This window comes from Cupressus sempervirens, chromosome 4 (assembly GCF_028749045.1).
Source record: "Cupressus sempervirens isolate cs-2001-9-10 chromosome 4, ASM2874904v1, whole genome shotgun sequence".
Classification (NCBI taxonomy): domain Eukaryota; kingdom Viridiplantae; phylum Streptophyta; class Pinopsida; order Cupressales; family Cupressaceae; genus Cupressus; species Cupressus sempervirens.
Genome location: NC_143121.1, coordinates 38,559,877 through 38,631,965, shown reverse-complemented (window position 1 = coordinate 38,631,965; position 72,089 = coordinate 38,559,877).

Here is a 72,089-nt window from a genome sequence, read left to right as displayed (position 1 = left end):
GGGTTTTGACCCAAATTTATTTCAACATACCATGGATTTAAACCATGATGCTAAGCCTATTAGACAAAAGCAAAGGTCAATCAACCCAAAAATTAAAACTTTAATGAGAAAGGAACTATCCAAAATTATAGAAGCCAATATCATTTTTCTTATTAAGCACTCTTCATGGGTAGCTAATCTTGTTCCTATTAGAAAGAAGAATGAAGAAATTAGATTGTGTGTAGATTTTAGGGATCTTAATAAGGCTTCTCTTAAAGATCACCATCCCCTTCCTTCTATGGAAAAAATTCTATCCAAAGTTAGTGGCTCAAAAAGGTTTTCTTTCTTAGATGGTTTTTTAGGATATAATCAGGTCTAGTCCAAGAGTCAAATAGATGTAAAACAACATTCAATACAAAATGGGATACCTATTCTTATTGTAAGATGTCATTTGGACTAAGTAATGTAGGTGCCACATTTTAGAAGGCAATGGAGATGGCCTTCAAGGGTGTGCTAGAAAATTTTGTATTAGTCTATCTTGATGATATAACTATTTTCTCAAAACATGCAACAGATCATTTTGATCATTTGAGATAGATATTTGAAAGATGTAGAGAGTATGGTGTGTCCCTGAATCCCAAGAAGTGTGTGTTTACCACTACCCACGGAAAGCTCCTAGGACATATTGTGTCAAGAGATGGGTTGACAATAGGTCCAAAGAGGGTAGTATAAATTCTCTCTCTCTCACTTCCTAGTCATAAGAAAGGATTATAGATCTTTCTTGGTAGGATCAACTTTGTAAGAAGGTTCATCCTTGATCTTTCCTCCATGGTGAAGCCTCTTATAGCTATGTTGAAGAAGAATATGGTGTTTACTTGGACCAAGGAGGAGAAAACTAGTTTTGAAAAGATCAAGAAATCAATCACATCAGCTCCCACTCTTGTTAATCTCAAATTTGATAGAGACTTTAGCCTTTACTCCCTTGGAGAAGAATCAAGTATATTAACTATTCTAATACAACTAAATGATGAGAATTTGGAGTAGACCATTTCTTTCTTTAGTGAGAGGCTTAAGGATTATGAAGGAAGATACAACTATGTAGAGAAAAAAATCCTTGTTGTTGTAAGGTCTCTCAAAAAATTCAGGCATCTTTTGTCTCATAACAAGGTTTAGCTCTAGATTCCACATGTAAGTGTAAAGGAGTTCCTACTAAACAAGGATATCAATGAAAAAATAACTGGATGGATCACAAAATTCATGGAATATGGTTTTGACATCAAGATCACCAAACTTGTAGAGGTAGGAGATTATATGAGTAGATGGTCTCTTCTTTTGAGACACTCGAGGAAGTTTCCTTCTTAATACAAAATGAGCAACTAGAAGGGAATGAACATTAGAATGATTGGTTGCATGATACGACTACTTTCTTAGTAGATAGAAGATATCCATGTGGCTTGAATAGAGCTAAGAGAAGAAAATTTAGATTACAATCTATCCCTTATGTCTTTGTGGATGGAATACTATTCAGGAAGGATTCTAACGGTGTCCTATTGAGATGTGTCAAAACAAACCATATCAATAGGCTATTAAAAGAGTTCCATGATGGGTCTGCTAGTGGTCATTTCTTGGCTAGGGTTATAGAAATGAAGATAATGAGGGATGGTTGTTATTGGACAACTCTTTTTGATGATTGCCACAAACATGTGAGGAAATGTGAGAAATGTGCTTTCTTCTCTAGAAAGAAAAGATTGGCCACCCTTCCTCTCCATCTCATCCAAGTAGACCAACCCTTTGCTCAATGGGGTTTGGATTTTATTGGTCCAATAAACCCACCCTCTAGTCCTCATCACAAATGGATCTTGGCAGCCATAGATTATTTCAAAAGATGGATAGAGGCAATAGCTCTAAGAGATGCAACAAAAACTTCATTGGTTGAGTTATGTGATGGAATAGTGACTAGATTTTGCATTCCATCAATGATCATATCAAATAATGCCATATCTTTTATTGGGAATCATATATGCTCATGGGCTCTCGAACATGGAATATATTTGAGCACTTCCTTAAATTATTACCTCCAAGGGAATGGCTTGGTAGAATCCTCTAATAAGAACCTCAACGAAATAATGAAGAGGACAATTGAAGACAATTAGAGGTCTTGGCATGCTAAGTTGAAAACTACCCTTGGGGTTGATAGAAGTACATGCAAGAGAGAAATTAAGAACTCACCCTTCATGCTAGTATATGGAAGGGAAGCAAGGCTTCCTATTTCACTTGAGTTCCCCTCTTTTGAATTAGCTCATAAATTGGAGCTAATTGAAGGTGATGCTATGACAGTCAGGATGGCTGAAATAATGGAACTAGAGGAAAAAAGAGAGCAAGCTATGCATACACTTGAGGTACATTAGATATAGGTCAAAAGAAGCTTTGATAAGAAGGCTACAACTAGATTCTTCAAGGAAGGAGACTTTTTCCTCAAATGGGATGTTGATATAGTTAAGCTACATAGGCACTCCAAATTTGATGTGATGTGGAGTGGCCCATATATTATCACCAACTACAAAGTGGACAATGCTTTTCAACTATCTAGGCCTAATTGTGAAGCTCTCCCAATTTCAATCACTGTGATTCACCTTACAATTTTATTTTATAGAAGGTTAAGGGTTTTTTGTACATATTAGAATAGTTTTCTTTCTTTCCAATAAGTGGAAAAGCACAATTTGTCCCTCTAGAGGATAGTAAGTCGTAAAGTTTTGAAGGTTGCAAAGGTTTTTTGTTCCTATCTTATGGTTGTAGAGAAACAAGGGTAGGGCTATGGTGTTTTACTATGTTTAGATCTTCATGTTTTATAGCTCTATAGCCCAATGGATGCATAAGATCACTAGTCGTATGTGTAGTAGGCTTGCATCCCCCCTGAGTCACCAAAATTGTTGGTCATTTTTGCCTTCCTGCCAAAATTTTCATATTTGAATTTAAACATGGTAATATTCACATATTTTAAAATTTGAATAAAGTGCGGTGTAGAAAAATTTCATATAAAACTTTAGGTTATAATTTATATGTGACTGGACACTTTAATATTTTGCAGACTCACACCTTAGTCACTATTAGATCCTTCATCATCCACGGTGGTCACTTTGTCGCTATGCAAAGTTTTAGATTCGCACACCCATTACTTCATGTGACATATTGACATCATGCCACATGTCTATGTGGGTCCAAGTTTCTTTGGTGAGTTAGACTAAGATGGTATATGGTGGAATCTTCATTGGCCAAGCCTCTGATGTGTCTAGGTCATGAGCCACATGCTCTTAGTTTATACCTTCCACCATCTGATGCAATAGATCAATGGTGGACACTTTTTCGCTATAGGAAATTTCTCAATATTTATTCATAGTGACAAAGTGATGAGTATCAGTGTGGTGTATCAGTGTGAGATAGGTTGGCAAAGGATCATGTTTCTATTGGTTGGTGCACTAGCAGAATTGATGATTTTTTGGGACCATTATATGGTGGGAGATCAACGCCTCTCGCTATGTCACTATAGGAAGTTGCTTGACCTTTAGTCATAGCAACATAGCAAGAATTTTCCACATGTCCTGGTAGGCCCAGTTTGGTAGGTGTAGTTAGGTTAACATCATGATTAAATCAACAATATTATAAGTTGTCACGGTTAAGTTTGAGGGTGGTGCAGTCAAGGTGATATGGTGGTCAAATGCATGAGGTCTTCGTGAGGTGGAAAAAGGAAATGATACGGTTGGTCCACATGGAGGTTTCTGGTTGCTTAACTAGATTGATTTGTTGACCTTGCTGATTTGTAAAGCTAGAAATGAGAAAGATAGGGTTTCTTGTACGATCCAATCTTCATGATTGATTTCAACCACTTTCCAATGAATGTTGCACCTAGTGAATGAAGGAAAGCACTCCACCATCTCTATTTTTATCCATCTACTTGGTCAAAGTGATTTAAAGGCATTGTTCTATCTTCTCAAGGCTCTGTTTTGGAAAAATACTGGATTTCATTGTATTTGAATCTATACTATGATTAAATTTTTCCTAGGGACGTATGATTATTCTCTGAAGCATTTAAGATAGTGGTTGTGGAGTAACTCTAGTTAGAAATATCTTAGTTATGCCTAAGCTATAAAGATAGTTTTTGTAAATTTTGTTAGGGTTGACTCTTCATTGTTTTCTTGACATTGCTCTATAAAATTCACTGTAAATTCCCTTTGCCTCTAAACCTATATGACATTCTACCTTATCTCTTTAGAAATTGATGCATTGTGCAAAGACCTATTTTCCTCTCATTAGTGTATGTGCATGTTTTTCAACCTCCTTTATGGACCCAATAACTTAAATTTGTAAGTTCATTTAGTTTGGACAAAAAGTTGTCAAAGTTGTCAAAATGCATCTATTGCAAGATTACAAAATTGCTTGAGCAACATTTTAAAATTTTTCCTCTGACCATGTTGTTGAAAATATATGATAGGCTAAGTTACTAAGAGCGGAGTGATGAATCAATAACTATTAAAACTTAATCTTTATTTACCAATTAATCCTTCATGTTTATTCTAATCTAATTGCATGCATGACAAGTTGAAAGCATTAAAACATTCATAACACTTTGACACACAATATGGTGACCTAGAAACCTTCCAAATAGAAAGTAAAACTAGGGTGGGGATGATACCCACAAGCTTTAGTACTTTAGTATAAAGTTGGCCTGTTAAGGTTTACAATGATCACTTCTAATGATCTACCTTGTTAGGAGTAATAAGGACTACTAGGTCCACCTTAAAAAAGGATTTACAAACATCTAATGAAGTAAGAACTTGGTAAAGAGATTTAGAAAAGATTTTTAAGTCTACCTTGTGAAAGGATTTAACTATTCCACCTATTAGGATGAACTAGTGGTTGATCTCTAATCTACAACTTGGTTTTCTGAATGAGATTCCTTTGAGTGTAATGATCACCTTACTATGATAGATAAATTGAAGTTGCTCCTTATACTATTGTATCCTTTTACTTCACACTTCTATACTTTTATACGTCGATGATGATCTCTTTTGGATGTGATTCAATACATTCCATATGTACCAATCCAATTTACAAATCAACAAAGTTGGATACAATACAAGTTTCACCAAAAGACACAAAGTTGGTCCAATTGCAGGTACTTAGGTTCTGAAGACAAACTCGGTGAGGTTCTAATGTTCAAAAACCATTGTCAATGCTTAGCATCATCATGCACTCGATAGACATAGAAGGTTAACTCATGCTAATCACTTCCAAGTAGTCTGAGCTCAGTCTACACTGGTGACTTGGTGAATATTGCAAAACTCAACATATAAACTAAATCACTTGATTCACACTGCATAGCTTGGTCAACACTATCACTACAAGCTCGATATAAACTAAATTACTTGGTTGATATTGTATAGCTTGGTCAAACCTAGATTTACATCACTAAATCTATGAACTCAGTAAGTACTAAATAACTTGATTTTCATTAAGAAACTTGGTAAATAGAATAAAGCTTGGTCTATACTAACAATCACCAACTTGGTAGTAACTACTTGGTGCAAACTGAATGATGTTACTAGAACTCAGTAGAAACTATAGAGCTTGGTAGAGCCTGAATTACTTAGTTAACATTGTTAACTATACAATAAATTTAGTAAATACTAGTTGTCTAATTAAGTATATGTGTGTGTCACTAATAAATAAACTTGATTGAGATGTCAACAATCTCCCCCTTTGGAATTAGTGACAAAAACACTTATCAATCAAAACTGAGTTCTCAGAAGGTTTTGAATGATCTTAAGTCTTTGTCTTGTGTCTTCAACTCAGTGACATACTCTATTTTTGAGATTTTTCAAATTTTCTTTTGTAAGAGATGTTTATCTAAATATTTGTAAATGCATATGTATAATATCATTATTCTCCCCCATACATATATATTCAATATACATTACTATATACATCTTCTTATCTTCTCCCCTTTATTCAATCTTATATTACATCTTCTCACCCTTTACAATATGCTTTACATTTTATATAGATCTTCTCCCCATTTTTGACATAAATTCCAATGGTGTATGCTACATGGTTATTCCAAAATGTGACAAGAAACTAAAATGTACCTTTAGAATTAGTGACATTGTCTTGTCCTAGTTTTCTTGCATCACCTTTCTTGTATACAATGCAATCTGCACTTATGTTGATAATTCCATCATGTTATCAACAATGTATATCATGGATGAGAGTTTTTGCATATGGAATATGTTATTGAAATGAATTCATGTTAGGGAGAATCATGCCTTGTATATCTACAAGTGTAGCCCTTAACCTAGCTTCTTCCCTTAGCAATTTTGCTTGCATATTTGTCAAAAATTTGATCTTTGTATAATGAGAAGAACTATAGCTCAGATCAAGTGACAATTTGTGTGCACTTGTATTTAGATTTTCATTAATTTTGGAGAGTTTTTCTTTGATTTCCTATGTGAAAATGGATGTGTCACAAAGTTTACCTAATAGAGAATTCATAATGTTGGTAGAGGTTTCCAATGAGCTAAGAATAGTAGACAAGTCTACTTGGTATATGGAAATATATTGTGCTACTAGCTCCAGTACTTTATTTTAAAATTTCTTCTTTTCTTTCTGCAACAATTTCTCTTATCCATTCAAATCTTCATTGAATTTCTAGACCACTTCTACTAGCTAAGGCAAAATAGGTTGAGAAGTGTTAACCTTAGTGTTGAGTGCCTCTACAATAATGTTCTTTTCATCTTCAAGCACTTGCTACTCTTTGCTTATTTCTTCTCTAAGCATTTTTTGCTTAGCTTTCTTATGTAGAAGTTCTCTTATTATATGCATTTGATTAGGATTTAGATTAGAAATATCCTAATTCAAAATAACTATATCATCATCAATATCAATTTCTTCTTCCTTTTCTTTGCCTTTGCTAGAAATTTTCATACTTAGTTGAGGCTTGCTCTCAACTATCTTAGTACATATTATTTGCATGCTCAGAATAGAAACAATAGTAGAAATAGAAGGAGTGGAAGTAAAAGTAGATGTTGAAAATATTGAAGAAATACATTGATTCTAAGTGACCAAACTTGATGGAGGGGGAAGTACTAAGCTAAACAGGTGCAAAGATTGGTTGAGTTCTTGGATTTGTAGTGTTTGATGCAACCAACTTGGCAGTAGCTTTCTTTCATCAGGATGTCTTTGAGGCTTTGCTCAAAGAGTGAGAAAGTGAGGCTATATTTTTTGCTACAATCTTCTTAGGTTCAGTCTCCTTAATGCTCTAGATCTCAAGGAGATTCTCCTCAATGGCTTCCTATTCTTGTTTCTCATCATCTTTATTCTCATCATTGGTTTCTTCTTCATCATCTTTTTCCTCTTCCTTTTCATCTTCATCATCATCCTTGTCACTAACATGAAAAAAAATATCACTTTTCTTATGATGATTGTAAATATTCTTCCATGTGTTAGTCACATTCCTTACCACATGTTCAATGTCATTGGTCAATATCAGACAAGTGTTAAATTTCAACATAAGTTTTTCCTCATTCTACTTGATGGATTCTTTTACTTCTTTGTCACTTAGACTCAGAATGCATTGCCTCATAGTCTACTCATATATATCTTTAGCATTTTTCTTTAAATGCTTCCATCTTGGCTTAATTTTCTCCATTAATTCATTAGGAATCTATTGTGCAAGTTGTTCTAGAGAATATTTCCATTTACCTATTTTAGGCATAACCATGTCTTCAACTTGCTTTTTCTCTTTTTTAGTTCTGGTTTCATATCTCAATGATTTAAATTTTTCTATGCCAACTCTAAAATCAATTTCTTTTAATTTCTCTTGAAATGTGGGTGGAGGCCATTTGAAAATAACATCTCTTACTTCTTAACCCAATTTCAATTTCTTCCTAGATGCCCTTCTTGTAAACACTGTAGTAGATGTCTTGGTAGTTTTGGTTATAATAACATTACCTTTCTTCTTGACTAGCTCTTCTTCTTCTTATTTTTCTTCATCTTTTGCATTATCTTCTTCTATGTCATCTCCTTTACCTTCTGTCAACAAGAGAGGATAGCTAGTTTGTTTTAGTATACCTATCCTCTCTTTACCTTTGTTGATAGCCTAAGAGATTTTTATCTCTAATTCAATTTTGGATTTGGCTTCCTCATATGTTCCAAAATATGTAGCCTTTGGATCGGAAATTTCATTTAACAATTCCTCAATAATATCCCTAGTGTCATCTATATTAACCCCATAACCTAGAGGCTTGACCCATACAATTCTTAGTTGTACTACTTGTATATGTACTTTGTCACAGTCTACCATAAAACAAATATCATCCTTGCAGTCTTCTACAAGTTTCTTTGGTATCCTAAAAAATTTATTCATCTTATCCTTTAATGCATCAAAATAGTTGTCCATGATACTGACATAATTTTCTCCCATTTTTGCTATATACTCATTGATTTGATAAAGAAAAAGTACATCTTTTCTCCATACAATTGTACCTTTTGATGGGAAAAATTTTTGAAAAAAGAAAAATAAATAGGTTAAAAGTGAACTAAACTTACAAGGGTTATTCTTTAATGTTTTGATGCTTTCCATAATATTGTTGAACCGGTTTTACATCAACTTGGCAAGGTCAAAGGAAATGTTGTTCTTGACCACTTTGAAAGCAAGATCCACAATTTCACATGATGCACTATTGAGTCTATTTGAGTTGTATATATTGTGTGCAATTACATAAATTCCAAATTTCTGCTCCATATTAGTAACACAACTAATTTTCATACCCCTTCCATCCTATTTGGCAAGGGTTCTCTTCTCCAGTTCCACTTGACTTAAGGTTTTGGTGGTTTTTTCCTTTGTCAACATTGGAAGTCCTATGATCTGACGAATCATTTATTTGTTATCATAAGAGTTTTTTCCAATCATAACTACCCATTGTGCACATGGCTAAGGATAAACCTTATCCTTTTTATCTAAAAATCTTGGGGCATGTGTGGAATGTGGATCAAACCCTTCACTTCTAAGTGTTGTTGTTCTAGTTTTAACACATCATTCAAACAAAACTTCTCCAAACTTTCATCCATTTATAAGGTTCCTATTTCTTGGATAGAATATAAAAAATGTGAGTGAATAATATTTATTAAAAGTGCCTTTGATGGAATCTAAGATTGTGCTCTAGTGGGATCAAGGGTTTCTGTAACAGCTAGACTAAGCTTGAAATCTGGTGCTTTCCATTCAACACCTTGAACCAACATTTCTAACCCTTTCTTAATCATGTTGCTAGAGGATGCCATCACTTGATAGGGTTTTATAAAATGTGTAAAATTTCAACAATGACTTGCACATATCACTTGGATGTACAGAGATCACTCTTTGCAAATAGCTCTTGAAAATTCACGGTGACAAATGAATTTGATTTTGCATTTTTTAACAAATTTTATCTTTCAATCATCATAAATTCTTAGTAAAATTTATTGGTTGATGACATTCTATCTTCCACTTGTCTTATATTAATTGATTGGAAGGATCATTCATGACTCGATGTCTACATAACAACCTAGTTACTCCTGACCTTGCTTGGCAGGGTCTTGCAACCCTACCTCACTCAATAATGTTGAAAATTCCTTTAGACACTTGATGATCCCTTTGCATCTTGAATATTGATATTGATCATTCCTTTCTATTGACTAGAACTAATGTAGGATGTCTACTTTAGAATATTAGTTCCAATTATCCTTTTGGTAGATCAAGTAGAAATTCTTGAGTGACATGTGCTTCATTTCTTGGACTTTTATTCTCAAAAGATTTTGGAATCCACTACCATTTGATTTGCTTTTTGATATTTTCAGCCTTGGCTTTCTTTTCATCTTCAATTCTTCTAGTGTTCATATAGTTCTTGGAAAGATGACCAAGTTCTATACAAATAAAACATCTTCTAGTGGTGTCTCTTGTCCTCATGTTATGTTTTACACAATTTATTCCAATGTGTCCAAATTCTCCACAGTAATGACATCTATACCAAGTGTTGCATTCCCAACCAAATATAGCTCTTACAATCTGTTCTACTGGATTCAATATCTTAGTTTTTCATTTAGAAGATTTTTGCCCATGCTTTTTGCATTTGTGACATTTACCCTCAAATTTAGGTTTCTCTTTGCATTCATTAGCTCTATGACCATGCTTATTACAATTGTAGCATTTTCCATTGAATTTAGCTTTACCATTACTCCAAAAAAAATTTGATGTATGACCTAGGTTACCACAGTGACTATAAGTAGATTTTTTATTCTTTTGAGCTCCTTTCTTGGATGATTCACCTTCTTCTGTATATCCAATTCTTGTTTTTCCCTTTTTTTTATATTGGATTTTCTCATTTAGTTGATCCATGTCTACTTGAGATTTCATCATCCTCTCATTGGTTTTCCTTTTAGTGTTTAGATCATTCTATAATCTTTCATTCTCTGATCTTAAACTCATGATTTGTTCATTTTCATTAGTAAGCTAATTAATGAAGTCTACATGTTGAAGAGATAGATGCTGAATTTCATTATTCTTTCCTTCTAACTCTTCTTTTGTCTTATTTTCCTCTTCCATAACTTCACAGAGTCTTACTAACTAAATTTCTTGCTCTCTTTTCAGCTTTCTTACTTCTTGAAGTGTGCCATTCTTTTTTAATAGTTCTTTGATTACCTCATTAGCTTCATCTAAATTACTTATTGAATGGATGTCTTCAATTCTTTCTTCAATGTAGAGTTTTTCATTCATTTGTACTACCAGACCTTTTTTTCTTTTCAAGGACTGAGAGGGTTTCTCCTTTTCTTTCTTGATTTTCCCAATAGCCAATTCCAAATATAGTTTTTCATTGTCAATAGCCTTATCAAGTATAAATACCTCCATTGTCTTTGATCTTTTCTCAATTTGTTAAACTTTTTCTCTAAGAACCACATAGCTCTGATACCAATTGTTGCAAATAAATGATAGGCTAAGTTATTGAGAGGGTAGGGGTGAATCAACAACTATTAAAACTTAATCTTTATTTACCAATTAATCCTTCATGTGTATTATGATCTAATTACATATATGAAAAGCTGAAAGTATTAAAACATTCCTAATGCTTTGACACACAATATGGTGACCTAGAAACCTTCCAAATAGAAAGTAAAATTGGAGTGGGGATGATACCCAAAAGGTTTAGTACTATAGTATAAAGTTGGCCTATTAAGGCTTACAATGATCACTTTTGATGATCTACTTTGTTAGGAGCAATAAGGACTACTAGGTCCACCTTGCAATAAGATTTACAAACATACAATGAAGTATGCACTTAGTAAAGAGATTTACAAAAGATTGTTAAGTCCACCTTGTGAAAGGATTTAACTATTCCACTTGTTAAGATGAACCAATGGTTGATCTCTAAACTAAAACTTGGTTTGTAGAGTGAGATTCCTTTGAGTGTAATGATTACCTTGTTGTGATAGATAAATCTTTACTACTCCTTATACTGTTGTAGCCTTTTACTTCAAACTTTTGAACTTTTATTCTTTGATGATGATTTCTTTTGGATGTAATTCAATACATTACATATATACAAATCTAATTTACAAATCAACAAAGTTGGCTACCATACAAGTTTCACCAAAATACACAAAGTTAGCCCAACTATAGGTACTTGGGTTCTAAAGACAAACTCAATGAGGTTTTGATGCTCAAAAACCATTGTCAATGCTCAGCATCATCATGTACTTAGTAGACATAGAAACCTGGCTCATACTAATCACTTCCAAGTAGTTTGAACTTGGTTTGCACTAGAAACTTAGTGAATATTGTGAAACTCAGCATATAAACTAAATCACTTGATTCACACTACATAGCTTGGTCAACACTATTACTATGAGCTTGGTATAAAATTAATCACTTAGTTGACATCACATAGCTTAGCCAACACTAGAATCACATCACTGAATCTACAAACTTGATAAGCACTGAAGAACTTGGTTTGCATAGAGAAACTTGATAAACACAATAAAGCTCAGTCTATATTTTCAATCACCAACTTGGTAGTAACTACTTGACACAAACTAAATGATGTTCCTAGAATCCAATAGCAACTGTAGAGCTTGGTAGAGCCCAAATTACTTGGTTAACACTATTAACTATATAATAAACTCAATAACTACTAGTTGTTTGATTATGTGTCACTGATAAACAAACTTGACTAAAATGTCAACACATATATGGATCCAAAAATCTTACATATGCATTCCATATGGTTCAAAACTCATTTCTAAAACCATTCTCAATATTAGAGTTTTTGGTTAGCCCTTAATCAATATTTGACCTATGCAAGCCAATATAAGAAATATTGGCAATCCTAAGACTCTTCATTCATCCACCTATTTATGTACCCATAATCACACCCTTGAGGATTTATATTTGGACCTTATTAATTGATGGTTGGCCAAAACCATCTACAAGCCAAAATTTATTAGGACCGTAACCTAGATCCTATGTGCTCCTACACCATGCTCCCCCTATAACAAATAACTCATGGGGGATCAACATTAAGAAGTTTGGTAGAGATACCTTTCATCTTAAACTCACTCTTAGGTATCCATTTTGCCTCAAATTATGGATGATTCCTCCATTTGATGAGATGTTCCATATACATGCCATGCCTAGTCTTCTTCTCCACTTTAGAATCCAAAATCTTTTCATCTTGAGGCTTGGATTTTGTTGGAATATTGACTTCCTTAGTGTCCTCTTTGACATTTGTTTCTTGGTGTCCCTCATTAATGTTAGGTCCTTTATACTAAATCAAATATTTTAGATTAAAGATAGGATAAATTGAAAATTATTATGGTAAATCTATCTTATAAGAATTAGAACCATATTTTGCAAGCACTTTACAAGGCCCTATCCTTCTCATCTCTAACTTTGTAGGAATACCTTTTAGTAAGTCTAGCTTTCTTTAAATGTATTCATACCCAATCTCTTACCTCAAATTCCACATCTTTCCTATTTGTATCCATTTTTAACTTCAATTTTTTAGTATCTTTACCTAATGTTTTCTTGACCTATGCATGTACTTCCCTCATGGATTGTGGAAATTCATCTGCATGTCCACTCATTTACTCAAGTGATTTTAGTTCTTTGAGTTCACATATACCTCTTGTATGGTAAGCATACACTATCTAAAATGGACTCTTCCCTCAGTACAATTCATATTGTCATTATAGGAAAATTGTGCTTCTGATAGGACTTGATCCCAAGTCTAATCATACTCCTTTGTTAGACACCTTAATAATTTTCAAAGAACCATGTTAATCAGTTTTTTTTAACCATTTGTTTGTGGATGGTAACTTGAACTATGGGCTAAATTTGTGCCTAATCTCTTCCATAAAGTTTTCCAAAAGTGTCCAAAAAATTTAACATACCTATCATAAATAATCTTGATGGGTAGCCCATGTATTCTCATAATATCCTTGAAAAATAGATGATCTATGTAACTGGCATCATGTGTGGTTTTGCAAGGAATAAAGTGGCTCATCTTACTAAACCTATCAAAAATAGAAAAATATTGTCCAACCTAATTTTTTCCTTGGAAAACCCATAGTAAAATCCATATTAATGCACTCCCATGGCTTGTTTGGTATGGGTAAGGGTTGATATAATCTTGCATTTGTAGAAGTGTCTTTGGTCTTTTGACATACCATACACTAATCAACATACCTCTTAACATCTATTTGCATCATTGGCCAATAGTAGAATCGCTCCACAATCTCTAGTGTCTTATTTACACCAAAATGTCTCTAAGATTTCCATTATGTTTCTCTTGAATTAGATTTTCTCTCATGGACCTTCTAGGTACACACAATTGATTTCCCCTAAATGATAACCAATTTTGCAAAGTAAAATCAAAATACTTCCTATGAAAATGATTATTTAATTCTAAGCATACCTTGTAGATCTTTGGAAAATCTTCATCTTTAGCATATAGATTGTTAAAACTATTCACTCAAATACTTTCCAATTGGATTTATTGGATGGTGAGTAACCTCTCGCTCAAGGCATCATCAACCTTGTTTTCTTGGTCTTTCTTGTGTTTAATGATAAAAGTATATGATTAGAGAAACTCTGCCCATTTAATGTTCCTTAAATCAACTTCTCTTAACATTTGATGTAATTCAATGCTTGGTTATCTATATAGAAACAAAATCCTTTGGTAAAAGGAAATTCCTCCACTTCCTAAGTGCTTGTACTAAAGCATACAATTCCAAATCATAAGAGGAGTACATTGACTTAGCCTCATTTAACCTCTCACTAAAGAAGGCTATTGGTCTCCCTTCTTGGCTTAGAATTGCCCCAACAACAACATTGCTTGCATCACATTCCATAATGAACAACTTGTCAAAACTAGGTAACACAAGTAAAAGATTTGTAGCTACCTCTTTCTTCAACCTTTCAAATACCTAGTTTTCCTCTCTAAATCTCCTTATGAACTTCCTATAAAATTGTGTCAAGCCATGAAAACTCCTTGTAGGTCCACCAATCTTTGGTGTAGGCCACTTGAGAATGGCTTCAACTTTATCCTTATCCATCTTCAAGTTATCTTGTGAGACAAAAAACCCAAGGTAGACTACTTCTTGCTTCATAAACTCACTCTTCTCTAGGTTCATGGTTAATTTCTCCTCTTGCAACCTCTTTAAAAGAACTTCCAAGTGCTTCAAATATTTTTCTTTATTATCATTATAAATCAGTGTATCATCAAGATATACCACCATAAATTTTCCTATGTAGTTCTTCAATACTCCATTCATAAGTCTCATGAATGTACTAGGTGCATTGGTGAGGCCAAATGACATGACCAGCCATTCATACGATCCATCAGTAGTGTTGCCTCACTTTTGTTTTTTAATCTATTGGAAAAAGTAAGTTATGTGTTTTAGATGAGGTTAGTCCCTTTCTCAAAAAATTTGAGTATAGGTCTAGATTCTTAAAGGCTATGCAATATCTATTAGATTTTCCCAATACACCTTCTCTTTCTCCACAGTCAGGTAGGTGGTTGTTTTTATCTTGTAATTTGTTAGGTAAGTTAGTATCCAATTCAATAGAGATAAAATTTCACTCATTATAGATGAAGCATGATAACTATTTTCTCATGGCATATTAATGGTTGAAGAAATAAGCATTGGTGGAAACTCTCATATCGCCTTCTCCTTGGTGTGTTTCCAACACATGAAGGCAAGTTTCAGCAAAGGCTCACTTGGAGGCATGTTTAGCTTAAAGAGATTCAAAGAAAGTATATTTATAAAGTAAATTGATTTTTGAGTCTAAGATGAGATTCCTAAATATAATTTGGATTCATTGTCACTCAAATATTAAGCCTTGGCAGAAAACCTAAAAATTTCTTCTCCCTAGTAGGTTTCCAACCCATGAAGATGATTTATAGTAGAAGAGATAAAAGTGAAAAAAAAAATGTTAAGTGACACCCAAGAGGATATGTACACCTTAACTAAACATCTTTAATATCCAAAAATACAATTGTCAAAGATTCAACCAATAAAGGAGCATTGATAGAAAAATGGAATTTGCCTACTCCTCGACAGGTTTCCAACCCATGCAGATAATTTTTTTATTATACAAGAAAAATAAAGTCAACAAGTAGATTTACCTGTCACTTAGCAGACTTTCATTGATAGAGTACTCCAACAGTAACTTTCTAAAACCTAAGGGAAAATGGAAAAGTAAATTATAAATTTGCAAAAAGTGACTGTTGCACTCAACAAAATAGTGAAAATAATTTTAAATGTTTTTTAAGCCTTTGCATTTACTCTTTAATAGGTATTTCCTTAAAATTCACTCATGTGACACAAATTCTAAAGTATAACGAATGAATCAAAATCCTTATATAAAAATACATAGGCAATTAAAGGAGTTATCTTGTTTCCTTGATTTCTCATTCTATCAATATGCACATCTTTTTGAAAGCTAGTCACTTTGTATTTTGTGTCTTATTTAATTTTTTAATTCAAAATCTCATTCATAAGCTATGGCCACCAAGTTTGTGGGTTTTGATGGTTTGACTGGGATCAAATCTTAATTGTAGAACTTCACAAACACATCCCTTCATTTCTATGATATGGTAGATTTCCAAAGAAGGGTAAAATCTAAATGAATTCATCCTATCATTGAGAAGCTTCAAGGACGTGGTTTATTTAAATCTGTTATTTTTTTAGTTATGGTTCAAGCCTTGAAACTTATTTATGATTGCATTCATCATTACAATCTGAAAATCAAGCAAATAGTTCTATTGGATGACACTGTGTTGATTTCAATTGATAGACAAATGGTTATAAGTTGTCTTTGTGTGCCAGAGTGAGAGGAGTTATCTAACTTAACTATTGGTGGGGTCATCTTAGAATTCTCAATGAGGAAGATGACCTAGAGGAAGAAGATCATGTGAACATGGTCCAAATACCACAAAGTGACAAGAGAAAAGTCCCCAAAACTTTGTTCAAAACCAACCCCAAATTGGAGATAATTGACATCTTAGTTCTCCTACATAGATTGAGAGGTGAAGTAGAAGCCCTAAATTTTTCTGAGAAATATTTCTTTTTGGTTCAAGTTATATGCTCAAACACCCAGTATATTGATTAGGCACAAGAGGTAAGTGACATTCTGTCTAATTCCCTCCAGGTAGCAAAGTTTTACAATTCATTCTACATGTCTTCATTCGTCATTTACATGTTGGCTTCTTTTCAATTATGGCTTGACCTTCCAAGATTAGAAAATTGTTCAAATGATGTTAAGTCCTATGAGTTTTACCCATGTCTCCAATTGCAGAATAGTTCTACAAATTATGTAAAGGTGAATGGCGTATTTACAATGAGAATTTGAAAGGAACTACAAGGATGCCTAGAAAGGAGATTCTCTCCCAAATCCATGGCCACCATTAGTCAATTTGGCTACTATTTTATTTAGTTCTCATCCTTTTCTTATCTTTTTCCTATAGCTTTTGATGGACTTCCCTTGAAGCTGCCAAGATATCTAAGCAATATGATAGTGTTAATCGATATTATCCAACAATATTTGCAATTGAATGTCCTAAGCAGAAGCCTAAAGAAGAAGGGATATGAATTCCCTATGAAGGTTGGAGCTTTTAATTGTGACACTCATTCAGATGCCAAGAACATGATGAAGGTATTTGAAAAGAAGTACAAGCCAGATATGTATGAAGGCCTAAGGCCTATGTTTGACATCAACGGGTATGATAGAGATGTCTTATGAATTGGGAGTGTGATAAATTATATCACCACAATTGAAGATTATTGGGATGATTGTAAAGATGAATTCTAAATTCATGATCGAGCCTTCACAAGATTGATAGTTGGTCAAATAAAGATGTATAAGGTAAACATAGAAGTGGACAGAGTTGAGGATGATGGTAAGAATATGTATAGCAATACTATTTGATTGAGTTGAGGAATACTCCTATGAACTTTGAAGCTTTCAAAGATATTATAGATGATCTAGACATAATGATGGCTAGAATCTATGAGAGGACCAAAAAGTGGGTTGAGTGGAACACAACATGACAAAGTAGGAGAAAAGGCATGTTTGCCTAGTCCTCCCTAGAGGTGGAAGGAACTTCATCTCCTTACAGTGGTGCTTCAGGTATAATCCTACCTCTCATTCAAGGAGCTACTCAACTAGCTGGAGGAGGTGATCAACGTCCTGACATGAACATCCCACTTGATAAAACTTGTCAAGATGGTTTAGTGCAAATGATCATAATGGAGATAGAGGCCAAGAAGAAGAAGAAGGATGAATTAAAGGATAGTGCAGTCACATTGGCTCTCTCACCCCGCAATACTCAAATCCTATCTATAAGTGTCACATTACTCCTACTAAGTAGTCCCCAAATACAAGTAGTTGATCATGGGGATGGTTGGAGTAGTGAAAGTGAATCTATAGAGTTAGATGAAGTAGAAAAGAAAACATCTAAAGTAGAGAAAGTATATAAAGCCCCAAAGCTCATTTCCTTGGCTCCAAAGAACCCTTCCTCTTTAGCATCAAAGGCATTGACTCCTTTTTAGAGGAAAGTGTTCAATGTGGATACACTAGGGACCACATCTAAGGTAATTAGCACTGATTCATAGCTCAAGAATTCCTTAGATAGAAAGAGCTAAAGGAAAGAAGAGGGGGCTCCAAACAAAGAGACTTTGTCTCTAGCTATCCATTTTGGCATTGAGACAAGTGAAGAAGTAGAAGACTTTATCCATCCTTAACCAATACCATGATATTGGGCACCTAACTAAGGAGATAGCCAAGCCTAAAAAAGAAGGTAGGATTGAAGACCTAACCATAGATGACTTCCCATTACAGTATTTGAATCTTGGAGAAGTTAGGCATGACACCAAAGTGGGTCTATGGAAATCAAAAAATGAAGTGATAGAAGGACAACTAGAAGATCTTAATCTTTCCAAAGTCAGGATGAAGGTAGAGATCCATGAACATAACTACTTCATCAAGCAACTAATTTCCCCTCTAGAAAGTATTTTAGGAGTGCCACCTACCAATGACCCTATAGCCATAGATATTTAGGCTATCATCTCCCAGTTGTAATAAGGAAAACACTTTGGGAAAATTTTTAGGGAGTAGAATAAAAAACTCAAGTCTAAAGGACTTGCAATTATAGAGAAATTCAATAATGCAATGTTGAGGCTTGAAATAGAAAAAGATAACATCTTGGCTAACTGGGATACTCTATCGATAGAAAGGGAAAAGATTGAAGATTTCATCTCCCTCTTGAATATGGTCATCCAAATAAAGCATAAAGAAGTACTAGAAGCTAAGATCTTGAAGAAGGGTGACAAGCCCTTGTTCAAATGATAATAGAGATTGCAATTCAAAAATGAGATGATCTCAATAGTAGAGGATGGACTATAGAAGATGGAGATCAAAGTTAAGGAAGAATAGGGCAAGGATTATGAGTTGCTGAAAGGATTGCACACTGACTCCTAAACAAGTAGGCAAGGAAAAGGAGTAGTAGGAATTTCTTTCTTCTAAAATAATTTCTCTAGTTATTTGTTTAATTTGATAGAGAAATCTATTAATCAGTAGAATAGAGTGTTAGATCTCCAACAACTCAATGGATGTATACATGGGGCAATAGAGGAGATGCAAGAATGGTTGAGTTTCATTAAAGACTTAGCTAGAGAGAATCCAAGTGGCTCTTGAGATACACCAATGTTCATGTCCATAAACATGAAGAGCTTATTCCAATAGTTGTCACTACCAAGGCCTATAAAGTGAAGATGGAAAAGGGAAAGAATGCAAAGTGATATTTCTCCTGCCCTTTTTTATTTTGATGTGAAATTGTAATTGATAATTGACTTCTTATCACTTGTCCTTTTTGAGGAGATGAACGAGTCTATTTCCATTTTGTAACAGTCATCTTAGAATCCTATATGTACCCTATTAAAATATTAATGAAAGGTTAGATAATTTTTCTTGTGAAATACTTTAGGTTGTAGAGACAAATTAAATGTGTTTTGTGTCAATTATTTACTACTCCATTACATGTTTTAGTTTAAACATCTCTTGAAGTTGAATTGAACTAGTGAATGAATAGAACTTTGTTCCCCTATGTTGGTTCCTAAATTAAAAACTTTTGAATAACCTAGGGATAAGAACATTTACACCTAGGGGAAGCTAACTCCCATCCTCAATGCAACTATTCAAACACTAGGGCCAACTAGAAGGCTATTTAACTCTCCTTCTTCTTCTTTAGGATCTACGGGACCTAGGTAGGTGGACCTTAAATTCTTTATACGGTACTAGTGTAAAGGCATATAATTGAATCTATATAATAGATAAAACCCTTGAATCTTCTAATTTTATGCAAACATTCATGGACATGAATAGCTAATAATAGGGTGCATGAACCTAATAAATTAAGGGAACTTATTTTCAACTCTTAAACATAAATGGGAAAAGATATTTGATTAATGATTCAATCATCAGCATAACCCAAGTATGCAATAATAAAGAACATGTAATCTCCAAGCTTATCAATCCCTCATCCATTGGGCATTCAATAATTTAGGATATACACATGCACACCCAAAAGATACTCATATATCTAGATATCTGATCTATCTATCTACACTTCAAATAGACATCAACCTTCAAACAAAGTTCATACTTATAGAATCCTCCTATGGTCCCTATAGTTTTTTCTATGCAATATCAAGCAAATTATGCAAGTCCTTGACCCAAAAACAAGATATACAATGACATAAAACTTCAATAAAAAGCTACAACTGGACAATATGCACTTTGGGCATAGTCAACAAAAAACTACAAACCCATAGGATAGGAGATAAAGTTCATAATGAAATTTCAAATAAAGCTCTGTATTCATTTCTTGAAATCAATACATCATGTATATGCAAAAACTTGGAGAATAACATAAGGGATGATTGTATAACTTAATGCTTGAAAATAAAGTCCAATACTATTGTTGATAACAGAGAAAGTGTTGAGAAATGCAGAATCACAGTAATGGAAGAATTTTCAATCAAGTTGTAACTAACAGAGTGGTCATATAGTAATGGAAAATGTCCAAAACTAGGACCTTATGGTCTCGCAGTAAAAAATGGAACCCTTATTATGGTCTAACATGTGCCTTACTAAAAATCTTCATTTTTCATCTACCGAGAATCAAGAATTGCCTTGACTATTGTAGAAGAATCTGATATGTCTCCCTAAAATTAATGAGGAAAGACATCCTCTGAGTCAAAATCAGATATGCATCAAAAGTATGTAGGAGTTTGCAACTAATCTCATTTTTTTCCTATTCTACCTTTGTTGTGAAACTCTAACTGCATCCTACCAAAAAAATCCTATCACTTCTAATTGCCTTCAAAATAAATTCAATACATCTTTATGGTTACTCAATGCATCAAATCTTATCAGCAAATTATCCAAATTAGATTATATTCCATCAGAAACAATAAATCTACATTATCATTGAGGATGCCCCAAAATTATAAAACCTCCTATAGCTTCTTCTAGTGAATACCTGTGTAAAAATTAACTACAGAAATGGAAAATTTGGAGTCTCTCTAATGAATATGGTGCCTCTTCAGTCAATTTGAAAAACTAAGCCCCAGGTCATGACAGAAGATTAAATATTGAAAAATAAAAACTATATAGTATAAACTATATAATATATCAAATTTAAATCAAATCTTTCAACTTTAACTCTAGATGTGCCTTCAAATTAGGGATATCTAAATTTTAATATTTTATTTAATTTCTTATTTTCCTTGTCCCAAATCATAGGATGCCACTTGTCAATTTCATATTCATCATCCACTTGGGCAAGACTCACATCCCCCCAAGCAACACTTAAAATGTTTGAAAATCATAAGCCTACACTATTGACCATATGATTTGCACCTTGTCATAATACATTATCATCATAATTTGGTCTCCCTAACCCTATGACAACCATAATATCATGACTCTCCCAACTTTCCTTGCCAATCTCATGAAGTCCTTTGCAGTGTGCCATGTGTCCATTGGTTATTCATTGCTCATTAGCCAGTTTTGAACATTTCTACCATTTCGTACTCCAAAATTATGGATCTATCACTAACCACCAGAATGGGACCCATGGGAGAGAACAAACTCCATCCATAAGAACATGTGTCTTAAGGCACTTAAGTATTATGCATTGTGATTTTCAAAAAACAAAAAGAAAAAACTTGAGGCAAATGTGGGATTAACTCCCTTTGTCGTGGACCACTCTGCCCAATTTTTGCAGATCTCCTCCATCCTTTGGAACCTACATTCTCCTCTTTCTGTGGAACTCTTTTCTTTGTGTGGGGTGTTCTTCTTTCAATGTCATGGGATGCAACTATGATGGTGTCTCTTTTTCTCCTCATGCTTCACTAGTTATCAATTTCTCTCTTTGGCCTTATGGGTCTGCTCCTCCATGTTGTGGAGTGTGGCTTTAGTCCTCATGATAATGTTGATTGTGAGAGGACCCCCCAAATGTGCAAAATGAAATGGAAAAATCTGATTCACACATATCACAAGGCCATACTTTCTAGGGAACTCATTCCTAAAGGCCCCTTCAAAGACCTCCATCACTTCTACCACAATGATGCTTTCACACAAAAATAGGAGGAGGATGATGAGTATGGTGGAAGTGATGAATGTGATAAGTGTAAGGGTGACTATGATAATGATATTGATGAAGATGATGAAGATGATAGAATCATCACAATCACGCACAGTAGGAGGAGTAAAAGATTTCATTTTGATGTGCCCGATGAGAACTTTGTGGATACGATTCTCTTAGTATTTTCTTTGCCTCCTAATTACCTACCCTATCATAAGTGTTCTACTCCCTACCATGGACTACAATTCATTTATTTCCTTCAAGGTTCCTATAGATAAAGCTAAAATCCCCTTATAAAGATCACTACATTTCTCAATGGTACCCACGTTGGCCAAAGCTAGATCTCAAATCTTAGAAATTTCCTTGAAAGCCAGTAGTTGAAAACTTTACAATAAAGAGCAATGAGCTAGTAGAAAATCATCACCACTAAGCTAAGCACCAACATGATCATTTATCTCCATAAAATTGGAGCAAGTCTACTAGCTATGCAAATAACCGCCCCTTTGGATGACTTGTGATATAAACATTAGGCACTATTTCCAAATATTACTATCTATTATATGAAAACATCCTGATAGGCCATGCCAAGTATGAGGTAGTCTAGCCAAAACTCCAAACCTTGGCACCTTACACCCTTAACCTTGAGTAAGGATGCCTTCAATATTTTGAAGCATTATAATGACAAAGGTCATCATAAAACATCTCCAAATTCATCTCACCCTATTAGTCAGGTAAAGCTAGTTGGGTTCCAAAGTGGGTCCAGCTAAAATAAAATCATTTTCAAATAATTGACATTGCAAACTAATCCATTGAACAACTGGTATTGATTAAAAACAATTTCAATCTTCTAATTTATCATTTTAAATCGAGTTTACCCTACTTTTTCAAACTATAACTTTCTGATAGGAAGGCCTATAAACTAGCTTTAAAAACTAACATAAACAAATAATTGGGCTCTAAAAGCTAACATGATGATACTCTATTCCTCATTCCTCCACCCTATTAGATCTCATCTCAAGATGACTTCATGTTCAAAAGATACTGACCGCAAAAGTTGCTTAGTTAAAACTGTCTACAAATAAACATGTTAAAAAATAGGAAAGTGCATTTGAATTTGGCTTCAAAAATAGGGTAAATAGATACTTGAGGGTACAAAAACTAGGGAAATAGTTAATTACCATGAGGAGAGTATAGTTATGTGATTTGGTCTCATGAAAAATAATAGGGCACATTTGGAAAGTGTGCAAAGTGAGGTACTCAGAATTATAGAACTAGAAACACTAGTAGAACAATGGTTTTTGCAAATGGAATGGACTTGGGAATGTGTGCAGATGAATTCATCAAGACTTCTAAATTGGCATATTTGAAGAATTTTTAGAGTAGAACACAGTGCTGCAAACCATTTGATATCATCAATCATGGATTTAGAGTTATGGAATCCTAAAAATTGGTATTGATTAATCTACATTAATTGATACTAGTAAAAAGTTATAAATTGCATTTGGAATCACATTTGAAAGTTGATCAAATGGATTTTTCATAGGCTCAAATCTAGAGCATAGAAAGTGTCCAAACTCTAGAATATAATGCAAAAATAATTTTTAAAGTATGGACAACTAGGTCAAAGATATATCTGGTCAAATAGGGCCTCCCAAAATTTAGGACATTTTGCATCAGCACGATAGCTATAAGTACCCAACTTTGAAGGATTCAAAACCTAGTCAAAACATATCAAAATGACTTGAAATTTGAAACATAGGTTCTTTGATATGCATAATAAATACTTCAAAATTTTTGAGTCATGAAACATAACCAAGTATGAGATATTAAAATTCAAACTAGGCTTCTTGTCATTGTTTAACAGTTAGGCAAAAATGCAAATATGAACATTGCTCAAAATAAAACTTCACAGAATGACTCAGAATGATAGTTTATCATTATAGGATGACACACTAAATATAAATTGTTAGAAACATTAAACACCTCTTAGACCTCAAAATGACATCCACATTCACATGCAAGAAAATGCATTCATAGGGCTCAAAATGACTCAAAATTTTGGAATGGTACTCAAAATAGGAATGCAATTTTGAGTTGCATCACCCTATTTTAATGCAATTAACTAAACATAATCATAGTATTGTCTAAAGTAAAAAGAGATTCTTTCATTCTTTTCTTAAATTAGTTTCTTTCCATTTAGAAGTTAAAAGTCTTTATCAAGCATCTTAGCCTTCCAATATGATTCATTATTGCATTACTAAGTTTGTGGGTTCATAGGATGTATGGATTCATAGATTTGTTTAGTTTTCTGATCCAAATTCTTGCCTGAGTTAGATCATATCTAGGTCTAACTTTTTTTTCCTCTCCTATTCTTTGATCAAGAACAAATCCCATCTTAAAACTAGGAACAAACAAATTCATTGCAAATCACAACCATAAGGGATTTGTACCTATAAATTCAGAGGGAAACTAGTCATTTAACTATGATTTCCCAACTATTGTAATTAGTTATTTTTCAAAAATATTGGGCATTCAAAGAGTTAATTGTAGTAAACAATCTATTTACCAACAAGTAGTTTTAAAGGCTATCTTCCACTCATCACCTTCCTTCATTCTAATCTGGTGGTAACCACTTTTGAGATGAATCTTGGAGAAATACACAGTACCCCCTAGACAATCCATCAAATCCTCTATTCTAAGGATAGGAAACCTATACCTTATGGTTATCTTATTGATGCCTCTAGAATCTCTACATAACCTCTATTTGTAGACACCTAAAAACCTTTAGAAAATAAAGTATTTTTATTTTTTGAAAAATTCCTGATGACATCCTCATTTATTAATTAATTATTTATTTAATTTATTTATTTATTTTTATGCCATTAAATCCCTTTATCTTAATTAAAAATATTTAATTAAGGAATCCCTCCCAAAAATGTTTAAATCTTATTTAAACATTATTTCCTTATTTATTAATTATTTAATTAATATATTGACCAAAAATCCAAAATAAATAAAAAATTTATTTTTTGCCCAAAACTTGGCCAATTTCCTTAAGACCACTAACCTCTTCCAAAATCTTCTAATCCTTCTTTAATTTTGATTAAAGGCTAATCCCATCATTTCCTACCCCTAATCCCAACTCAAAATATTTAATTAAGATTAAATATTAATCCTCATGTTTATTAAAAAAAATTTAATAAATATCTCCTCAACCCAAACCCTTGAAATAAATAAAACTTTATTTATTTCCTAAAAATCTAATTTATCCTCATCCTAAGAAGTTCTAGACTCTTCTAGAAAGTCTTCATCCTCATCCTAGGAAGTTCTAGACTATTCTAGAAAGTCTTTATCCTCATCCAAAGTCTAGACTCTTCTAGAAGATGTCTTTAAGCCTAATCCTAATCCCCTCCTAACCTTGTCACATTCTCTAAACATGGGTTAAGACTTACTAACCCAAGCCAAAGTTAACAAATATCTCCTCCTTCACCCACCCTCATTAAATGCCATCCACTTGCCTATCCCTAAGCTAATCCTAAACCATCCTAATCCATCCTCTAATTATTTGCACAATCCTAAGCAAGCTTAAAACCCTCCTAATCAATCCCAAGTCGAAATTCCCCTCATCTCCTTCAAAATATCCCAACCATAAAACTTTATGAAGCCCACTAGGCCATAAATGACTCTTCCAAGCCCTTTTATTGCTCTTACAAGCCATTATGAGGGTCTTTATGAAGATTTTATTCCTTGAGCCTCCTTTGTTGACTCATCTTTCCCCTTTCCTCCATCCTCTCACCTTGTGACATGTGTCACTCCCTAATTGGTTGTAAGGAAGCACAATCCACGTGCTCTCCTCTCATGCAATCTGAGCCTTCCATAAGCTTTTTTCCATCCTTGCATCCTAGCCCTTGATCCCTCAAGCCCTTTTCCTATTTAAGGAATCCTCTCGCAAGCCATTTTAACACAATCCATGAAGTAAAGTCATAATGCCATTTTAAGAAGCCATTTTACATCAAAACCATATACTCACACCCAAATTCCAACTCCATTTGAAGCCCTTTTTGAAGCATAAAGCTTGAGCATACATCCTATCTATTTAGACAAAGCTACTCAACAAGAGAGCTTCTCATTGAGAGATCCCATTAATGGCTCATATTCTCAATTAAGAGCTCATCTTAGTCTATCTTGAAGTTTATGAATTTTTTTTAGTTTTTAGAAGCTTTATTTAAATTTGGTTTCTATTACCATACTAGCATTGCTCATATACACTATTTACCTCCTTTTTTTAAGTGCCAAAACTACTAGAATAGCACATGGGCTAATTCTCTTTTTAATAAAACATTGATCTAACAACTCTTGGACTTGCCTAGGAATCTCCTTTTTCTATCTTAGAGTCATCTTGTAAGCAACCTTATTTGGTAATGAAGCCCCTAGCACAAAGTCTATTTGATGACTAACTCCCCTTTGTGAAGGAAATGTAGAAGGTGTACCATCATTGATGATATCCTTAAAATGATCTTACCATTATTGTACCTCCCTTGGTAAAATGGTTTGTTTCGTCACCTCTTCCTCCTTAGGTTTCAACATAATTCCAAACCCAGCCTCTTGTTCCTCTTTAAAATCACTCAAACACTCTTTCCCACTCATAAGTAGTAGGTTTTGATCTGAGGCCATATCCATACCCACTTCAACAAGTAACTAAATTTTATGTATCACTTTATCCTTCTTGAAGATATACAAATTCTTCTTCCCATGGTAGATAGTATCCCTATCATATTTCTATGGTCTACCTAGAATTAGATGACAAGAATCCAGCAGTAACACATCAAAAAGTACTTTTTCTTGATACCCTCCTATTGAAAATTCTACCCAAACTTGTTCATTTACCAAAAAATTATGGCCCTTACTCAACCATGTAACTTTGTAAGGATGAGCATGTCGACTTCTTACCAACTAAATTTTTTGAGCAGCTTCCTCTGATATAGTGTTATCTTTTGATCTTGAATCCACTACGATTTTACAAACCTTTCCTTGCATCTTGCATTTAACTCTCAAAAGTGTTGTCCTTTGTTGGGTTCATCTTTTCTTAGCTCTTTAAGAAAAAATCTCATCAACATCAAGTTATCACCTTTCTCTAAATCAAGACATACTTCTTGATTAATGCTACTACTTTGGTCCTCTTGAATATAATTGACCTTCCTTTCACCTTGTGAAGATGGTGATTTCTTAGGACATCTATATGTAGGATGCCCTAGTTTCTCACAATGGTAACATTTCATACAAGTAAAATGTGAACCTCTACTATAATTTCTTTATCTACCTCTCTACCTCTATTATTATAACTTCTTCATCTTCCATAACTGCCCCTATTACCACTATCATTACCTAGTTCAATAGATTTTGTATCCCCTTTTGGTCTAGTGTCATTGGTTTAGCCTCCATATCCACCTCTATAGGTTCATCTAGCATCTCTACCTTTTCCTCTACCTCTGGTAAAAGAGTCTTGTTTCTTTTTGTTCCTCACGTCCACTTTGAGAGCTATTTGGAAGCATCTTTGAATAGTAGTGGGGGTCCATACAATGATTTCTTCTTGGATACCCCATCTCAATCCTCCAAGTTACCTAGCCACTTTTACTACCTCATCTTCTTGTATTTTAGACATTATTTTTTAATTTCCTTAGTATAATAGTCTACATCCATATCATTTTTCTTTAGACTTTATCTATTCTTGAACAATTGGATTTCATAATCCTTCGATAGGTAGTTCTCCTTGAACTTTCTAATGATTTCCTTCTAATTAGGTTTCTTGCTTTCTTTCTCCCTCTCTTTTTGGAGAAACTTTCACCAAGTTAGGGTTGGTCCCATTAACCTATATTTTGTTACCTTCACCTTATGTGCTTTAGTAACTCCTTCACAATCAAAGTGATTCTCCATGCCCTCTATCCATTCCATCACTAAATTAGGATATGTCTTACACATGAATAGGGGTACTCCTTCAAAAGAATTTCTACTTAAGGCTTTAATGGCTTTAAGAAAAGGTTCTTCTTGTTCAAGTTCTACATCTTCCTCAAAAACTTATTTTCTCTTGTCTTCACCAATACCCATCTTTTCCTTCATCTTGTTAGCTATTTTGACCACTTCATAAAATTTACTCTTCATAGCCTCTAAGGCTTCCTCTAGGAGTCTATTCTTCTCCTTCTATTATATCACTTCCTTTTACAACTCAAAAGTTTTCACCATGGTGATTTCTCCCACTAATTCACCTTCAAATTTAGACATACACAATGCCTTATCTTAGACCTTAACATAGGCTATGATACTAATTTAATGTAACTAGATCCAAAACTCTTAGTCTAGGCCTCAATTCCCAAAATTTCCAAGGAATATCCTAAGCACATGGGGGGATTATTTGACTCTATTTCCAAGAGGATCCCTCACAATTATTCCCTTCAAAAAGATGTATTACATCAAATAAAACTCTAAATTATTTTCTCCCTTAACTCACCTAGGATACTAACTAGGCATTTCTTGCTATCTTGAAAGGTAAGGCACAAATTCCAATGTAGCATCAAAAATCCATCAAATTTTATTCCTCAAGCTTCATATAATCTTCCTTATCAACCTTGAGTCTTGGCTCACAAACCCACTTCACCAAACTCTAAATATCTCTCCTTAGGCCTAGTAGCCCTAAGGCATCCTACCAAGGTTTAGAAGACATAACTCTTAAAAAATTGGAAATAACCTTCCAAAATAACTACTAATATAGATACCCTTTTCAAAGACCTTCAAGATTATCTAGGTTTTAGTTTTCCAACTTGTTTGTACATGACCTCAGCATAATAACCTATTTTTAAGGGTTTCGAGGGTTTGAATACCACATAGTCAATACAGAGGTTCAAGGTACCTTCACACCTTTTTCTCCACCTCATATTCTTTGATTGACATAAACCAATCCTAATCACTCAATTTCTAGCTCTACAACAACATGTAACTCCTAGCTGGGTACATCAGTCTCGCCTAGGACATGTTAGAGTAATTAGATATTTCCTAATGAACTCTAGTTTAGATAAACTTTAGACATCTAATAATTGATTCTTTTATTAATTTTATGATTCAACCTAGGTTAGACCTTTTTAGGGTTTTGATCTCCTTTATAAGGATGATCTCTCTTTGTAATTATTGATTCATTAGTACAAAAATAGCAATACGTGACTAAAAAACCACTAAAATTTGTATATATGTGACTAAAATCAATCACGTGACTAATAGTAGTTAATATCCAGACATTTATAATGCTAGTAAATATACTACTAAATGATTTTAGTCACTTATTTGATCCCTAATCTTGATCATTGATTTAGTCACATATTTAGTGGTACAATTAGTAGCATATTTAATCACATATTTAGTATATTCACTCACATATTTGGTAGTGTATTTAGTAGTATTTTTATAGTATATTTGATCACATATTTAGGAGATTATTTAGTCACATATTTGGTAGTTTATTTGGTCATAATAGAGCACAATGGAATCGAACCACCATCCTCCTACATGTAAAGCAGGTGCTCTTCCATTGAGCTAGCACTCTTTAAAGAATACATAATAAATTATTATTTGTTTCATTTAATTCTCAATATAGCACCCAAAAAGATTATGAACCTGTATTTCTTGACATGGGGATAACAAGGAAACATCCAATCAAGTTGATAGTGTAAGAATTTTCCTAAGGGAAAAATTCACCCAGGAACTAAGAACTCAAACACAAGCACACAGTAGACCAAAGAGAGAGAGTATGATCAGAATAATAATGTATTCAATAACTGGTTCATCATAGTACACTAGGAGTGCCTGAATATAATGGCCTCAGGAGAGCTTCTAGAATGCATAGAAGTTAGCATCATGATGTGTCATACAACCAAGCACATGTCCACTAGATATGGATTATCCTCCATCAAGCACAAAAGTAAGTGCGGTGATGAGAGGATAAGCCTACAAGGGTGGGGCACATAAAATAGTGTTGTAGACACCATGTGCTCAAATAGAGTTGCGTACTCCTGTATTTTCTACATGACAACTCAAAAGGTGTGCAAACTCCCAAGTGTCTCACAAATAAAAATAATAAAATAATGCAAAATAATAAATAATGCATTAACCTAAGTAAACTTAAGTAAGTGTAAATAGTAAAGTACATATTTACACCAACACCCCCCTTAAGTGCAACTTAGGGAATTCCCTTAAGCTTACAAACTAGGATGAAGATGCATAATGGGTCCTGGCTACTAGGCCATATTAGGTACCCATGTACATAATGAAAATGAAAATCTCCCATAAAGAGGGGAAAGAGGGAAAACCTCATGGGAAAAACCCTCCCCCAAAAAGAGAGATAAATAAGGATGCATCGATGGAAGGAGTAATCAGGACCCCCCCATTATGACATACATCCAATATATACAAAAGAGAATAAGAGAAGGAAGAGAGACAGAATAGGCTCCCCCCCCAAAAGAAGAATGCTAGCTAGTGAAAGCTGCTCTGATGAAGAAGCTGGTCCATGAATGCAGAATGGTGTTCCTCCCCTTAGGAAGAAACAATTGAAAAGGTACACTCCTAAAGATGTATGGTGACCCTAAAACCTACTCAAGTATCCCTATACTGATGCTAAAGTTCAACCCTTCCAATTGTGCTAAAAAGAATGAATGTAGATCTGGCAAGGATGTCTGTTGAACCTGTTCCACTAAACCATCTGTCTCCTCAACTAATAAAGAGACCTCCACTAATTTCTATTCATAAGAATCCACAATCACGCCAACCTATTTAGATTGATCATGTAGAGAATGGACATGAGGGTCAAAGTGATCCCTTGCAACAACTGTAGAAGAAGCATCATCAATGAGAAGATGTAAGTCCTCAAGTCTATATTCCAAGTCAAGTAAAGTTGGAGCTGGAAGATGAGATGTAACATAATGTGATGGACCTTTCATTGTGGCAATATAAGCACATGGACTAGATTGATGTGACCTCTCACTACAACTGTCAATAAAAGCCCACGTGCCTGAACTTGTTGAAGCACTATCACTGGTGTCACTATCAGTTTCCACTGTGTATGATGTGTGGAGAGGAGTAGAGGATAAGCTTGGTGAAATTTCCTCAAAATGAACATCCTTCTCCACAAAAATCTCGTGTGTCTCTGGATCCATAAGTTAGTAAGCCTTTGCATTGTCTTCATAACTGATAAAGGTACAAGGCCTAGGTGTTAGTGCCTTGCAACTCCTGGAAGATAGGTGTGCCCATGCTAGACAACTGAAGACTCTAAGGTGACTCACAACTGATTTTCTGCTACACCATGCCTCAAAAGGAGTCTTGCCATCTAAGGCTGGATGAGGAGACCTATTAAGTATGTGAGTAACACTACTAATGGCTTCAACTTCAAGTGTAGGATCAAGAGACTTGGCCTTTATCATGAAACTTTCCATGGTCTTGAGAGTCCTAATCCTAATAGTTGCAAAATTGGTCTTGAGCGGACTAAATGCTGGTGAGTTTTGAAGATCCCCTCAATTCTACAAAAGTTCTGAAGTCTTTTGTCAACATATCTATTCTCATTGTCCACCCTTAATAGTGAGATGGCTTTCCTTGAGTTATATTCAACATGAGCCTTGAAGTCTTGAAGCTTATGAACGACTTCATTCTTATGATGAAGGAAGAAGACCCAAGTGAATCTTGAAAAGTCATCAACAAATATGAGTATGTAGTGGCCTTGGCTGATTGAAGTCACTGCAAAGGGTCATGCTAATACCATGTGAACTAGCTAAAGAACAACTAGAGCTTGAGAAGACTTCCTTTTATCATACTTCTTGAGATTCATATCCACTGAACAAGATGAACGTTCTCCCTTAGAAAAGCTGATGTTAGGTAGACCTTTGACCATATGTTTTGAGCAAAGTTGCTGAAGAGAGCTAAAGTCAAGGTGACCAAACTACTCATGCCATAAGTTGTTTGAAGTAGAGTGAGTTAACAAGGCTTGGGAAGAACTCTTAGGCACAAAGTGGGAGAAGGAGTATAACCTCTTGTCATCATTGACTTTCCCCACTGCTACCAATGAATCATCTTTGAGACTTTGCACTATCATTGAATTGGGAAGGAACTCAAACTTATGACTAGGGTATAATTTAGTGGCTAATATTCATAAATTGGCTAATTTTAGAATTTTTTGACTAGTATTTTGGCTAATAATTTAAGATTTGATACAACCTAAATCGCCATAGTTTTATTAAATTCAATTCTAAACTATTTAAAATTGCCCAATAATTTATTTTATTGAAAAATTTAAACTCAAATATTCGCCACAATATTCATTACATGAATAGATTTGAGTAACCTAAATATACTATATTATTGGAGAAATTAAATTGAACTGACCAATAATTATCATAATTATTAGTTAATTTAGGGATATATCACCAATATTTATTATTCACTATTGATTTAAAGTATATGTAATGATTCTTATAACATTCCACAAGGTAAAAAAATATTCAATTTTGATTTATAATATTCCATGGTGATTAATGAACTTCCTATTATTATTGAGATTCGTCAATATTTTATACCAAAAAAATTATGATTAAAAATAATTTGCCAAAATTAATCATATTTAGAATAAAAAATTGAGAGTTTCACCAATATAAATAATTTTGTTTTTTCAAAATAATGAAATATTTGCCAATATTTTATATCTTTTTTTGGAGGTGGCTTTCTTAAAGTTTACCCTGCTTATGACCATCTCCAAAGTGAGTGATTTGGTAAACTGATAGGAGATTGGAGCTTAGATTTGGAATGTAGAGAACATCTTTGAATTTCCCATCTTCCATTATGACATGTCCTTTCCCTTCAACTTCCATCTTAGCATCATCTCCCACAGAGATGTGTGGTACCTTTGACTACTTTAATGAAGAAAAGTCCTCCCTTGAAGAACCCATGTGGTAAGAGGCACCTGAGTCAAGTATCCATTTCGAAGAAGATTTTGAGTTTGCCATAAGTGCTTGACCTTTACCTTTTGAAGAGGTAGGAGTAGAATCCTTGGAATTACCTGGCACTTGAATCTTATTCTTCTTGAGTAGATTTTCTAACTCATCGATTCTTTTTGTCTTGCAATGATACTCATCATGATTTGGCTTTTTGTAATATGCACAAAAGAGTTTGTCCTTATTTTCATTACTTCCCTTCTTGTTTGAAGAAGAACTACCTTGTTGAGAGGAGTCATGTTGTGTCTCAGATTGTGTATTCTGCTTCTACTGCTTCTTCTTTTTATTGCTTTTTCCCCCTTGACTTAATTTTGGATCATCACTAGCCACCAAGGCTTTGGTCTTAGATGACTTGAGAAGTCAAAAATCCACCAAGTGAAATTGTTCAAAAATTAACATGTCTACAAATCCATCAAAGGAAGGCTTCTGGTAAGCAGATCCCATGGTTAACCTGTGAGTATTGAAACTCGAAACAAAGTTGGCATACTCAAAAGGTAGCTTCTTCAGGATGTGATTTATCAGAAGTAGAAATAAAAGGAATCGGCACTAACAAGAGATATATAATAAAATTATTCTTAATTAATTCATCAAATGAATAGTTTATACATTTTCTCTCCTACAGATTTCTTCTACCCATAATTTCATATCCCAAAAACTTGCCCTAAACCTAAACTTAAAACTCTATTTATACTTGCTAAGATAGACTACGAAAACTTCTAGATTATTACAAAATAGGAAGAACAACTTACAGAATACTCTAGATTAATATAGAATGGGGAAGAATGACCCCATAATTATCTATACAAATCCCAAGAAAAGATATTATCGTAAAGACAAAATCGGGATAAATTCTTCATGCAGAAATCACATCCAAAATATTTTATGTGGGTGCTCTTGCACCATACTCCCTAGGAAATTTTATCTCAAGCCCACTTGAGATGAGCACTTGTAGAGTGGTACCTTGCTTCTTGACATCTTATTTGGTCATCCACATAGCATCTACATTTGAATAACCATTGAGTTTTACCAAATACTACTTGGATTCCTTTCCTCTTGTTTGTTTTATGACTTTGGTGTCAAGTATCCTTTCTAGCTATGGTGTCTGCTTAAATGGTAGACATTGAATGTCTTCTGTATTACAAATTTGTCCTATATCAATTTCTTCAATGGGTGCTTTGAATGGTGTGAGGTCTGCTATGTTGAAAATGGGAGAAATGCCAATCTTAGGTGGCAATTGAATCTCATAAGCATTGGTTTCAAACTTCTTCAATATTTGACAAGGACCTAGTTTTCTCAACATAAGCTTGGTAGATTTACCTTTTGGTAGCCTCTCTTTCTTTAGATTTTCCCATACTAAATCTCCCACTTCAAATTCTAAGTGTCTCCATTTCTAATCTGCATGCTTCTTATACTTGTTAAAGGTTTTTTGGAGTTGTGCTTTGACTTCATCATGGTTATTTTATGGTTGTAGTAATTTCTTCTCCTTGGGCACTAACTTGTTGCTGTGAACTCATGTCTCTTAACTCAAAAATCCCTCTGGGATGAATTCCATACACCACTTGAAATGATGACTTTCCTATACTTCTATTGATGGAGTAATTATATGCAAATTTAGCTTAGGGTAGGATTGCATCACATTTTTTTGCATGTTGTCTTATGAGTGTTCTTAACAAATTGCCTAATGTTCTATTAACTACCTCTGTTTGGCCATCAACTTGAGGGTGGTAGGCTAATAAGAATAATAAATTGGTTCCAAGTTTCCTCCATAAAGTTCTCCAAAAGTGTCCTAAAACTTCACATCTGTGTTTGAAACTATGTTGAGAGGTAGCCCGTGAATCCTTATGACTTCCTTGAAAAAGAAATCTGCTATATGAGAGGCATCATAGGTAGATTTACATGGTAAGAAGTGAGCCATTTTGTTGAACCTATCTACTACAACAAATACACTATCATGCTCCTTTTTTTTTTGTGGCAACCCCATTACAAAATCCATCGTTATGCTTTCCTAGGGTTTAGATAGTATTGTCAAAGGTTGATAAAGCCCTACATTTGTAGCTTTTCCTTTGGCCCTTTGAAAAATCATACATGTTTCCACAAAGTTTCTAACATCAGTCTAAAGTTTAGGCCAATAGTAGTACCCTTCTAACCAATTCTAAGGTTTTATCCAAACCAAAATTTCCACCCATTGTTCCACTATGCTTCTCTTTGATAATGTTTGTCCTTATAGAGCACTTGGGTACACATAGTTGTCCTCCTTTGAAAAGAAGTTTGTCTTGTATCAAAAATGATGCAGAGATAAACTCAATGGAAGCAAAAAAAAAAATGAACCAGCACCATAAAGAGATATATAATAAAATTCTTCTTAATTAATTCATCAAATGAATAGCTTATACATTTTCTCTCCTACAGATTTCTTCTCCCTGTAATTTCATACCCCAAAAGCTTTCCCTAAACGTAAACCTAAAACTCTATTTATACTTAATAAAATGGTCTACAAAAAATTCTAGATTATTACAAAATAGGAAGAACAACATACAAAATACTCTAGATCAATATAGAATGGGGAAGAATGACCCCACAATGATCTATATGAATCCCAAGAAAGGATCAGATTGTAAAGACAAAATGGGGATAAATTCTTCATGTAGAAATTAGGTCCAAAATATTTTTTATGTGGGTGCCCTTGCACCACTTGATGACATCTTTGATCTATCCACACTTATCCTTGACTTTTCTAGCTGCTCAATACTCTTTCTTGATGGGTCAGAGTACTCAATGCTCCTTGAACCATTTCTTGTCAATGATCCCTTTCCCATTGTTGAAATAAACTTTTTTAGATTCCTTATATATTCTAGATAAAGCTCCAAATTGTAGTGATCACCACCATTCAACCATAAAGGTTCATACTTCTCCTTGTAGAGCTCCCACAATTGTTTACCATGTGAGAAATCAACAACCTCATCTGAAGTTCCCTGCAAAGCAATCAGATTTGACTTCAAATCAATCTTTGAATACAAAATATCACCATCAATAAATGTTGTAAATTAAGTCCTGGGACACAATTCCAGATACTAGAGACAAGCAATATTATAGAAACATAAAGGAGAAATCAGTATATATACTAAATTTTTTGGCAAATGTGCTTGACTTGTTGAGTACATATCCTGGATATTGGTTCAAGATGCATGACTTCTGATACCATTAGAAAAATTGTATATGATTAGTGTTCAAGTACTGGCTAAATGTATAGTTACCTTTTCATAACCTATATCAATGCCTCTTGTAACATAGAGATTTGAAGCCCACCCTACAAAGAAAAGAAACCAAATGAAAATCAAGGAGACAATCTCAGTAGAAAAGTCTACATAAACATTATCATAGCAACTACACTGGCATCACTAAGATGCATTAGTTGCAATTCAATAGCCAATTTATAGCCACATAATATTTTTATCATGTATTTCTAGCCACACTATAACTTTCACATTAATTGTTAACTCCAACATGTTCCTAAATTTCCACTCACAGTTTCCTCAAGCTTAATCTGGTTGTCAATCTCTCCACAAAAACCTTCATAGTCACTCAATGGAGCATTCCTTAATGGCACATGAACCAACTGATGTGGTAGTGTATGTTATAATGAATCTATTACTAGTGTTAGTTGCCAAGAGAATCTCAATCCCCAAAGGAAGAAAAAACATTATTTGTAGATCACAAATAATAGGTTATCATAGTACAAAAAATATATTGTCCCAGTACAACTTAACATTTTAAAAAATAAATATGATTGCAAATGATGACTTCTACACTCATGATTTAGAACATATTGAAGAGAATTTCCAAGAGCATGGTCTTCCTTACTGAAAGAAAAAGTTGAACTTGCATACTCCTGTAATCTCAACTCCATCAGCAAAAGCTCCTTCCCTACAAGAGAAGAAATGAAACAAAACCATCATGATGATGTTGTCAACAAAAAATTATTAAGCATATAAGTGATGTATTAATAGAAAAAAATGATCTCTCAAAACTAGAAGTAAAATATTAATTTTCATTTTAAGAAACTTGCTCAAATAGATCTTTTTAACTAAATGATTAACAAATCTACAAATTCCAAAAATGATTCATTTAATATATCAGAAATCCTTATCTATTTCCAATAATTTATATAACATATATGTATGATTTAAAATGTATTACAACCCAATAATCTCAAAAACAAGAGATAAAATATGCAACATTGCAACTAAAATTATACAACAAAGGTTTGTTTAATAAGAACATTCCAGACCATGTGGGATAAGTATGTCATTCAAGGACTCTCACAATTATTTTGAATTTTGAATTTCAATATTTATGAAATGAGTCCTCATCAAATCAATAGACGGGAAAAGTTACACATTTTGATGGTATGTGTTGTAGCAGTACAAAATTTTCACATTGTTTCAAGTTTCCACTAAAAACATTTTATTGTTTTTCTAAGAACAAGTCTTGTTTTTAAAAATTGTATTTTTCTTCACCCTATGTGAAAGGGTCATTCTTATTATCATTTCTTATCCTGGGATTAAGGAAAAGAGTTCTAAAAACCAATATATTAAGAAAAGAAAGGTAGTTTTTGTAAATGAAATTTTCTTGGGCACAATATCAGGTGTGCAATTATAAGTGGAAAAGAAAAGTTGGACACAAAATAAATTTTATTAATGTAAAAATTATATATCTTTCCTTCAAGGAGTGGCCACACTTTTCAAATGAATGGTAGCTCAACAAAATCTTAAACACTTAGTTGAAACTACACAACTTAGATAGAAGCAACCTTGTTAATGTGGGTGAATGGTAGCTCAGCAACATCTTATTGTGTGGAATTCCTACTCATAGCTAATAATTAAGCATGAAAATGTAGCTTTATGTGGTGTCCCAAGATGTAGCAATGGAAGAGAACTACAATAGAAAAAGAAGAGAAGTACCTATTGAATTGCCTTTGAAGAGAAAAAGTTATATTTGACTTGTAAGGAAGCAACACCAATGAAGATAAAATGTCTTTGCATTCTATTTCAATGTAGAGAAAAAGATGATTTATTCCTCAAATTCAAAGCCCCACTAAAGGAGGTGGGAAGAGTGGGAACCTTGGGTGAGGAAAATTTGTTTACATTATTCCATACTTTAATGTTAACCCTCAGCCCCTACCTATGTGTGCATATGAAATCTCAACATATCTACATAATGGTAGCAAATATATTTGGGTTATGAACTCATAGTTTTTCTAGGTTCTGAAAGTGAAAAGTTATAACAAGAACATACCTCATGACCCAAAATATGCATGTATCATGTGGTATTGACCCCCAAATTGACATATCCACCCTTGGATAGTTCCTGAACCTCTTAAAGTTTTATATAATTCAATAGTATAGTCACAGTCAAGGAAAATGACATTTTTCATGACACTGGCTGCCCTAGGGCATCAATTTGTTCCTCATACTCTAAACATTTCAACTCTGACTCACCTTAAACATGTACACAACTCTTAGAACTACTCTTTCCCCACATTTTTAATTTTACAACAGTCTAATTAGAAGTTGCAATAAGTTTTCTACAACAACTTTAGTTATGGAGGGTTTTCTGATAGTTTTTAGAAAAGCACTTCAAACCAAAGTAACAAATACAGAATTGGATTAGAATCGGCAAGGCTGAATTGAATTAGGAATTAGCAAGGTTGAATCGAATCATGAATCAGCCATGAATTAGAATTGAATCAAAAAATTTAAAAAACTGTAAAAATTTGGTGAGTAATTTGTTTCATAAACCCTTTATCACTAATTCAAGATTCACAAAAAATTATTTGGCTTGAATGGAATCACATGAATCAATGCAATTCTTGGAACTATGCTTCGAACACTCTCTACAAATCACTAAAAGGGCTCAAATTTGTTTCCAATAAATATATTGTATTGTCTTTACCTTCGAGCCATATATCATTCTCTATGTGGTGATTGAATACAAAAGCATCCTAAGTGAAAAAAATAACAAAGTTTCATTAACCCAAAAAATTCAGACCTACATTCACTAAAATAAATTAGTGCAACTTCCTCAAATCAACATAAAAATGTACCAAATGTGAAGAATTGGAAAATAGAGTCAATTAAGTTTCCAACAATGTGATGTTCATACCACTAAACTTCCATACTAATCCATAAAATCCTCTGTGAGATAGGAAAGCTAATAAATTCACATGAAATTTAAATTTCTTTATTTGAAATCTCTTTAAAACATACAAGAAAAAAATTGCCCTAGGAATGGTTAAATAATCTCCTATTGATTCTTAAAATTATTTGCATGTTTATTCTCTAATTTTTGCAATGAGTCTACTATCAAAAAGCACTACATATTTGTGACACATTCCAAGAGGTAACATCAGAAATCCATTGACAATACACAAAATTTAGTGCTTAAAAGAGTTTTTTAAGTGGTCCAAAGTCTCTTGGTTATCAAATTCAAAAGATTGCATCGATCTTTAACTTACAAGTAAAAATCAATTTTCTCAAAACATCATGCATCTTCAAGAGTCATTACAAAAAATGATGTTGTTCTATTCTAGGATTAAGATTTAAAGGACAACCCACAAAATATTCTTTCTTATGTTATTAAAGAAGCTAGTTTGTCTACTACTCTATTGAAGAAGTTTGAGTATGCATGCAGTAGCAATATATCATATTTTTAAAGTATAAATGATTCTACTATGGAAGAGAGGAATGAGACTCTTTCAACTAATTGTGAATTACATGCTTCAATAAAAATCTCTGAGATCACTAAGTGTCAGAAGAAATTTTGGACTCCAATGAAGAAGATAGAATTCACAACCAACATTATTGTATCTCATTCGTTAGATATGCATGGATAACTTTTTAATTGAAGAGAGTGTTGAACTTCCTGAATTAGATAATCAAGAGGAGATGCTTAAGATCACAAAGGGCCAACTATCTCAACACTTGAATTTACTATTTGAAGAAGATATTCAATAAAAGAAGAGTGAGCTTACAGGAAGCACTAATATAACCCCTTCTTTAGTCGTGGATGACTCTACCACATAATGGAGCCAGGAAGATTGTATGGAAGGGGATTGCAATTTGGGAGTTCCTAAAACAAATAGCCCATCCAAGACACTTGTGAATGAAAAGAGCCAAAAGGAATTCTTGTTCTTGGATACATTTCTTGGAGAGGGTACTCCAAAGAAATGTGAGCTAATACATTCTAATGTGGTCCCTCATTTAGGTATGGATGATTCTATCACAAAATAAAGTGAAGTGAGGCCATCGAAATGGCTAGAAAGATAGAACTTTCTGAATTTGACTATATAGAGGGTAGTGAATTCTCATTCTCTCATTTCTTGAATATCTTTGAAAATCTATTGAAGAACCCCATGCTTCAAAGCATTACTATCATTCCCATTTCTTTAGGGATGAATGATTTTTCTATAGAATATAATTAGGGGTCACACTATATAGAGGCTTGTATGGAAGATGATTGTAAGCTGGGAGTCTCTGAAATGGATAGCCCATCAAAGATGCTTGTGCTTGAAAAAGGCCATGATGAGTACTTGTTCTTGAATACATTATTTGGGAAGGGTACTCCAGCAAAGAAATGTGAGCTAATAAATGCAAATATAGTCCCTCATTCAACTATGGATGACTCTTCCATAGAGAAAGTGAAGAGAATCCTAGGATAGGGGCTTGCAAGATGGAACTTTATGAATTAAATGATCCATCAAAGATATCTAATGGTTTAAAGGATGATGATTTCTCATTTTCTCCTCGCTTGAATATCTTTGACACCCCACTAAAGGACCCTATGCTTCAATTCATTACTAACATGTCCATTTTTCAGTAGGGGTGATTCTGACATAGAAAAGGGTAGAAAGATCCTTACAAAGAAGGATTCTAAGCTTAATAGTCATGACCTTCAAGCTTCTTCAAATGTACCTGAGAGGACAAATGATCAAGATATTTTTGTAGGATTGAGCAAAAGCGCATAAAAAATCCATGAAGCCCAAGAAAACTTTCAAGTAGAAAACCTGTCACAGAGAAGAAAAAGACAAGAAGAGGCAAGGGTTTGATCTGAAAAAATTAGAAGAAGGAGAAAAATATTATTCAATAGATTCAAAGAATTTACAAAGAGATCAATCCTTATAAAGGAGATTGAAACTCGAAAAGGGTAACCTAAAGCCTAAAAAAGCTAGGGTTGTGCATTATAATTAATAAAATATTAATTATATGTACCTACAAGATAGCTTAAGCCAACTAGAGTAATAGAAAACTTAATTAATTAAATCAAAGTGATTTAATTAATAAGTGAAAACAACTAATTGTAGACACTTAAAAACCTTTAGAAAATAAAGTATTTTTATTTTCTGAAAAAAGTCCTGATGACATCATCATTTATTAATTAATTAATTATTTAATTTATTTATTTATTTTTATGTCATTAAATCCCTTTATGTTAATTTAAAATATTTAATTAAGGAATCCCTCCCAAAAATGTTTAAATCTTATTTAAACATTATTTCCTTATTTATTAATTATTTAATTAATAAATTGACCAAAAAATCCAAAATAAATAAAAAAATTTATTTTTTGCCCAAAATTTGGCCAATTTCCTTAAGACCACTAACCTCTTCCAAAATCTTCTAATCCTTCTTTAATTTTGATTAAAGGCTAATCCCATCATTTCCTACCCCTAATCCCAACTCAAAATATTTAATTAAGATTAAATATTAATCCTCGTGTTTATTAAAAAAAAGTTTTAATAAATATCTCTTCAACCCAAACCCTTGAAATAAATAAAACTTTATTTATTTCCTAAAAACCTAATTTATCCTCATCCTAAGAAGTTCTAGACTCTTATAGAAAGTCTTCATCCTCATCCTAGGAAATTCTAGACTATTCTAGAAAGTCTTTATCCTCATCCAAAGTCTAGACTCTTCTAGAAGATGTCTTTAAACCTAATCCTAATCCCCTCCTAACCTTGTCACATTCCCTAAAAATGGGTTAAGACTTACTAACCCAAGCCAAAGTTAACAAATATCTCCTCCTTCACCCACCCTCATTAAATGCCATCCACTTGCCTATCCCTAAGCTAATCCTAAACCATCCTAATCCATCCTCTAATCATTTGCATAATCCTAAGCAAGCTTAAAACCCTCCTAATCAAGCCCAATTCGAAATTGCTCTCATCTCCCTCAAAATATCTCAACCATAAAACTTTATGAAGCCCACTAGGCCATAAATGACTCTTCCAAGCCCTTTTATTGCTCTTACAAGCCATTATGAGGGTCTTTATGAAGATTTTATCCCTTGAGCCTCCTTTGTTGACTCATCCTTCCCCTTTCCTCCATCCTCTCACTCTGTGGCATGTGTCACTCCCTGATTGGCTGTAAGGAAGCACAATCCATGTGCTCTCCTCTCATGCAATCTGAGCCCTCCATGAGCTTTTTCCCATCCTTGCATCCTAGCCCTCAATCCCTCAAGCCTCTTGCCTATAAATTAGATCCTTCCCCTTTGAAAAATAACACAATCCATGAAGTAAAGTCATAATGCCATTTCAAGAAGCCATTTTACATCAAAACCATACACTCACACCCAAATTTCAACTCCATTTGAAACCCTTTTTGAAGCATAAGCTTGAGCATACATCCTATCTATTTAGACAAAGCCACTCAACAAGAGAGCTTCTTATTGAGAGAGCCCATTAATGGCTCATATTCTCAATTGAGAGCTCATCTTAGTCTATCTTTAAGTTTATGAATTTTGTTTAGTTTGTAGAAGCTTTATTTAAATTTGGTTTCTATTAGCATACTAACATTGCTCATATACATTTTGGCATGCCTGGTGGGACCCTGCATGGGTCATCTTCATTAGCTTTTTTAGTCAAGTTTTGTATGTCATTTGTTGATTTTGGCTAATTTTGCTTGTTTTTGTGATTGGTAGGATTGTATAAATTGGTATTTTAGGTCCACATGAGCATGAAGAAGACAAAGGAACTCATAGTATATCTCATAGTGTTTGCAGATTTTTCAAGCTTATAGGTGGACAAAGAACTTGGAATTCTTCTTCCTCTTCTTGTCTATATTCTTCTTATTCCATCTACTTCTTCTTCTTCTTCTTGTGGGAGATCTTGGCCATTTTTTTTTAAAGAAGAAAAATCATACACACTTCTTTTTAGTGCTTAAAATGAACCCCCAAATCATACTTAAATCCATTAAAAAATTAAAAATTTGCAAAAAAGAAAAAAATCTTTTAACAAGTGAAACTAAACCAATCTAATCATTTGCATCCTTGCAACATCAAGGTTTTAGATGCATTCATGCAAAGTTAGGAACGCTTCATTTTTGAGAATTTAAAAAGAACTTCAAGTTTCCATATCAAAAGGTTCAAAATCAACACTAAGTGCACACTAAAATCTAAATCAAACTCAAAGCATCAATCAAGGATAAAATGAACCTCATTTGCAAATATTTTAAAGTTCTTTTAAAAATCTCATGAAAACTAAGAGTCCTAAATGTTTGCCAAAAATTGTCCTAAAATCTTTGTTATTTGTTCCAAACAAATGTCTTGTTGCAAAATCTTGAATGTTTCTTAGGTTTTTCATGCATCAAAACAATCTAGGAATATCATTTTTGGGCTTAAAATATGTAAACTAGAACACAAAATCTTGAATGAAAACCAAAGTCCAGAGTAATTTTCACTTTTGACTCCAAAACAATCTTGAATGATCTAAGGTTAAAACAAAGCACTTCAAAGTTCTTAAAACAACACACAAAATCTCAATATTAAATGCTCAAAGGAAAAAACTTGAATGTTTCATCACTTGTCTTTGAATGCATGTTGCTAAATACACGCTTGAATGCCATGGATTAAAATCAAATTTTTCTTGAATGCACGATTAAAGAAAAAAATCCAATCTTGAATGCCAAGGATCAATTAACCATTGCAATATCAAACACTTCATTTGGAGCTTCTAAAATTGAACAAAACAAATCTCTTTTCCACATGCAATTTAGGTAAAGTTTGATTTTTGGACATTTAAGAGACTTTGTTAACTTAAATACAAATTTGCAAAAATCAATTTGAGTAGTTCCTTGGACTCACCTCTTTTCTAATCACCCATCAATTCAACCATTGGTTGCAATCTCAGTGCCATTTATGGGGATGGGTCTACTTGAAAAAGGTGTTAAATGTTCCACAATCTAACTCACTCACTTGGTCTTTGAACATTTGCTTTAACTTTATCAAAAAATGTAAATGACCACAACTCTAGATTAAATTGATCACACTTCAAGTTTGGGCACTAAAATTGAACAACTATTGATGTGGAGGGCCTCCGGGCACGCGCTTGACAAATTGAGTCTCACACATCTTTGCTTTGGATTTAAAACAAAATCACAACAACTCTTGAATGCTTTAAAAGAAATTAATCGATACTTGACGTGGAGGGCCTCTGGGTGCACGGGTTTAATTTTTTGTTGACCCTAACTCTTCTTCTTGTATTCATTCTTTGCTTGATTTTGCTTTGTTGGCACATTTCAAAGTTGGAATTGAACATTGTCTCTTAAACATGAGTGCTTGCAAAGTCTAGATCAGCACACATAAGAGTCAGTTGGTAAAAAGAACAAGTGTTTTTTTTAGCCCAAGGTCATCCAAGTCTTCTCTCCCCTTGTCATCTTTCAAGGCCATCTTGGGTGCATAAGATTAGGATCCAAAACCTTGTTTCTTTTTAGGAGGCCTTCTTGGGGATTTCATCACCCCTTAGATGACCTCAAATCCAGTGTTCTGGCGGAGTATAAGAACCGAAAGGTGAATTGAAAGACACCTCTCTTGGGATCAAAATTTTGTCACTCAGGCTAAGCCTCAAGGAACTTTATACCCTTGAGAAGTGAAAGAGGAGAAGTGGGTTACCGCTCCTCTCAACTGTGTGGCATCTTTTTGATTTCATCTACGGATTTGGGCCTCACGTACTTGGGGTATATCGAGGACTCCCTAGCTAAACCAACTATCAACCTTGTAGACAACCATCTAAGATGTTAATGTGTTTGAAGTGACTGATTAAAACATTTGTAAAACATACACACTCCTTGGAACAAGTATCACATTCTGGGAATCAAAACTTCTATCTGGTTGTTTCTATCTATTGCTTGGTCTTTTACTTATTGAATGCATGTTTGCCAAACTTGGTCAATCCTAGCTTAGGGCACACTTAGCGTAGTCACTGCCTATTCCAGAAGTTGAACAAGTTGAAGAAAAACAAACAAAGTCTCTCAAAGCCAAGAAGATTCAAGAATTGATGTCAGAGCAACCCAAACCCAAACAGAAGTTCCACAAAGTTAAACTCAAACCATCTCAGGCATACCAAGAACTTTCAGCCAAGAGAAAGGAACTAACACCAAGTCCTCAAATTGCCAAACTCCACAAAGCAGAGGATAAAGCTGCCAATGAAGCACTTCAAGAGGCTTGGTTAGAGCGCACCATCAAATTTAGCCAACATCCAGGAGTTAATCCTTCTTATGCCTTACCAACTAGGCATGATTTCTATGATTAGATACCCTTGTTTCTCCACACCTTCTTGGATAAGCTTCACCTTAGAGTCATCTTTGTAGAAAAGTCAGCCATCTTAGGTTATCCCCTTAAGCATTATTAGCTCATCCATCTCATTTAGGACCAAACCATCTAGCTAGCAATCAAAAGTCTTCACATCCAAGCCTTCAAAAATTATTGTCACCTTGCTAAAAGTTTGTCATTCCTAAAATCTTTCAAAACCACCAATCTCACCAAGGTTATCCCTTTGACAAAGCTTTGTCTAGGGTAATCTAGCTTTGCCACTTGTTATCCCTCATCACCTTGAGCTAAAGGTTGGGATACACAAGTGGTCAATCTCGTGTTCTTCCTAAAGGATCATCAGTCTATCGTTAAGTTGACACAATCACCACCAAGCTTGCACATAGGAAAGCAAACCTTTTGTGCTTTGGCAACATATCTTTGAAGTTATAATCCCCAACCTAATCCTCCTTAGGTTTTGTCATATAGCTTTGCCTCAACCTAGGAAATCATTTGCATAGAAAAGCCTTCCTCCCTTTTGCATCCACCAGCATTTGTTGCATCTCATCCCTAGGAGCATTTTTCATGCCACCCATCACTCGCTTAGCCAAGAAGAAAGAAACAATGGAGCCCTATCATTTGGATCGAATAGCCTCACCCCCCTTAAGCACTCAGCCATCCTTTAGCCTAGAGAAAGCTCTGCCATCATCTACTAGCATTGAAGCTTTCATGAACCAACCAGGAAATGCAGTATTGGTAAACACCATTATAGACAAGAACAAAGAGACAATCATGGCTAATTTTTGAAGGGACAATGTAGGAACCTTTGACTTTGGAAGACCCCCTCCATTATCAGATCCATCTCACCTATTATTTGGGCAGTTTCCACCACCCATAGGCTCTTATGATCCAAATTATCCTCAATATATGCCAAAAGAAGAGCCTCCAACCAATCCATATGATCCAACAGACCCAAACATACCATCATCCACCCAAGTTGAAATCTCCATGCCGCAAGCCAACCCAGCCACCACCACTCCATTCTTGGTTCATACCTCTCTGCTCCAAACCCCCTTTACCCAAAACACCTCACCGTTCATGCCCTTCACTATTGCTAATGCTGCTCCCCAACCTAGCCTTCCAAATCCACCCATCTCCCAAATTAGTGCTAGCATCTTTGGCCAACCTCAGCAATATACAACAGGGATGCCGCCCATGGGGCCAAGTAATCAACCTTTCATCACCCCTAGCTTGTTCACCATAGCCCAAAGCACAATCCCATCATTTCCATTAGGTCTTGGGAGATTAGTGCCATTAGCCACAAATCCACAAGCTACTACCCTCACTCCACAAAGCTATCAAACCCCACAAGCTACTACCAATTTTCTGCCCAGCTCTCAAGTGACCCAAGCTCTCACCACCACTCTACCAAGCTTCCAAATCCAGCCACCAAGCTATCAAACCCCATCAATTCCATTTCTTAGCTTTCAATTCCCACCACCTCCACCACCAACTAATCCATTACCTCTTATTACCAACTACTTTTCAATACCACTTCTAGGAGGTAACCCACCAATCCAGCCAACCACCAATTATTTGCAGGTACCATCCCAAATGGGGGCGCAACCCACATACCTTGGTCAAACCCCACAAGCCCCCTGATCCTTTCCCCAAGCTTCACAACCATCTTATACCTTACCTCCGCAAAGCAATTTATTTATCCCACAGCCAGCTTATGTTCCTCAATCCCAACCTCAAATCCCATATCAACAGCAAGCCTCGCAGCACATGCAGCACTATGTGCCACCTCCCCCTCAACAAACTGTCATCCACCATGCAGCTGCCCAAACAATCTACAATCCCTATCAGAAAATCCCTTACAGCCATCCATATTCAGTGGCCCCATCTAGTACATACCTACCTCAAGGCACTCCTACATTGGGGGCACCACAACCATCACCCATTAATTCAGAATGGGAAGCCATGAAAATAGCTTTGAAGAACATCCAAGAAGGAAATGATCCAAAAACTTTCAAGTTTGAGAATGTGTGCCCTTACCCATTTGACAGAGCCATTACCATGACACCATTCCCCAAGCATTTTGAGACACCCAAATTTGACAAATTTAGAGGAAAAGGAGACCCTATCACACATATCAAAGAATTTTACATGCACTGCCAAGAAGTGGCATACGATGACGTCTTCCTCTTGCATCTCTTTCCAAAAAGCTTGGTTGGACCAGCTCTTGAATGGTTTTATAGAATCCCCTATGGCACAATTAAAAATTTTGCTAAATTATCTGAGGCATTTGTAGCCCAATATGCCCATCTTGTTGAAACAGAGCTATCAGTAGTTGATCTTGTCCACACCAAACAAAAAGGTGGAGAAAGCCTTCCTGAATATCTACAAAGATGGAAAACCCTTACCACCCGCATATCTTGCACCTTGCCAGAGTGCCATTTGGTGAAAATGTTTATTGATAATGCCCATCCTAGCTTGGCCCACCACATGACCATGAATTGTTTGCAGACCTACAAAGATATCAAAGAGAAAGGAATGATCCTTGAGTAAGGATTCATTAAAGATGGTGTGGTCAAGATTTACAAGGAAGCCAACCAAAATCAATCACATTCCAATGACAAGTCTAGGTATTGGAACAAAAACAAGCATGTTGCAACAGATGGCATCACTGACACCAGACATGTGAATATTGTTGGTCCTTCTCACAACCAATCCAACCCACCCTATCAACCAAACAATCAGCAAGCTATCAACTACCAATAGCAGAATAACCACAGCTATCAAAACCACAATCCAAGACCAAACTTTCAAGGGTCTAGCAATCAGGCTAATGCCATCAATGTAGCTATAGGACAAAAGCCCAGATTCCAACCTACACCTAGAAACTATACACCCCTGTGTGAGCCATTGGATGTCATTTTTGAGAAATTAGTCAAGGAAAACCTCATCAAATTTCCTCCTACCCAGCAAATTGACCCAAGCCAATCCAAAGCTACATGGTACAAAGACAATGAGTACTGCAAATTTCATAGGGTAAAAGGTCACACTACCCTCAGATGCATGAAACTGAAAGACTATGTGCAGGACCTCATTGATTGGAAGGAAATCACTGTTGGTGCCCAAACCTCTCCCAATGTAGGCTTACAGATCTATCAAAATGTTTTTCCTCCTCACAACAATCAAAATCCTAGAAAAGCACATATCCAAACCAACAACAACAACACCAACAACCGTCAGCCAAACCAACAGCATGGGAAGAACAATGACCACACTTCATCCTATATAGACTATGGTAGCCTTATAGGTTGTATATCCGAGAAAGAGCCTTTTGTCAATGTTATCAATATCCAAGGATCAAACAATGAGTGTGCAGTCACCACTCGAAGAGCCCAATTTAACATCGTAGGCCCACCCATTTCACCAACTCCATCAAAAAGCCAGTACAATATCTTGGAACACCTTGGGAACATGCCAGCCCAAATCTCCATTTTAGACCTTCTTTGCACTAGCCCTATGTACAAGAACATCCTTGACAGTGCTCTCATAGAATCCCATGTCCCTTCTGATATCAATGCTACTAATTTTTGTAATCTTGTTGGACACCTTTCATCCTCATGTGCCCTATCGTTCAAACCCACCGACATACCCGTGGTCGAGCCAGATCACACCCTTCCGCTTTGCATAGCCATCATGGTATCCAATTTTGCCATGAAAAGAGTAATGATAGATAATGGATCAGCCTTGAATTTTTGCACCCTAAAATTCATAAAACAAGCTGGGTATACTAAAGTAGATATCATCAGTGAGGTTATCACCATCAAAGCTTATGACAACTTGGAAAGAACCATAGAAGGAACTATATTGCTGCCAATCAAGGTTGGGCCAGTCATCCAAGAAACACTCTACCATGTTATTGATCTAAACCTACCATTCAACATCCTCCTCGATTGCCCATGGATTCATGCCATGAAAGCCGTTCCATCCACTTACCATCAGTGCGTCAAATTTCTGCATCAAGGCACTGAGGTAACCATCCATGCCGATCCAGAACCCTTTGCTTACTACAATGTGGTTGAAGCTTCATATACAAACCATTTCCCTAGAATTGATATCGGCACATCCATCGCCAGCTCATCCCACACTTGTAATGACCCAGAAACAATCCTTGCCTCTACCCTGTCTACCATGAAGATCAATAACAAGGGCTGTGGAGAGTATAGTCTGTCAGATGCATTTGTTGTCGGGGCACTCCCACTTGATCCACATGCCCATGGATGACAAACATATCACAAAGCTAAGGAGATTTCACCTCCTCGATACAAACAGTTTGGCCCAACAACCTTTGTATCCTCAAAAATCCCTCTTCATGAGGAACTCACCCTAGATATCAACAATTGGTTACATAAGGATGCACCTCAAAGGAATTAGGCATGCCTTGATCACTTCAGCTAGAAGTATCCCCAAGAACATAAGGTCATCACTAATAAATGGAACTATCAAGGTGGTGGTCTAGGACTAGAAGAAAGAGGCATGCAGTGCCCCATCGACGCACACAAGTGGGAATCAAAGTCAGGTCTTGGCTTTGGCATACCCACAACTAAGGGCACCACTACAAACGGTCACACTTTTTTGAACATTCACTATGACCTTGTCGAAATTGAAGACATTCTTGAGGAAGTTGAAAGAGAGCCTACGACGATATCCTAGACCAAATCTCCCTTGAAGACTCTGTTCTCCAAGAACTATCCATCCACCTCATTGACCTACCACTCGCCCATCCACAACTCATAGATTGGGACCAACCAAGCATCATACACATTGATGAGCTCACATCAAAGGAAGCACTTCTAAGATTCATGGGAGTTGAAACACCTCACAAGAAAAAAAAGCCAGATTCTGCCCATATCTACAAGCTAGATCCCAAGGGGTATTTTGGAGAAAATCCCCAACCTAGTTTCAATACACCCAAAACTGAAACTAACGTGAATCTGAGACTAGCTAAGGTAGTGAAGAGAACCCCTCAGCAAGAACATCCAAAGACACAAGCAGAACATGAGGATTTAGCATTACCTCCTCAAGATAATCGACCAGAGATATCTTCTATTCTAATTAAGGATACTAGGGAACTCAACATCAGTTCTTCAGAGATCCCTAGGCTTGTTCACATTGTTGTATCCCTATCACAAGACCAAGTCGATCTCCTCTTTGAGGTCTTAAGAGAGAACATTGGCCAATTTGCATGGTCATATCAAGACATGCCAAGGCTTGATCCAAAGCTTGTAGTTCATCATCTTCCAGTCAATCCATAGATCAAGACCGTCAGACAAAAGCTTAGAAAAATGCACCCCAAGGTGGCATTACTGGTCAAAGCTGAGTTAGAAAGAATGTTAGCTGCTAAGGTTATCTGACCTATCAACTATTCAGAGTGGATCTCCAACATGGTCCCCATCATTAAGCCTTCTGGTGACATCAGAATCTGCACTGATTTCAGAGATCTTAACAAAGCTTGTCCAAAAGATGATTTTCCCTTTGCCAACATAGATATGATTGTAGATCTTACAATTGGACATGAAATTTTGTCCCTCATGGATGGATTTTCTGGGTATAATCAAATCAAGATTGCAGAAGAGGATCAGCATAAGACAACATTCACTACCCCTTGGGAAACCTTTTGCTACAACATGATGCCTTTTGGCCTAAAGAATGCTGGGGCTACCTATCAAAGAGCTATGACAGCCATCTTTCATGATCTCATCGATAGCATTTTGGAGGATTATGTGGATGATATCTTTGTCAAATCTCATACCTTCATGGATCATCTTGCTGACCTAGAGAAAGTCTTTGATAGGTTAGTCAAATATCATCTTATGCTGAATCTCAACAAGTGTGTCTTTGGGGTCACATCTGGCAAGCTTCTAGGCTTTATAGTGTCTAAACAAGGTATAGAGATCGACCCCAAGAAGGTCAAGGCTATCTTAGACATGCCTCCTCCCCAGACACTGTGACAGCTTCACTCTCTCCAAGGAAAGCTTCAATCCGTCTGGCACTTCATCTCCCAGCTTGCAGATAAGTGTACACCATTTTCACATTTACTAAAGAAGGATGAGAACTTCAAGTGGGATCCTTTATGTCAGCGCAGCTTCGATCAAATCAAGCAGTATCTCACCAATCCCCCTATCTTGGTTCCACCAGTTCCTGGTCGTCCCCTAATTTTGTACATATCAACAATGTCTATTGCTCTAGGGGCACTTCTACCACAACTTGATGACTATGGCAGAGAAAGAGCCATCTACTACATCAGTAGAACCCTACTTGGTTATGAACTCAATTATACTCCTATGGAAAAAGCTTGTTTGGGAGTTGTTTTCTCAACTCAAAAGCTTTGCCATTACATGCTAAGTCATACCATCCAACTAGTCTCCAAGATTGACCCTCTCAAGTATATGCTCTCCAGAATAGCACTTACAGGCCGTTTGGCCAAATGGGTTATGCTCCTTAGCAAATTTGACATCCAGTATGTGGACAAAAAGGCAATCAAAGGGCAAGCTATAGTAGATCAGCTAGTTGATTCACCTCTAATAGATGCTTATCCATTGATCACAAAATTTCCAGATGAGCATATCTATCTAATTGAAGAACAACCCCCATGGAAACATTATTTTGATAGCTCATACACATCTCATGGATCAGGGGCAAGAATATTGTTGGTCACACCTCAAGGAGGTTACATTCCAAAAGCCTTCAAGCTACAATTCCCTAGCACCAACAATATAGCTGAATATGAGGCCCTCATAGCAGGATTAAAGATAGTTGTAGAATGGAACATTGTTGACCTACAAATCTTTGGCGATTCTCAGCTCATAATCAAGCAAGCCCTAATGAATATCAAACCAAAGATGAAAAGCTATTACCCTACAAAGAGCTAGTTGATCATCTAACCCAGCATTTTACAAGGCTTTAGTTTACATAAGTGCCTCGAATACAAAACAAAGTAGTAGATGCTATGGCTACTATAGGCTCGCTCTTGGAAATTCCCCAAGCAGCTACATAGTATAAGTTTTTAGTGGAGCACCTCCTCACACCTGCCTATGTGAATGAGGATTCAAACCGTGTTTGTATCTTGGTTGGTCCCCAATCCCCTTGGTACCATGAGATTCACGCTTACCTTAATGATGGTATCATATCCCCTCACCTCACACGTACCCAATGCCAGAACCTCATCTAAAAATCATCCCACTATGTTATCATAGCCAACACCCTATATCGTCAAGGTTATCATGATACTCTCTCTCGATGTTTAGACCAAAATGAGGCCACGATGGTGTTAAAGGAAGTACACTCTAGACTTTGCAGTGCCCACACGAGTGGTATTGTCCTAGCACGACAAATCCTTAGAGCAGGCTACTATTGGCCTACCATTGAAGAAGACTCCTATGACTTTTTCAGAAAGTGTCTCCCATGTCAACAGCATGTGAATCTTGTGCACACTCCAGCACAGGATCTATAGCCTATTACACCACCTTGGCCTTTCGCTTGTTGGGGCCTTGATCTAGTTGGAACTATCACACCCCTCTCATCTAATGGACATAAATGGATAATAATAGCTATAGACTATTTCACTAAATGGGTGGAAGTAGTCCCCCTAGTCTCAGCTACAAGAGTTCAGGTCTCCAAGTTCATCTTGTACCACATTGTTTGCCGCTTCGGCATCCCATCCACCATCTTCACCGACCACGGAGGTAACTTTGAAAATCTCAATATGGAAGAATTATGCACGTCCCTCTGCATCCATCACCACTTTTCTAGCCCATATTTTCCACAAGGTAACGGCCAGGCAGAGGCAACTAACAAAACCCTCCTCAAAATCCTAAAGAAAGTTGTCAATGATTTCGGCCATGATTGGCACCTACAAATAAATCCAGGCCTATGGGCCTATCAAACTTCCTTCCATACATCCACAGGCACAACTCCATACTCCCTAGTCTATGGTGTTGAAGCGGTACTACCTATAGAGGTTGAACTTCCCTCCTTGCGCATATCTTTGCAAGGGCAAATATCAGATGAAGAATACAGAGTAGCTCAGCTCACCTAGCTAGATCTCTTAGACGAGAAGAGACAACAAGCCTATGATCATCTCACAGTCTATCAAACTCATCTCAAAAGGAATTTCAACAAGAAGGTGCTTCCATGACACTTTCAGCCATGTGACATGGTCCTCAAAGAAAACATGAAAGTCCAAGCAGATCGAGAAAAGAAAGGCAAGTTTGAACCTACATGGCTTGGTCCTTATGTTGTCACTGCTTCCTTTGGCTCCAGAGCCTATCAACTATCTACACCAGAAGGAGAACTCTTGAATGATCCTACTAACATCATTCATCTCAAGAAGTTCTATGCTTGAAGATCCTTGGTATACCCAGCTTTTGAAAAATACAAAAAAAAATAATAATAATAGTAAAGAGAAATAGGCGTCCAATGGTGAAAACTTGGCAATTCAAGCACCTTGGATAGGTACCTTGGTGAAAACCTAGTAATTCAGGCACCTTGTGTACTAAGACTAATCCATTATCTATCACTATCCTATCCCTCATCCATTCACCCACCATCCCATAAAACACCTGCTTGTTCCCTTGGTGTTCCAACCAAATATCCAAAATCTAATGGAGCTTGTAAATACCTCCTGTACAGCTTGTAAAATCTTGTACCAAAGCTTGTATTATACCTTGTAAATCTTGTACCATACCTTGTATATCTGAATCTTGTCCAAAGTTTGTACCATATTCCAGCCTGTAAATAATCTTGTATCCTAGCTTGTATACTATCACGTGCACACACAAAACCCCATTTTCACTTAAGCTTTTCGCAAACCATCTACCTATCCACCTATCACCTATTATAGACATCCCATCCTTCACAAACATTTCCATCTCAAAAAAACCAAAACATGAACAAACTTGTACATTTGTAACATATCTTGGTCCATTAGCTGGTACATTCTCTTTAGCTTAGTACCATTGTATCTATCTAGCGTTCGTGTCAGTTCATCCTTGATCAGCATCTTGCACCCATCGCACATCTTGGTTAGCTATTCCAATGCATCCTTTAGCTAGATTTCCTATCACCAAAGTGTTATCTTTCTTAGTTCAACTTGCTAGATGCATCACTCATCCAAATCCACCAGCTTAGGTGCTCTCGGATAGGTCCTTGTAGGATATAGCTTTCCTCATGTCTGATCTTGGTCCATTAGTACCTCGTCCTACCCATCTCATTGGCAAACGGTTCTCTTTTGGATTTTTGCTTTCTTTTGATTTGGACTCTTCCCTGTTGGGTCTTGAAATATCCTTTTCAAGAAATCTCCTTGTTCCCTCCTCAAGGTTGCCATGATCTTCCATATCATGGTATACTATGAATGGGGCAATCAGAGCGTAAGGTCTTGATCATGTCTTTTGCTTGTTTTCTTTTCTTCTTGTGGGTTACCCAGTGTCATTTCCACACTACTTCCTCTGGGATTCATGTGTGATACTGGGGTAATCCTTGCATGTTTTTTTTGAGTTAGTTCGTCAGTCCTCTGGAAAATTGGTGAAAAGGCCTTGATGTTCTTGGTAACCTTGGCAATTAACCAACAATCCTATAGCAAATCTAGTGCTCAACTACATGGTGGTACTTCTCTTTGAAGTATCCCCCGCTCAAAAAGCTTTAATGGTTTTCCTTCATCTCCATTATCCCCCATCCATATCCAGCATCTGTCTCTCCTACCCCAGCTTGTGCAACTGTATCTCTCAGAATCAATCATCACTCTTATCTTTAGGGATCCATAATCCTAGTCTTAAGGATCCACCAATCTAAATCAATCCACCAAGCCTCATCTTTTGAGATCCACAATCCTAGTCCTAGGGATCTCCGAAACCCATCTTTCGCCAATCTGACTCTTTGAAATCCTGTTGCATTAGCTTTTTTAATCCCCTCATCCATCTCCCCATCCTGGATTCCTTTTATAGCGCTCTGCTCCTTCATCCTCTGCAATCCCTGAGATCTTAAGCTTGCTTCCTCTTGTGCCTCTAATTCTCCCTTTATCATTCTCTTGTAGTGAGAGTTTGAGCTAACTAAACCTCTTCTCTTAAGCCAATCTGAGTCTTCTTGCTCATCTCGGATTCTTGTACTTTTCAAGAAGTCCTCGAGCCTCGCTTTCTCTCCCCACCACCTTCTTGAGGGGGCATCTTGCAGTCCATTCTCTCCTCTTCTGCTTTAGCCTTGGGCATCTTATTTTTTTATCTTTGATGCCATGCCACTTGCGGCATCACATAAAAGAGGGGCAAAATGTAGACACCTAAAAACCTTTAGAAAATAAAGTATTTTTATTTTTTGAAAAAGTCCTGATGACATCATCATTTATTAATTATTTATTTATTTAATTTATTTATTTATTTTTATGCCATTAAATCCCTTTATCTTAATTAAAAATATTTAATTAAGGAATCCCTCCCAAAAATGTTTAAATCTTATTTAAACATTATTTCCTTATTTATTAATTATTTAATTAATAAATTGACCAAAAAACACAAAATAAATAAAAAATTTATTTTTTGCCCAAAACTTGGCCAATTTCTTTAAGACCACTAACCTCTTCCAAAATCTTCTAATCCTTCTTTAATTTTGATTAAAGGCTAATCCCATCATTTCCTACCCCTAATCCCAACTCAAAATATTTAATTAAGATTAAATATTAATCCTCATGTTTATTAAAAAAAAGTTTTAATAAATATCTCCTCAACCCAAACCCTTGAAATAAATAAAACTTTATTTATTTTCTAAAAATCTAATTTATCCTCATCCTAAGAATTTCTAGACTCTTCTATAAAGTCTTCATCCTCATCCTAGGAAATTCTAGACTATTTTAGAAAGTCTTTATCCTCATCCAAAGTCTAGACTCTTCGAGAAGATGTCTTTAAACCTAATCCTAATCCCCTCCTAACCTTGTCACATTCCCTAAAAATGGGTTAAGACTTACTAACCCAAGCCAAAGTTAACAAATATCTCCTCCTTCACCCACCCTCATTAAATGTCATCCACTTGCCTATCCCTAAGCCAATCCTAAACCATCCTAATCCATCCTCTAATTATTTGCACAATCCTAAGCAAGCTTAAAACCCTCCTAATCAAGCCCAAGTCAAAATTGCTCTCATCTCCCTCAAAATATCTCAACCATAAAACTTTATGAAGCCCACTAGGCCATAAATGACTCTTTCAAGCCCTTTTATTGCTCTTACAAGCCATTATGAGGGTCTTTATGAATATTTTATCCCTTGAGCCTCCTTTGTTGACTCATCCTTCCCCTTTTCTCCATCCTCTCACCCTGTGACATGTGTCACTCCCTAATTGGCTGTAAGGAAGCACAATCCATGTGCTCTCCTCTCATGCAATCTGAGCCATCCATGAGCTTTTTCCCATCCTTGCATCTTAGCCCTCAATCCCTCAAGCCTCTTGCCTATAAATTGGATCCTTCCCCTTTGAAAAGTAACACAATCCATGAAGTAAAGTCATAATGCCATTTTAAGAAGCCATTTTACATCAAAACCATACACTCACACCCAAATTCCAACTCCATTTGAAGCCCTTTTTGAAGCATAAGCTTGAGCATACATCCTATCTATTTAGACAAAGCCACTCAACAAGAGAGCTTCTTATTGAGAGAGCCCATTAATGTCTCATATTCTCAATTGAGAGCTCATCTTAGTCTATCTTGAAGTTTATGAATTTTGTTTAGTTTGTAGAAGTTTTTTATAAATTTGGTTTCTATTAGCATACTAACATTGCTCATATACACTAATTACTCTAACACCCCCCCCCTTAAGCAAAGCTCAGGAGGTAAGCTATCCTAGCACAATTAAGAAAGTAGAAAAATGGGTCCCGATAAAAAGGTATGATCAGGTACCTAATACAAGGAAATCTCTGTAAACTAGAGAAATAGAGAAAACCACATGGGAAAAACCCTGCTCCAAAAAGAGATAGCAAAGAATGTTCCCAAAGAAGGAACAAAGAGAGATTATGAAAAGAACCATTTAAGAATGAAAAGCCACAAAACTCTATCAAAAGGTGCTAATCTATAGAACCTATATAGAAATAGAAGGCATGAACTAAGTGTGTCTATATGGTAGACGATCCATCTCATCAAAATGCATAGGTAGCCAACCACTGCAATCACCTAGTATGTAGGATTAGATACTAAATACATAGCTCACACTAACAAACCATCAAACCAATGAAGCATTAGAACTAACAATATAACCCCCCCTTAATGCAGATGGGGTGAGGTGACAGGCAACTAAAAAGATGGGCCAAAAATCTCCTACAACACAGGAACCAAACACATCAAGAGTGAGGTACAGACACCTATAAAGGCACGTGTCATCAGCACATCATAGGGCTAATGTTGTGGAAGGGACACTCACTTGATAAAGGAAGAGGACCTAAATGCCAATCAACTACCCCCCCATGGCACTTTATAAAATAGTGCAAGTACAACAAATCACAATGATGAAAAAGATCTTGAAACACAAGAGTGGCACTTTATCTCAGTGTGTTTGCATAAAGATGCTTACAACGAATATCAACAATGATCAAAAAAAGCATAAGGCTAATGCAATAGAAGGTATAGCCCAAAACAAAGCATCTAAAGCAACAAAATCAATCTCTAGACCTGAAACAACAAGGATATCCACCAGAATGCAAAAAAAAAAAAGAATGAATAAAAAGTTCCTATAGCAGAATCTATAACAACAACTAGCATCACTAGAAAGATTAGAAAAATAGCTTTCCAACAATATAAAGAAGTCCAAAATCGAAGATCGGATGCTCAAGATATGCCTCCCAGAGTGCAAAATAGAACATCCACCTTTAACTACCAAAATAGGCAACCAAACTACATCAAAACTCAAAAACACCTGTATAAATATCTCTATCTCAAAACCAAATTTTTGGCACATTTTTTGAATCGAAAAAATATGTCTATATGCTCAAGTTAAGAAAAATCGACAGGGCCTCTGAAAATGCATGAAAAATTATTCTTTTTAATAAAAAAATAATTTAAAAAAACAAACAAAATAGCCACCCCTGCACCACCAGTAGAGCGGCGACTAGGGTGGTAGGAGGGCGGAGGGCCGCGGTAGGGTGGAGCAATAGTGGGGTAGTAGAGGGCATCGCCAGTGAAGCCACTACATGCCACTAGCAGACCACCATTGATAACCGCTCGCAGTTTTTGCCAGTGATGATTGCAGCGGTTAATAGCTAGTGGTTCCTCTGTGGCTAACTAACCACCATGGGTCAAATTAAATAAACTGTTGCACAATTTTTTTGCAATTTTTTTAATTTTTTGTGCCTCAGATTATGTGCAGAGGCCATACGGCCCTGTACGGAAGAAGAAATTGGCCTCCTAGATCAATGTTGTCCAAATCGAACAAATGTTATATCAAAATGAGGGTTTTGGTGCCTTCTGAATCCATCCATAATGTCCATTTAGCCTCAAACTACTCCAAAATGAGTGACCCCCTATTTTCTCAAAAAAAATTGAAAAAAAACAAGATCTAATTTGCCAAACCCTTGTTCTCCCTTTTCCTTGAAACATCGAACAAGCTACATCAGATATAGCTCTGATACCATGTAAGATTTGAGAAAAAGTGCATGAAAAATCCGGTGAGTGTTTTGTTGGATGTTCTCTCTAACTTTTATCCTACAGAAGTTGAAATGGAGAAGATGCCGGAATTAAAATATGTGACAACAATTTTACTAGTTCTAGGTCATATGGTTCAAGCCAAGCCAAAATTGGATTCTAATGTGTTGACTACTGATCAATTGAAAATGAGAGATGAAAGCCATCAGAATTCTAAAAATGTGGTTAATAACCAGCCTGCATGTAGAAAACTTGTCACGGAGAAGAAAAAGACAAGAAGAGGCAAGGGTTTGATCTGAAAAACTCAGACAAAGAAGAAAAATATTATTCAATGGATTCAAAAATTTACAAAGAGATCAATCCTTATAAAGGAGATTGAAACCCGAAAAGGGTAACCTAAAGCCTAAAAAAGCTAGGGTTGCACATTATAATTAATAAATATTAATTATATGTACCTACAAGATAGCTTAAGAACACTAGAGTAATAGGAAACTTAATTAATTAAATCAAAGTGATTTAATTAATAAGTGAAAACAACCAATTACTCTAACAATTTCTCCTTGCTTGAACATCTTGTCTGTGAAGGACATTGGAAGCTCATTAAAGAATAAGGAGGCTGAGAGAATTAGAGACATTTCTGCTTGCTCAAGTATAGTTCAATCTGCTACAAATAAGGTGTAGGAGGTCCTTCCAACATAGGCTTCTAAGAATGAACTTTCCAAATAGATGATTCTTATGTAGAAAAATAGTGGTGGCAGATCTCCTTTCCTAAATACTTTATTTGTAGACAAGATTGTTTCTACATTGAAGAATTGTGAAGTTGAACACACACATAGTGCTGGCATTTCACCTTGTGGTATAGATGTTTCTGATGTCCTTCCAGTAAAGACATGTAAACTAGGAATGTCTAAGCTTTCAACAGATTATGATAATTTTTTTCCTCAAGGAGTTATCTGTAGACATAACCAATATTTCATTGAAAAATCCTATGTTTATGAGAGGTATAGATGATTATGCCAAAGATGAGAATGGAGATGTCCCCTCAAAGATGACCAAGAATACAGAGTATCATGATAGTTCTCCTTGCCTTGAAACCTTGTTTGTAGATGACAAGCCCCTTTAGTCCGGCATGGATAATTCTACTATAGATCAAACTATGGATGGTCTTCTAATAGAATATTCTAGGTAGGAACTTGCTCATTTAGATGCTTCACCAAAGATGACCACCAAAGATGTCTGAGGTCACAAAGGACCTAGACAAATCTTGTGGCTCAAACATTCTATTTCTAGAGGCATTGGTAATTGTGTTACAAGTAGTACTCATGTAAAATGTTCTTCAGCTATGAAGGATTCTATCTTAGAAGAGAACCAAGTTGTTCTTCCACTGGAGGCTTGCAAGATAGAATGCAATAAATTTGATATTACTGTGAAGCTATCTGGGCTCATGAAGGATGACAACTTATCACCCTACTTAAACATGGACTCTACTACTATATTGGAAATGTCTAAAGCTACAAATGGCATTGATATATCTATCTGTTCAGATGGCATTGACTTTGGTCTACAAAAAATGTTGGGGATTCATACAAAAAAAGATTCAAGCTACAAATGGCACTGGTGAGACAAGGCTCTAGTACATCATCAAAAATGCAAAAGCTTGTAGGCATTGATGGATTATTGTAGTGAGTGCATATTGATATTTATGCTCCATAATAGGCTAGGAGATCCTTTAAATAGATTCTCATTTGAAAATGGATCATGATAATCCCAGCTTTCAATCTAGGCAAGCTATCGACAATGACCTTACCAAACTTAGTCTAAGGAATCTTTAGAGGCTATACAAGGAGAAACAAATGAAATGAAAGAAGACTAGAAAGGTGATAAGGAAACACCCTAGTTTTGGTGAAGAAAGTTAGCTGGATTACAAGACATAGTTACAATACAGTGTCATGATAGAAGTCAATAAAACATTGAACAATCCCAAACTAGAAGCATCTGAAAAGCTTGATGAGCCTAAAGAATTCCATCAAAAATCACCAGCAAAAAATGATCATGATTCTCTCCATTAATCACCAGTGGCACAAACCATAATCTCAAAAACTATGTTTGGCAAGAGTTTGTAGGATTGCAAGACAAATATATGTTGCAATAACAATGTCGTCAAAGTCAATATTGCATTAGCAAAGGATGATTCTCTCCATGTATCATCAACAGTAGAAATCATAATCTCAAAAAATGGGATTGTTAAGAGTCAAGAAATTTGCAAGACATAGTTACACTACAATAACGATGTGTCACAAGTTAATATTGCATTGGCAGAACATGAAATTGCAAAGGGATCTAAAAAGTTCAATAAGCCTAAATAATTTAATACAAGGAGCAAATACATTCTCCCCCAAATAGCACTAGTAGAAATAGGATTGCTAGAGGCGACAAGCTATTACAAGGCATCCCCTAGTTTTAATAGCCAACCTTCTGAAGTCTATTCTCCAATGAGAAAGCCTAAACTTTTAGAGGTATGCAATAAGACTAATAAGCTAGATGAAGATGGTATATCCTTGAAAAAATCCAAGGACATGAGAGATCATGATTTACTCTATGAGTCACCAGTGTCAAGAATTGTACCTTCAAAAACTATGTATGCTAATGAAAGGAATGGTTTAGCTTTAGATGAAAAGCCTTTGGTACCAAATAATTATGTGGAATTAGAACTATTTGTTGAAGAACATATTTTTTTTAGGAAGAATCAAGAATACCCAAACTTGTAGATAGGTTGAAAATTCTAAATGATAGATTACAATCATTGCAAACCAATTTGCAAGGACTGGCATCGAAATCAACCTATGCTACCCCTCTCGTGAAAGAAATGAATTGGAAAAGTATTGGAAGTGCAAAGAAGAACAATATTCCTATGTCTATGGGCCAATTCAGCATGACATCCACAAAGGAGAATCCCACTGACAAGAAGACTCCTCTTAGCTTAAAGAAGGATCAGTGATCATACAATGAGAATCAAATCAAATCAAAGATTTTGAAAAGGTAGTGGGTAAATGAATGGCCTTAAGGAATTTTTTATTAAATGTATTGGAAGAGAGGGATCAAACAACATTTCACATTCATAAAGAAGATTGAAGTTAGGAAGGACTTTGCATTGTGTTTGCATAAAAATCTGAATTGGGTTTCTGCTTCAATTTGTAGAGAATCATTCAGCATAATGTAAACTTGTAGATGATAGCATTTTAGAATTGGAAAATTACATGTTTTCCTCATCATGCACCTCCATTTCTTTGTCATATAATAGGGTTTAGAATTTGGATAATTTGGGAAAATTTGAAGATTTATTTGTATGATCTTTGATTTTTTTGTATATGCATTCTATTGTAACATGTTGCCTGTGAATGTTCACTATGCCATAAATCAATCATGCCCTTGCATTTCTTTGTCATATCCATTGGCTCTTTAGAATTTGGATTATTCAAAAAAAAAATATCATGCTAATCATGACAATGTGTATCATAAAACAAACAAACAATTATTGAGGAAAGGAAGGGAAAAAACTCACTCGCTTGAAGATTGAACGCAAGAAGCAATGGAGATGAATGAAGTGCCTATAAATCCTTCTATTTTACCACCACTCAAATTTATCTTTCTTTCCCTAACAAATGGAAAAAAAATGCTATCACTAAATCCAAAACTATATTTCTTTCTCGCTTTTGCACAATTCCACTTCCTCTACATGTATAAGGCTATTTGTTGGTTCTAATTTGGGAGTGGTGATATGCTTTCTTCTCGGGGGTGATCGATTGAAGAAAGGGTACACTACTACATTTAACCTCAATTTTTGACCAAAATTTTTGACCATCAACTAAATAAGTTTAGGTTGGTCAGAATGTTAAGGCAAAAATTTCTTTTTTTTACATGTAAGTCCCGTGTTGGTTGAAATTTTGACCAACATGGGGCTTACATGTAAAAAAAGAAAAGTTTCATTCATTCATGCAATGGTAAAAAAGAAAAATTGTCATTAATTCATGGGCAATCCTAAAGGTATGAGCACGGGTGGGAGAAAAATTGGGACTTCAAATTCCCGTGAGCACAAGTGGGAGAAAAATTGGGACTTCATTCTCGTGAGGACAAATTTGCCTAGCTTTTCTCATTGGATGCCATATTTTGTTGTGTTCTTTCCAGCCATGAACGCCATGCTTATTAAGACCTCTATGCAACCCTTGGTGTGAGCTTGTTGTGAACTATATGCAATGAGATCTCTGATATTTTCAATGCCAAATCAAGAGTTCTACTACTGTAAGTTACATTTTTATTTTTGCTTTCTGGTTTTTTGGAAAAAATGCAATGTGATTACCATTCTGAGCATTCTTCTTGGGGTTTTATGAATATGGAAAAAATTATGAGATATACCATAAAATTTTCATCCGAGCTTGCATATTCTCTGTAGATTTGCAAATAAGGATTTCTTTACCTTATGAATGATGTGAGTTTCTTTCATTAATTGTATTAATGGTATGAGCTAACTCTTGAGTAATTTGGGTTACTATTATTTTGCTTCTAAATAGATTTGATAACCTTCAATGGTAGGTCCCTTAATTGTACCAATACTCTGTTGATGTACAAGACTCAATAAAGCCATGTAATCTCTGCTTTGTTACCATATAGTATTGCTATTTTTTGGCAGCCATCATTCATTACTACTTGCACATCTTCCATTACAACTATGTTCCTTTCCCCAATGATGACAAAATTCTTCACCCACTCAGCTTTTCCTTGATTTAACTCTGAAGTTATCTCTTTCATCCTCAGTCCAGTAACAAGTTATCATGTTGATCAGCTGAATACGTAGCTAAATCTTCTATATTTCAACACACAATGCTTCATTTATTACCTTGTCAAGCTCCAACTAGAATGGTCTTTGCTGAAGTAGCCCTTAATTGACTACCATAGTACTTAATCATTCTACCTATGTTATAATTTGAACTAGTATAAAAAAAAAAAAAGCATTTGTAGCTTAGAATCTATGGTGAAATCTTCTATCACTAACCCCATTTCTGTACAATGAACCACAAGCCAAACATGGAATACTAGGTTTTAATGAAAATGGTAAACTTTAGATTATAGTTGGAATCAACATTCACTAGAGGATTCTTTTGAACTATATAGACTTCTTATACTACATGTTGTCTAACTTTACATCTCACATTGTGTTGTCACCCTTCTTGTGTGCATGGGGAAAGGAGCTTTCATCACTAATCAAAAAATTGTGCATATTAGCCTAGTTCAATCACACATTTGGCACCATGTTTAAGTCCATTTCATCATCTTTGTTTATCTAGACTCTCTAAGTTGCTCTTCCATGCTTGCAGTTGTTCCACCAATTTCTTTGGATATTACATTGATTTTTGGTGTTGTTCTGGATCACTTTTCTGAAGAGCTCCATGCACTAGAAATTTTCATGGGATAATAAAATTTCAAAATGATGAACGTAATTTAGGTAATCTATGAACTATACTGCATTGGAAAATCTATATTCTAAAGTTGGTGAGTATTGATTCTTAGGCTAAGTAATTATATATTTTACTGTGAGATTTTAACAGGAGCTTGAGCTTCACAATGTTGGGTTTCTTTTTTTTGTACATGATCTAGTCATTCAATGATTTATTTTATTGTGTCAAATATCTTTACTATGATTCTCATTTCTTCTTATTCTTCTTGATCATGATACATCTTTTTTGAATTTTATTTTTGAAATTTCTTATATCAGGAATTTGGTTTATTATCATTGAATATATTATTCATCTTAATGTAGGCGATGACATGATGCATTATTTGTAGTATGTGTTTTTTCAGATGGAACTTTTTACAAGTTGTTATCATATGTTCATAATTCTCATGCACTATAGGTGTCTTAATTCTGTTTAAAAATATATTAAACAGTTTGGGGCTTAATCAGCTGTAGAGATAGGTTATTTGGATCCATTTAAAATCCAACAATGAGTCTCAAGTATGAATTTTTGAAAATAAAGTGGAGATGAAATCCTTATTGAAGGATCATGATCAAGGGACACAATTTGTTGCTAAGTACTTTGGAATATGCAAACTTTGATTGGTCTCATGTAAAAATCTGACTATGGCCTCTACTATCCTAGATGAAACTTTCAAATACAAGTGCAATGCTCTTAGATGATGACAGTTTTCCTAAAATCTAACAACTTCTCTACTATTGCAACTCAAGTAAGTGTAATCCCAATTGTCGAAGAAATTTTTCACTAGTGGATATCTATTCCAGAAGGTAATCTATATTGAAAAAGTATTGTACTAGTGAAGTTGTATCCATTCATTGGAATCATTTTTACAAATGAGATTCCATCAGTGTTTATACTTATCGCACAGTACACTTTTTACTTATTAATATTTTAATTATTAGTGATTGATTTGGAAATGCACAACAAAGTGGTGTTAGCTATGCCAGTGTGTTAGGAGTAGGGTACTTAAATGATTTGTTCTTATTGTTTTTATTTTGCAAAATTTTGCATTTTTGACTAAAAACCTTGCATACACATGTTACAGTGACATTACTGCTTTGGCAAAAGATAGAGCATATGCACAGGTGCAGATCGACAAGATAAGTATTTAGCAAGTAAATGGGACATATTTATTTTGTTTTTTCCAATGTTATTTTTCAAATTACACATGGAACCTGCAGATTATTCACTTAAGTTGCACACTACCTAAAACATGCACTCAGAAATGCTCTTAGAAGTAGTTTTCTAAAGAAGGATCCTGGATAATAGATAGAAACCTTTTTAACATCAACACTTGCATTTTCTTTTATCACATCAGCAGCTTAATGTACATCACTACCTTAAACAACTAATTTTTTAAACTATTATTGCTATTGAATTACTGATTTTAGCTCTCTAAAGATCCCTCATAGTGCGAGTGCAAGATTTTTGTGTAGCCTTAAATCACAGTATTCTATATACATTTTCTATAGTCCATTCATATGACTTAGCTATTTTGGTGGCTACATAGCTGCTGCCCTAAATCACACCCTAATAAAGGCATACATCTCTTAAATTTTTATGATATTCTTCTAAATAAATGCAAAAATCCACAAAATTGTAGACCATGTCAAGAAGGCTACCTCCAATAATTGGAAAATAAATAGACACTTTGTATTTTCTTTTATCACATCAACAGCTTGATGTCCATCATTATCTTTAACAATTTAACTAGTGCATTTAAATTCCTAAGTGTAGCTATGTGAAGATCCTTCATAGCATGAGTGCAGGAGTTTGGGGTAGCCCTAAATTGAACCCTAATACTGGCATACATAGCTTAAATTGCTATGATATTTCTTCTAAATATATTAAAAATTAGTGAAATTGCAAACCACATCAAGAAGGCAACCTCCAATAATTGGAAAATATATAGGCTTTAAGGGAGTAATGGAAACTAATTTTAAGGTTGAGCATGTGACAAGTTCTTCAACTTTTTATATATAGAAGGATAGAATAACAGGGTCCTAATATCTCCATCACCTTGGAAAAAGCATTATCCTCATCAAGTAATTTTTTATGTTTGAAAGGAGATAGAAAAGAGTTTCTAGAAGTTTGAAAGGAGTTGTCATGATTCTACTATGTTATAAGAAATCTTTTTCAATCTATTTGTACACCATGCAAGAAGCGCAATGACTCTTCAATACCAGTCACGCTTCTTCAACAACAAAACAAGATGCATGTGAATATGTTCCTACAATGGACAACAAGAGTAGTTGGGTGTTCGGCACAAGAACCAAATTCTTTGGGGCAGATCATTTTATGAAACTAGAGGGAATAAAGTTATAACTTGTGAGTTATGGAAGCAATCTAATCAGACATGGTGTTGTATGTTATATTTCATAATTGAATTGTGATGGAAGCATGATATTTGGGAATTTGTTAAATGAATTGGTGTCCTTTCTTTGCCTTTCATAGAGACCCATTGACACCAATGTCATGAATGCCTTTAGTCAAACAATTCATGTTCTTTGTACATGTTTTGACCATCTAGATTAAAACATTTCATAGCAAGTTGATTGTGTAGAGAAGCTGCAGGTGTATCTCATGCACTGAGCCAATAGAGTCAAAGCCATTTTTGACATAAAACATTACATATCATTATTTCCCATATGCATGTCCATCAATCAGCATTCCAAGCTTTGTTTTGGGAATTCTATCAAAAAATTTGATATCTTACTAATCCCATTGCATTATGCATTTCAAGTGCCAAGCTTTATCTTTACTAAGGTCATTGAACGGTTAATAATCTCTTTGATGTTTCTTGCATTTTCTTTGTACATCTATGCACTATCTCCATGATTCCATGTTTGGTCCTTAGCCTCTTTACAATAACCACATGATCGATGATTGCCAAATAGTGCCAACATACTATGTGAAAAGGCCCTTTCTAGATCATATTTCAATGCAACAATTTATCATATAGTGGCACTTTGAGGGGACAATGATCATCTTCAACTGTGTGACTTTGGCTCATTGCTTCAAATTTCTTAGAGGATATAGAAACTTTAGGTATGTTCTTAAAAAAAACCCATAATCACTGTAAACAGTAGCTATGTTCTTAAAAAAAACCCATACTCACTATAAACAGCAGGCATGGACTTAATGCATATTTCATGAGTTGTGGTTCATAAAAATCCATACTCATCAGCTTGAATTGTTTGTTTAATACCCAATGCATTGAGGTGATGCTTACAATTTGAATTCATAACAACCATTTCTCATCAACTTAAATTATTTGTTTAGTACCCATTGCATTGAGGTGACATTTACAAGGTTGAAGTATTGCAACTTCCTAGAAGGTTTGTCTACTCAATTCCGTGATGATCCAACTTTCCTTGACCTAAAATTTTTGCCCAATATTAAGCCTTCTTAGCTTGCCATGCCATTTGAAAAACCTTCAACAAGTTATGTGCCTTATGAACCATTGATCATAGATCTGCTCAGTTCCTTCATTAACAACCACGTGGTATTTTTTGTCATGTCAAATTATGTGATGTTTAATTAGTACCAATCTAGAAACAATTGCAAGGATAGTGGTTTACAAGAGCTCATCTCTTGTGATTACAAATAGTCCACTTAGCACTCATTGCATCCATTTGATCCTCATACATTTGAAGCATTTGAGATTTATTTGGTGTTGTTATTGCAAGACTAGTACAAATTTGTTTGCATCTGCAAAAAAGAAAGCATGGAGAGTGTGAAGGAGAAAATGTTGTAGGTCTAGGAGCTCAAAATGCTATTAATAAAAAAATTTTGGGTGCCCATCATTTAAAATTTTATGGAAGGTTCTCCAAGGCTTAATAACCATGTTTGAATGCTTCAAGTGGGCTAGAGTTTTCTAGGACAGACCCGAAGTAGAGGAATTTTTCATGGAGTTGACAGTGATAGCATTAGATGTTTTGGATAATCTATACTCCCCATTGGACAACCAATGACATGTGTGTAATATGTGCAACCCAAAATCATGTTATATAAAAAATTTATATATAAATCAGTAAACTGATTAATTAATATAATATTCTTGTAATCCTATAAAGATATATAGGAGGGATGTGAGATATATATATTCCTATTAGTTTGTTCATCAGTCACCAACTGTTCCTTTATCTGTTCACTCTTTACAGGAAATGAATTTGTGAATAGAGGGACATTTTTTTCTAAGTGAATACTAACAATTATTCTAAATGAAGGCTGCAATTACTAAATGGACAGACACATATTTTCAAAGAAAAGGTCATTTAAAAGCATATGGCTCATAAAAGATATCAATAATAATAAAGATAGACAATAGGAATAAGAAGGGAGGAATATGGGCATTCAATGGAAGAATAGGGGAATATAAGATATATATTTGGAAGAACTAGGGATTAGAAAATATATTTGAATACTTATCAAAGGATCAGAAGTTAGAGCACATATATCAGGAAATCAATAAAAGACCATAGAATGTCAGTTACATATATACTGTATTGATTAAAGGACTACATATATTAATAGAATTGGTACTCTAATCAATGGAAAGAAGAGTACACAAAGAGATAAGTAAGGAAACAAAGTATCTACAATGCTGGTAAACATTGTCTAATAGCAGATTACTTCTGTAGCATATCTATCAGTAATATTGATTTACCAAATGCTATATCATACTCCTAGTGGGACTAAGAATTACTTACTATTTAGTCTTGTGTGTGTCTGTACAATATATATTTGAATTATATATCTGAATGTTTTAATCTATTTATCTAGATATCCTATCCTATATTTCTGAATGATCTAATATTCAATTATAAGAATGATTTAATATGTAGATATATGATATATGTTTATAATAAAATAAGCATTATATAATAGTTATTTATGTAACATATAAAGTAATTTATACTTTGTCTTTTTATTGTTATGCTGCCTACTAGCAGGCAACATTACAAATTTTCATTCTCTATCACACATATTGGTATTGTTCACTATCACACATATTCCATATAAGGAAAATAGGAGTATACTATCTCAAGAAAAATTAAGCCTCACCTAAAGGAATATTAGTTCTGATACATTAATTACAATTTAAATTATAAATTATAATTACCATGCTCCATAAACTAACTATTGTAAACAATTGTATTTCTAGTCCTGTCAATGTTTAACAAATTGATTATCAACAGTGGCAACAAAATATAAATCCTAGAGAAATATAAATCTTGCATTCAATAACCCAAAACTTACACAATAAAAACCTCATTCATAGCTTTCACATCTACACACATTCATCACTTTTTAGTTTTATAATGACACATTTCCTGACATTAGTATTTTCTTTTTGAATTATGCACCATAAGTGAAACTACATGCAGCACATCAACAAGCTGGTCAATTTCTAGTTGATATTCAGAGCTTTTCTCCAAGAAAGAGAGTGAACTACAGGATCAGTGTGAGCAATATTATTTATATTTTCTTTAAGACACCATAATGTTATGGTGGTGTAGGATCATGATTTAATCTAACTGAGCCATGCTAAATTTTTTATTTGTCTTCTCCATATTTTACATTTTAGAGGTAAGTTTAAAATGAATTGAATACAAAGCTATTGGTATAAAATTTCCATCTTACTTGTCCAACCTAAAGTATTGCATTTACAGAAGAAATAGACCCATTATATAGATATTTACTAAAATTTTGATTAGGCTTTGTTGAGTGGTGGATTGTAGGAGCAGTTGTTTTAAGATCCACTACCCTGGATAAATGGACCTACACTTGTTTTATTATTCTAGTTATTCTCCTTTTTGGGGAATTACCAAATTTTATGTGTAAGAAAATATTATATGCATTGTTTCTTTTCAATTAGGTTGGCATGTGCTCAAACTAGTGATGATTGTGGCAGTGTTTAAATCAAATTCTAAAAGATCTTTGACTAGGTCACAAGACAGGAGTGCAGCTACAACAGACAAAAGAAAATAAGATTCCTCTCAAAATGGAGCCCATAGGAGATCAAGGAGCAATGACGCTTCAAATAACTATTCTCAATCCTCCTCATTAGTAGACATTTTTTTGAATGGCCAAATGGATTTTGGAAATATGACAGTTAATCCCCTCTTAGAGGATCCATGGTACTGGAAGAAGCCTCCAGAGTCATAGAGAAAAGCAAGGTGGACTCAAGTGATAGAAGAGGGCAATCATTGTCTCATCTTAGACCTAATTATGTCAATAACTATCAATCTAGGGCTATATGTGGGTAGAGGAGAGGATGTTCAGTGTCTCAGAACCATTCCATTAATTCTCAAAATACATCTAATCAAATGGCTAATGTAGATAGTGAACAAAGAGGAAGGTCTCTATATTGTTGCAAATATTATGAATTAGAGGCATACTTTGATTGTTATTTAGGCATTTGATGCTGAAGTTGGCTCATTCATAATATTTCTCCATCAGAACTATTTCACTTTTTGCTATGTCATATTTTAGATTCGTAAACATGGATACAGTTTCTAGCTCAAGTGATTTATCTAATACACATGCTATTCTTATTCATTATTGGCAGAGTGACATGGATCAAGCATCTAATAGGATGGGGCTAGGCCAAGTTTAAAATATTGGTATTATTGAAAATAAAAGATACGGTCAGAATAAGCTTGCCAGAGATCAAGTCCACCTACAGCAAGGGATACAGAGATGCTCAAATTAACAAAGTGGTTCACAATCCTTGGATGACTATTCTGTAAGTCCTTGATATCAATTGCTCTACATAGTAAGAAAATAAAAGCTTTTTTAGTTAACTTTTTCTGCAAGGAAATTTAAAATGGAACATTTACTTTACCATCTATAGAAACATCCAACACATAATTCTTGTACAACATACAAAGTCATTTTTTTCATCAAAAGTGGAGCATTCAATTTTCTATTCTCTGAGATCCATAGAATCTCCTAAAATATCTGATGTATGTATCTAAAGTAGTAATGCCGGTAAAAATTGTACCCAAAATTTTTGTTACCAGCTCATGGTAGTTGTGGCTCTGTTTAAACTTTAAATA